The sequence below is a fragment of the Diabrotica virgifera genome, chromosome 7 (genome assembly GCF_917563875.1).
Source record: "Diabrotica virgifera virgifera chromosome 7, PGI_DIABVI_V3a".
In the NCBI taxonomy this organism is placed as follows: Eukaryota; Metazoa; Arthropoda; class Insecta; order Coleoptera; family Chrysomelidae; genus Diabrotica; species Diabrotica virgifera.
Window position 1 is genome coordinate 61,081,038 of NC_065449.1, and position 72,089 is coordinate 61,153,126.

Consider the following 72,089-nt stretch of genomic DNA (forward strand, 5'->3'; position numbering starts at 1 on the left):
ACTTTTTATTTATATACACTACTTATAAGTCAAAAATAGTCAAAATATTATTTGTGCCGAAAAAGACTACTTATAAAGGATTAATTTTTACCTTTGCATCAATAGAACAAGAAGTCAATTTGGTAATAAAAATAAATAAAATTATTTGGCCCTAGACAAAGTTGGGAGTAGATATGCCAATTAATTATAGTCCAGTAATAGTTATAGTAAAATAGTCCAAGTAATGAAGTTTAAAATAGGATAAAACCTCGCAATCTTTACAGAATGAATCGATTTGCTTGAAAATTTGAGAATAAGTAGTGGATAGTCCAAGAATCAAAATCTATATGATGCCTAAAGGCGCTTTTACCATGGGGGTGGTTGCCACCCCATTTGGGGGTGGAAATTTTTTATTATATTTTAACAACAAAAGTTGGTAAAACCGTTCATTCTTAGCAAAAAACGTTCTATACATTTTTTGCTAAAATTAACAGTTTTCGATTTATTCGCTATCGAAAGTGTTAGTTTTATATCGAAAAAATCAATGTTTTTATTAAGTTTTCTGCTAATAACTCCAAAAGTTTTCGTTTTGTCAAAACAACTTGACTAAACAAAAATGTACCTTTGGAAAAAATAAACAAAATTGTTTTTTTTTTTAATTTTCTTTAAGACCAATAATAATCGAGCTATACTTTATTATATGTTAGCTCTTTGTTGTCAAATGCTAAATATTGTAGTTTCAAAGTCAAAAGACGAGAAAACTATGCATTTTTTGAGGATAGGTTGCTGAAACTAATCTAAAGTATTTAAAAGTATCTATCTGCAGCAATCAATAAAAGTCTCTAGCTCAAAAATTAAGTGACTTATAATGAAAAGAATGTCAGTCCCAAATTTTTTAAATGAAAAAGTGATCGAAAGCAACCCTCTCATCGCGACCCTAATTAAAATTAGTCAGTGACCTTATTTGGTCTTTTTTATTTATGTATTATTAACAAGTTCTAGAAGTTTGACCAGCTTATAATGATTAGTTTAAAAAAATGGAGTCAAAAGTTAATAACGAATTTTTCTAGTTTGGAAAAAAGTGGTCTTTTCTTCAGAATAGAAAGATTAGCATCAGATATACGAAAAAATATTTAAATATAAAATTGTAGCTTATTCAATTCCCAAGAACTTGGTGTAAAAAAATTTTTGTGTGCAAAAATTGAGTGAGCTATTGACAATTTAACTGGTATTAATAATATGAAAAAACTACATTTACCAACCCTTTCAAATCAAAGTCACCTCTTTTTGCGACTGAGAATTGTAAAGAAATTTAATATTAATATGCTTATAGATCTTGTCAAAAACTACAAAATTCTTTTTTACCAAACTTTCTAAGATAAAAATTTAAAAAGTTATGATTAAAGAATCAATATATTTTTTTGAAAAAAAAATGGAGAAATCTAATTGGAAGCATAATAATGTAAGTTAGCGGTGTTTTTGGTCATTGGCCTTATTCATTCTTCTTTACTTATGTATTATTAATAGATTCTAAAAGTTTGACTGGCTTAGATTGATTAGTTTTAAAAAACCGGAGTTTAAAGCGAGTAACGAATTTTTGTAGTTTGGTAAAAAATGCCATTTTCTTCAGAATAGAAAGATTAGCATCAGAGAAACGAAAAAATGTTTAAATATGAAATTGTAGGTTATTTAATTCCCAATAACTTGGTTTGAAAAATTTTTTTTACGGCAAAAATTGAGTGGATCGTAAATGGGTATGTATAGGAAAACATTGATGTTTTCGATATAAAACTAACACTTTCGATAGCAAATAAATCGAAACCTATTAATTTTATCAAAAAAATATATAAAACATTTTTTGCTTAGATTAAATGGTTTTATCAACTTTTACGGTCAAAATATAATAAAAAATTTCCACCCCCGAGATGGAGTGGCAATCACCCCCATGGTAACAGCACCTTTCGGCATTATATAGATTTTGATCCTTGTAATATCTACTACTTATTCTCAAATTTTCAAGCAAATCGATCCATTCTCTAAACATCGCGAGGTGAAAAGCTTCGGTTCCTGGATTATAACTTGACTTATACTTCTTTTACCGAGCACCCTAGAATATGTACTCGTCACTACATCTACCCAATGAAATGCTCGCTGTAATAGGAATGATAAGTCAAGAAAATCTAATTATTCCCTACATATTATTTCAAATTTAAAATTTGGTAACAAGGAAATTATGTGCAAGTCTTAGACCGTCCGCACATGGGGCGACGCTCGAACTACTCGACTCGATTCCAGTCACGTAGGTCTCTCCCCGCCAGTAAAGTTCCTTCGTTGTGGCATTGAGCTCCGTACACGGAGCGTTTAGAATTGCAAATCTCCTCGTCTTGTACGGCTCTCGTCGCATACGATCCGTAGTGCACGAGAAAGTTCGAGTGAGACGCACGTTTTTAGTCATAATAGGTAGTTTATTTTATTTGTTTCCTTTCTTTTTTTGTTGTTTTTTGCGCTGAATGAAATTTTACTTTTATTTAAAGATCGGTGCATGTTATGTATGTTGATTGTAATACTATTATTAGCTTTATGGAAGTATATAAATATATTGTTTGTAATGTAAAATTCTGAAAACATTGAACTTCTGTTTCTAGGTGTTTAATATAAAATTCGTTGGGGAAGTAGAAAAATACCCTCAATTGTATAATGCTTATTGTATACAAATTGTACTAAAAATGTAACAATACCGTACTTTTTACAGATCGAAATAGTCGTTTTGGTTAATATATAAAAATGCGTTCTTCCTGGTTGGAAGATGTGAGCAAACTGAATCGACAAGTGTGCGGAGAGCAATTGCTTGTGCCGCAGGGTTCGTAGAAGACGAGCAAGACGCGCGAACTTAGAGACGTGTCTTCGATCGACCCATGTGCGGACGGCCTTAGCCTGTCCACACATGGTGCGACGCTCGAACTACTCGAATCGATTTCAGTCACGAAGGTCTCTCCCCGCCAGTAAAATTCCTTCGTTGTGGTATTGAGCTCCGTACACGGAGCGTTTAGGATTGCAAATCTCCTGTCTTGTACGACTCTCGTCGCTTGCGATCCGTAGGGCACGAGAAAGTTCGAGTGAGACGCACGCTTCCAGTCATATAGGTAGTTTATTTTATTTGTTTCCTTCGATTTTTGTTGTTTTTTGCGCTGAATGGAATTTTACTTTTATTCAAAGATCGGTGCATGTTATGTTCGTTGATTGTAGTACTACCTACTAACTTTGTGGAAATATATTGTTTGAAATATAAAATTCGTTGGGAAAGTAGAAAAATGTCCTCAGTATAATGCTCATTGTATTCAAATTATAATAAAAATGTAACAATACCGTACTTTTCATAGATCGAAATAGTCATTTTGGTTGATATATAAAAAATGCGTTCTTCCTAGTTGGAAGATGTGAGCAAACTGAATCGACAAGTGTGCGAAGAGCAATCGCTTGTGCCGCAGGGTTCGTACAAGACGAGCAAGACGCGCGAACTTCGAGACGTGTCTTCGATCGACTCATGTGCGGACGGCCTTATTGTTTGACTTCGCCCTTATGAATTATTGCATTTGCCGGCCGTATTGGATATGGCAGATTCGTGCTAATGCACAATAACGCACGTCCTCATGTCGCTAGAATAGTGAATACTTACCTTGATGAGATTCAATTTAAAATATTATAGTGGCCACCATATCAGATTTAAATCCAATTGAGCATTTATGTGACACTCTAAAACATCGCGTTCGAGAAAGAAATCCTATTCCTATGACACTGGGAGGATTGCAGCACAAAAAATTTCACTTCACACAATGTTTTCAAAATATTCGATATTTTTGTCCATTAGGTACTCTTTTTGCCGTACCGAGTACCGAGCACCCTAGAATTTGGTGAGACGGTAAATGATAACTAAATGGTACTAAAACAGTTTTAACGCACTGGATACTTGGATTACGAGAAATCTGATCGAAGAAAAAGTATTGTAAATGAATAAAATGAGTTAAGTAAATGTAATCCTCAGTGTTACTGAGGATCTGCATATTAGTACAACCGTCCCCATAATCTAAGTGTCTAGTCTGTTGAAACCGTTTTAGCGTTGTTTAGTATACTTTCAAAAGTAGTTTCTCTTCTTAGTTGTCGTCTATCAGGAAATTGCTGATGATAAATTCTTTTTGCTAGTAGCACATTTTTGTTATACCCTCCTAGCACAAAAACCATATTAATTAGTTCCTCATTAGAAAAATTAATATTATTGTAGTCATCAAAGCAACTGGAACTATAAAAATAATATATTGTCAAATGTTTAAGGAAAGTGTCATAGGCAACTATACCGTGTTTTGAAACTAGGAGGTGTTCTGAAGCTATTTCCTGGTGGCATTTTTTATAATCAACTATTTTCAATGGGAAATTAGCCACAATTTTAACAAAAAATGATTTTATTAACGTTTCGAAGCCCAAATCGGGTTTTGTTGTCAAAATCCAAAATACTACTAAAATAAACAAAAACGTTGTTGCTAAGTAAAAATAAATCTTCCAATAATTTATCTAATCTTTACAGTTAGTGACGTCACATCCTGAGTGTTCATTGTGGATAATAATGAAAAATTTTAATTTTAAATAAAGTACAAACAAGTTAGACAACTCAATACAAAAAATTTGATCAAACTAGACTGATAGTGAGAGCAGCACAGATATTTAGAATTTCAAAAAAACTGCAATTGTGACGTCACTTTGACGTACTTCCGGAGTTTGCTCAAACTGTTTGATCAAATTATTTGATGGTGAGACGCGGCCTTTAGTCTCTAACATGATTTTATGGTTTTCTAAATAAACAATTAAATGCTCGTTTTGCGTTTTGCTCATTCTTGTTGATTGCGATTTAAAATTTTCTATAATTAATAACAACGGCAAAAGAAAACAATCGGCAAAAACCAAGCTCAACGAAAACAAATTGAAACATAACCACACTTAATCTTCTATTTTGGGTGGTAAAATTGAATTTGAACTAATTTTTAACGTATCCGTTAAAATATTAAAATTTACCAGGACGTTATTTGTAAGAGTTATGGAATTGCTTCTTTGGTTAAAACTCCAAAAAATAACGTACCGGTAAAATTTAACATATTCGTTACAGAATCGCCATAAATTTCTCGCCCGTGGAGCCGTAGCCTTAGACCATATTCATTCTACAAATCACAGAGTTCCAGGACATGCGCTCTCACAAACTGACGATTATTGATTTAACCATGGAATGGAACTGGGTTTATTTACTGTGATGCCACAGAACAAGGAACAGTTTTCGATTCTGTGTGGTGATGCCTTGATTTGCTGTATTTGTGTTGTAGCAGATATCATTACTAAAGTAAGGAATAAAACATCAACAACATGCAGGATAATGCGAATATTATTTGTAAGTTATATTTAAATTATGTAAAAATTTAATATCATTTATTTTAATTTACGAAAATTTTTCCATAAAACAATGCCATTAGTACTAGTTACTGCTTGTTCACAATGGACGTAACCATAAGATGAACGTAAGCCGTTATTATTTCGTAAACCGTAATTTGTATATAATTTTATGCAGCGTTCACAATACACTTAAATTTTACGTAAAGACAGGCTGTCTTTACGTATAAAATTATGTATAAAATGCATAAAATTATGTATAAATTACGGTTTACGAAATGATAACGGCTTACGTTCATCTTATGGTTACGTCCATTGTGAACAAGCGCTTATATTTCTCGTTAGTTCAAATATGTCAATTTCTGAGTTGTAGTTCAAATGTAGGATTAGGATAATCTGTCAATGTCAATTTTAACAAAATAACAATAAAAACTGTTATTCTGTTATTTTTACATATTCCTTACTTCTTTTAGGAAGAAACATTGTTTTTTAAAAAGTAAAAACATTACAAATATGGCCCGACATCTGAGTCGAGAAATTGCAGACGGAGTTAAAGATCTAATAACTCAAATAACTGGATTTGAGGTAAAATATTCTTACCTATGTACATTATTTTTACAATGTTACATTTCTACCTGTGACTACTAACTCCCTTAACATTAACTATAGCAAAGAGATGCAGATGATTTTAGTTGGATGTAAAATTAAAAAAAATATATTAGGTTTAGCTAAATTTTATTTACTCAGTTTGAATATGTTCATCTTTGTTGATCAATGATGAAATTTTCAAAACACTAAGGACTTGCTTAGTGATTGTTCTATCTTTGCTTCACAAATTTTTAAGCCAGGATATTGTACCTCTTCCCACAATGGCTTTCCTGGAATTTTACCTTGCATAATAAGTTGTAATAATGGTTATTTTAAGTTTGCTTCTTTTAATAGTTCATATTATTTCTGCTTTATTTCTTATCCTTCTAGTTACTTCCGTGTTTGACATTCTATGAATCGATATTTCTATGGTTCTTCTGGAACACCAAAATTCAAAGGCAGCCAACTTATTCAGATGCACTTGTTTTAGTCTCCAAGCTTCTAGCCATCAAAAAGAGTGGAGAACACGTAATGCTGAAGCATCCTTATTCATGGTATAATTCTAACCATATATCCCGATAACAAAGACACTTTTTAAGTGTAACAAATGATGCACATTATTGCACATGCTATTTTATTTCGATACATGCCCTAATTTCTTTGGTTTGGTCTATATTTAATGTTATCTATATTCCTACATATTTGTAAGTATCCTCACAATATCCATTAGTTCTTCAAATTTATCTTCAGTTCGTATTAATGACAGCATTCATTAAGCAGTTGCATTACATTATGTAAATCATTTACCTTCTGTTGAATCTGAGAGCACTTCTTGAAATACTGCTTTACTGGAAACATTGAAGAGTAGTGAGGATAGCACCCAACCTTTGGGGACTCGTCTCTATATTCTGATTTCTTGGGTGTTCTGTTGTCACCTCTTACCTTGACAGTTTGATTACATTATATATTAGATATTACTTTCATATAATCAGTGGCGGCTGGTCAGAGGAGGCAAGGGAGGCTTAGCCTCCCCATAAATTTTCACACACGCTACACTGTTTTGTTTACTTTGCTATTTTGCTTCACGTTAGAGATATCGCAAAAAGTTATTTGAACAAGTTGTTCCAATTAATATTCTAACCCCACATACCAAATTTCAGCACAAAATTCGCACTTTTAGTTTTTTCATTATTTGTAGTCAGGATCCTAAAATCGCAGAGGAGGCTGCTGATGGTTTAAGGAGACCCGGTGTCCTTAGAGCTGCAGAATTGCACATTGCTTAACGCACACGCTGCCTGGAGATCGGGCAAGTGAGATTTTTCGGCCAGCAGCCTCCTCTGCGGATTTTAGGATCCTGACTACAAATAATGAAAAAACTAAAAGTGCGAATTTGGTTTGTAGGATTAGAATAATATTTGGAACAACTTGTTTAAATAACTTTTTCCGATATCTGTAATGCAAAGCAAAATATCGGTAATTTACCGTGTTTTTGCATTCGCAGAGTAAGCCGCTTTTAGAATTAAAAAAATTCAGTTGAGTATCTTAAACAATCTAAACCTTCAACCTGTATGGACTGCAAAACTTCAAATCTGTATTTATTTTGATCTGCATATCTACTTACAGAGATAGAATTGTTAACAAATAAACAACACAAACTTTGGTAATACACTTTTACAATTATAGGTACTAACTATTTTTAAAATGATATGATATTATGAAATAATTATGAATTATGATGATATTATAAAATGTAAATAAAAAATGGTCAAAAAATGGGGCCTTAAATTAGATTTTTTTGACGGATTTTTTTTTGCTAGTGCAAATTTGTCTAGATAATTTACAGTTAGGTATCACAAACCATACATACTCATAGACGTTTCATGACCATGTTAATCTTTCGGATCGAATTAACGCCATCTCTTGATTGGAATGGGAACTAAATTGACAAATTTTAGTTACGTGGGAATTTCAAATTATAAATTTTGCGGGATTTTTGATGAAATTTCGCAGGAAATTAAAACAACAGGAAGACAATTCAATGTTTTATTCAATGTTTTACTGAAAACTTCAAACCAATTTGTTTTCAAAATGCTAAACACTACTGCCATGTGTCACGTGAAAGCACTGATATGTAATATTGAGTTGAATGAAAATTTTTGAAAGAATCTTGTAGGATGATTGTTTAGATAAATACCTTATAATCTTTTACAAACTTCCAAAAATATATAAGCCTGAAATGTTGATGACACGCTTGTCTATTGGAATAAACTGTTTCAGGATCTATTATAAGTATTGTTTTTTTTTTAATGTGGAGAAACACAACACGGGATGATCAATGTAAACTAAAAATTCTACTCATAAAAACTGAGAGGAGGTTAATACAATTGATCAAAATTGTGATTAAATCTAATTAAAAACGTAACACCACTATAATAAAATAATTAAGCCACAAACTGTAAAATAAAAAGTAAATAACAAATTAATTTAATTGTCAACTGTCAGTTGTTAAATATGATATTAGAATTGACTGACAGTGACATCTCTGGATTGGAATGGTAACTAATTTGTTGTCTTGACCTTGACAATTTACGTGAAACGTCTATGAGTATGTATGGTTTGTGGTTAGGTATAGCTTCCCCTATTGAAAAAATCACGAGCCGCCACTGCATATATCACTACTGTCAATTCTTTTGCTTTTTAAATATAATATAGAAGTTTTTTATGTAGAACCTTATCAAATGCCTTTTCAAAGTCTACAAAACAGGTTATGATTCATGTTCATGGATCTCTGGGCCAGCACATTCAAGCCGATTAAAGCATCTCTTGTGCCTATACCATTTCTAAAGCCAAATTGTGTGTCACTAATTTCATATTCAAGAGTTTTAACAATTCTGCTGTTAGTCCATGGTATGTACAGTTGCCGTCATTAAATAGTTTACAGGATTACGTATCTAGAAGCCGATTTTTAAAATTTTACCCCGTGTAAACGCACCTTTTACGTCAAAGTGACGTTACCAGTGGTGTACCTAGAATAGGTTGATTAAAATTAAAAAATCAAAATAATATATTTTACAAAATTTAACAAAATGAAAAGTATAGAAAGAAGTCTTTTTGAATAAACTTGATTATGGTATTAATAACGAAAATAAGAAAGTCTGGTTTTAAAATACCCTTTTATTTTAAATCTATTTTATATTAAATATTGATAAACACATCTTTGTTTGATTTTCCATATGCACATATGGCTCACGTTTAAATCTGCAGCAACTTGCCTTAGTGACCAACCTTCTTCAAGTTTGGCAACTGCTCTTGCTTTTTGCGCATCACTCAAATGCATTCGAATCATTTTGGGGGAGTTTTTCTCAACATTTCTGAAATTTTTGACAAGCATTGACTTTTTCAAATTTTTTGACTTTGACATTTATCAAATCCGTACGACACTGCTATTCTTGCAGTATTACAATGTAAAAATTAAAGTGTAAACTATTCAGTGACCGTAACTGTACATAGTCCTTTTTGGAAGAAGATTACAAAAGTCTTAAAAATGGTTTTAACTGCTTCGTTTGAGTGAGTCAAAAATAATGTACTTTCTGAAAAATTTCAGAGTGGAGATTGAACGCTTTTCTGTCACTCTAGCGCAGTTATTTTGTTACAAAGCTCTTAATTTTCAATTGAAAGTACTTATATTTAATTAATAAAGATTGATGTCTTATCTGACAAATTTACAGTCTCGTTTCATTAGTTCTACAACGTAAATATGTTAATGATGTGGGATGTGGAAACGCGTCCAACATGCACTCTGAAATTTTTCAGAAAGTGGTAGACTCCCTCAAACGAATCAGTTGAAACCATTTTTAAGACTTTTGTAATCATCTTGCAAAAAGTGTACTGTGGACTTTGTGTATCATTTTCAAAAATGTTTTTAAGTGTGTTACTCACTGGGCGTGAGCAGATTGTTGTACTTGACTTTTTGGGTATTGCTACAAAGGGTGATTGCTGCCATTTTCAGGGGATTGTGGCTGTCAATTGTGGCTTCCTTAATTCCATATAAAAATATCTATTAAGTTTTTGTGTCTCTAATTAAATTGTATATATATTATTTTAGGACAATTCAGAAGCTTTTAATGTGGTACAAAAATACTTTCACGAAAAGCTTAGGAAATCTGACACAATGTATTTTCTTAACAAAACTGAAGTTGATAAAAGTATAGAAGGAATGGCAGAAAAGTATAATTTTCATGGTTTCTTTGCCCAGTCAAAAGCATTGCTTGAAGCTTATCTTGAATATATCACACAACATGTGTCCAAGACAAATCTAACAGCTCAACTTAATGTTGTCAAGTTTTTGCTTTGTATGTCTGAGAAACCCACTGTGAAATTTTTAGAAAATCCTGAAAAATTTGAAGTAACTGTAGAGCCAGAAGAGGAGGAAATTAACTGGGGTGAATATTTAAAAGAAGGCATTGAAAATTCAATTCCAAGATTTGATGAAAGTACAGTAAGTGATTAAATAATAATTAGACTACATTTAAGACTAGTATATTACATACATAAATAGATGCTTTACTCTTCTGCACATTACTTCATAATCTTTCAATTACTATATTATTGGGACCGTGCAAGTTTGGCAAAGCGACCTCTATTTCTACGCTCTGTACTTTTATTCGCACTTTTAATTATATTGGCCAATTATATTAGTCCTGGTTGCTGGATAATTGTCAAGACCATAGTCCAAAAAAATAATAAGAAGAAAAAATAAGATGCAGGTTATGTTTAGCAAACGTAAACAATTGTATGTAGTAAATAAAATCAGTTATTAAAATGCAGTACTGCAAGCAAAATACAATTAATTAAATTTACCTTTATATAATAATTGCATATCATATCAATATTGTGGAGCAATATATAATTTTTCTACGTCAATGACAGAAGGTATGAACTATACGTCAATTTGACAATTTCAATTGACAATATGAATTATTTAAGATAGTTGCAATATTTCTACGCGACTCGCGCACGGTCGTTTCTCGTTTCCCTTTCCAAGTACTTGCACACCGCGAATACAAGGTCTGTAAAGACACTAACCTTTCAAAAATAGTCTATTAGACCATTCCAGAGTGACGTCATTTGACAGCAGCTGAGGGGCAAACATCTTGTAAACAAAGTAGTTTAGTGCAGAAAACAATTGTTTAATTTAAAAATATGATTAAAATACCAGCATTTTGTTCAGTTGTAAAGTGTTCCAGTAAAGGTAAAAGAGGTAGATTGAGTGTTTTTAGAATACCAGCCGCATTTAAAGAATGGCGGGAGTTGTGGGTCAAGAATACTGATTTTCTGATTATGCCGGGTTTTTGCATCCCCTGTGAGGGTGTCATAATATCCAATATTTGACATTTTTGTAGTTAAAACCACAGAATTTTTATAATAAAACGAGAAAATAGCAAATATAACACTGAAAACACAATATTTGCCCCTCAGTGATGCTGTCAAAGTCACGTGACCTGGAATGGTCAATTTTCTGTAAAACGTTTGGGTTTACATTTAATATAAGTATTTTAATAATAAGGATTAAAATATTAACATTATAGAACTTGGGCCCATACCTACTAAAATTTTTTTATTCACTTCTTTAATTTCTTTTTGGGGACAAATTTTGAGCTTAGCGAAGTATGGTAGTGGGGCGTCTGTCTCTTAAACTATGGAACAGTGATGGATTTTATGTGAGAAAATAATTTATAACCACAATGGTAATTTTTATTTTAATAATCAACAGTATTTAAGTACTTAACATAAAAAGCAGACATTTTTTTTTCGGTTGTTGTGATGTGTTGAATAAATCTCAAAGTTATGTAAAAAAATACTTTCAAACAACTGATTTTTACAGAATACAGAATAAAAATTTTTTGAAACATGTAATACTTATAACCCTGTCAGGCAATTCGACACCCCCATCGTACAAGATTGTAACTCATTTTTAGTGATTTTACAGGAGAGGCAAAAATCGAACACATGAATTTTTAAAAATTTGTAACGAAATTATTAGACTCTTTTACACTAATGTGATATGATATTTATAACATAATAAGGGATTACTGTGAGATGTATGTTTTGTAATTTTATTAACTATTGAATATCTTGAGTTTGAGTGAGATACAACCTTGAGATTAAACATGAGTATTCGTAGAAAAAGGTTGTAACTCGCCTAACAACCATTTTACACTCTCCATGTTAATTATTTTTCCCGTTTAACTATTAAAAGATTGTATTATTCTATCACTATGAAAAAAACATGGTATAAAATATTTCAAATTTCTCGCATTCTTATTGCGTATCTGTAAGTATTTAATTTTAAACCATTTTACTTTAATACTTCACTCTTTTACTATTACTATTTACTTCAAAATTAACATGTGTGTCCTTAAATAGGTTAAAATTTAGAATTTGCTTCTGATTTATTTCAGTTACGGATTTAGGCTTGCCTGATGCTTTGGCATATCGTATCATGGTTATCCATTGGTGTGGAGCATATACTACCTAATGTTTTTCCGTTTTTCTATAAGGACATGCATTTAATCACCCCCGTTTTGTGAATGTGCTATTTCAAAAACTACATGTGTAATGTTAATATTAAACTTTCTCACTACAAAGAAGAACTTAGCAAACACTTTTCTGTACTTATTTTGCCCACCGCAACTATCAAAAAGGAAAAAAATAGTCCGTAAATCCTTTTTTCTTTTATTTCGATAAATTGACTTAGAGATACACCATATGTTTGAATACTTTATAAATTAAACATACATGCAACAAAGTTGTAACTCATTTAAAAGCCTTGTTAATCGTCAAGTATAAAGAAACTAAATATTTAACATAGGGAGTATCTAGTGTAGCTGCCTTTTTCACACTAAAATGGCACACGTAAGTTAAAATACAACTTTTTTCAATGGAGTACTAGCCAAACTATTGAGAATTAAACTATGTCGTTTATATTGGCGTGTGCAATTTTTTGCTGAATTCTCCTGTGTTGAAATCTGAAAAAGGTCTAACTTGAGTTACAACCTTGTCCGATGGGGGTGTCGAATTATTAACAGATGGCACATCAAGTTTTATATTTATTAGCACAGATGCCATTTTTATTTTATACTGTTTTTTTATATGTGTAATGCATCATAGACAGATATATAGCCAAGAAAGCAAAAGATTTTAATCAAATTAGATGAATGATGAAAATAATAAAATGCTAATTCACGAGAAGTATTTTATAGAAATACTATAAATTAAGAATTTTATAGAAAACCAGTTGAGTTAAAGGAGACAATAACAGTAATTATTACCAAAATAACAAACAAGGAAGTGATTTAAGAACTTCAAAAACAAAGAAAGGAAAAGCAGTTGGATCAGATGATATTCCTGGGGAAGTGTGGAAAGCATTAGGCGATACTAAAACAAGTCGGCTAATAGATTTATTTAATAGAAACAGTATATTAGAACCTGTTTATAAAACAAGGGAGATATACAACAATGTACAAACTACAGAGCCATAAAACTACTTAGTCACACCATGAAAATATGGGAGAGAGTAATTGATAGATGGATACGTGAAGAAACAGATATCCAATAATCAGTTTGGTTTTATGCAAGGCAGATCAACAACGGGTCCAATTTTCATTATCTCATGTGGTATTTATTGATTTTGATAAAGCATATAAATATGATAGAGTTCCTTGAGAGATTCTATGATGGGCACTGAATAAGAAAGCAGTCTCTTGGTGAATATGTAAATATTGTGAGAGACACATATGAGGAAGTAACAACTATTGTTAGGACAGATGTGGGTATTAACATGTTATTGATTAAGTAAATTGTTCATGTGTGTTGTCATTTTTCTTAAATGAAATTGTTATTCTGAATTTGAACATGTTTTTAACTCATTGATTTTAAGAACATTTCATTACTATTTTTAGGATGGCTCTGAGATATCTTCAGTTATTGATGACGGAGATATTCCAGATTATTTTGAAGTACCTACAACATCGTCAGCTGTGGTTATTCCTAGATGTGAAACAGATGTGGTATTGCATTTCAGAGCAAACCGAGAAGAACTCTTAAATACAGTTCAGCATACGTGGTACAATGAAAGTAAATTTTTTGATATTCCATTTAGTGAGAGAAGAGAAGCAAATATTGGAATTCTCTGGTAATATATTTAACATATTAAAAAAAATTTATTGATCCTTTGTAAAAGGTATCTTTAAAAGACATCATATTAACAAAACGTTTTCGGATTAACAAATAATCCATCATCAGTGATAGATAAAAGCCCCAAAATAATAAGTATAACCTAATTACTTAATAAAGGAAAATGTTGTAAAAAGGTGACTTAAGGTTAAGAATTGCCAGAGGCCATACTTACAATGTTATGGGTAAAAACACTTTAAATGTTACAAGATCTTAAATTATACTACATATTGTTAATAATAATATCGGATGTTTGAAATATTCCTGGATATTACCCAGGGCAACACCTCACATATTGAGAGTTGAATGTCAACTAAAGGTAAAGGAACTTTAGGAGTATGTCAAAGAAAAACTGTCAATAGGGCTTTTCATTCAGAGTAATTTGTTTCGAACTTCTATCATGTGTCACATAATATTAATATATCTACTTCGTACGTTATTGGTATATACCCATGATACAAACCAAAGACGTATGACATAGATATATTAATATTATGTGACACATGACAGAGGCTATTATATGTAATATAATTAATCTATTAATCTAAGCGCCATCTACACAATAATTGTGAAAGTATCCGAAGTAAGAATGTTATGCATAACATTCATTAAAATAGGACGGCTGCGTTGGATGGGACATGTAGAAAGAATGGAAGAAGGCGAAATACCAAACAAAATATTCAAACAGATGCCAGTAGGAAAAAGAACAAGAGGAAGACCGAAGCTGAGATATTTAGAACAAATAGAAAATGATATAAAAATCTTAAAAATAAAAAACTGGAGAAAAAAAGCACGAAACAGATCAGAGTGGAGAAGAATCCTGGAACAGGCCAAGACCCAGAAAGGGCTGTCGAGCCAATGATGATGATGATGATCCGAAGTAAGAATCTAATATTTCATCAATAGAACGTGAAAATGATTAGCAAAGTTTTAAAAAAATCCATTACGATTTAATTACTTTTTTGCATTGTAAATATTCCGCGATAAAAACTAAATAATAAATTTAAAAAATTTAACTGTCTCCCCTGTTTGACATTAACATGGGGTTGAAACAGGGAGACGCACTTTCAACCATGCTGTTCAACCTAGTTCTTGAGGGCAGTCATTAGAAAAACCAATGTAACTGGCCATATAAATACCAAAACAGTACAAATTACTGCATATGCAGATGATGTCGCCATTATTAGTAGAAGCAAGACACGACTAATGGAAACGTTCAAGGAAATTGATCCTGAAGCACAAAAAAGAGGACTTAGCCAAGCCGCACTCCAAAGAAACATGAAGCGAAAAACATGAAACAAAAAACATGTTTCATGAAAAGAAAACACTGCTAAACAAATCTAAAAGTCCGCCTACCAATGAAACGAGTGTGATTCATGCTCATGACACATTTTTATTTTCGGAGAGTATAATAAATGGCCGGACATATATTTGTTTAGCAGTGGTTTATTTCCATGAAACGTAATTTACGTTTCATGTTTCTTTGATGTGCGGCCTGCCTTAAAATAAACGAAACAAAAAATAAGTACATGACCATCAAAAGAACACCTGAGAATGAAAATAATATAGCAATAGACAACTATACTATTGAACGTGTGGATGCCTTCACATATCTGGGCACAGAAATAAATCAGAAGAATTCCGTAAGTAGCGAAATTAATGCACGTATTTCCAGTGGAAATCGTACATACTATGCTAATAAAATATTGATGACATCGAAATTTGTAGACAATAGAACCAAAATGACTATCTACAAAACATTGATTAGACCCGTAGTAACCTATGGTTGTGAAACCTAGGTAATGACGAAAAAAGATGAAGCCCAACTCAGGACATTCGAGAGAAAAATACCTACTGAGAAAGGTATATGGCCCGGTGCAAGAGGAAGACGGCACATGGAGAATCAGGAGAAATGACGAGGTTAATGAACTGAATGAAGGGTATGATATTGTAAGATTTGTGAAAAGTCAAACACTGTCATGGCTGGGACATGTTCAGCGACAAGAAGACACGAAAACGACAAAGAAGATATTACAGTGGAAGCCGGTAGGAAGGCGAAAAAAGGGAAGGCCCAGGACGAGATGGTTGGATGACGTGGAAGACGACCTGAAAACCATGAATATACGACAATTGAGGAGAAGGGCACAAGAGAGATCTGAATGGAAGGACATAGCCGGACAGGCAAAGACCCATCCATGGTTATGACGCCAAAAGAAGAAGAAGAAGAAGAAGAATAATTTTGAGACGAATCTATTTATGTAAATTTTGTTGCATTTGAGTAACATTACATTTTCCATAATATGTGTGTTCGCCGCAACATATTTGTAATTGCCCTAAGACAACCATGCCTACGAGGAAATACAGTTTCTAAGCGGCATGCGGCAACTTGATTTTTTATCCGGTCTATTTGCTGATTCACTTAGTGATAAATAAATATAGTAGGTACACAAATAATCGCTATTTCATTTATAATTCGGAGCATAGCTGTGTAAGCAGTCTAATCATTGTGTACGGTCCTCCATAAAGATTTTCTTGTAGGTTTTTAGTTTTGGTGCTAATTTTCTTGTCTTTTGTTTTAACTGAGTTAAGTGGTAGGTATATAAACCTTGTCCTTAGTAAAAATGTCGAATTTTGGAGTTGTCTTCCTGATAACTAACGAATCTGGTTTTTAAACAAATTTCTGGTTTTATTATCAGTAGTAATTGCACAAGAGCTCTAAAATTATCGAATTTTTCCCGAGTGACACTTTGACAGTTTTAATTTCACGACCCGAAGGGGAGTGAAATTATGTCAAAGTGTCACGAGGGCAAAAATTCGATAATAATTTTAGCGATCGAGTGCAATTTGTTGCGATTATTTCATGAATAAAACTGTTCAAAACTAAAATTTTATTATAATTTATTTATTTAAGTACAAATTAGTACAATTAAACACACAGTTGTTATAAATATTTGACGGTTGAAAGTCATCACTTTTATAATTTTCAAAACATTTAATTGTCATTAATGTCGCCGAATGTATTTTTTCGCAGCAACGAAGGGCATCTGACGTAATATACTTGACGACGGGATATTATTAAAAATTATCAGTTTAGTTTTTATTTCTGTAGGTTTCTATTGGCCAGAATCTCCTATGAATGAAATAATCTTTTTAAGTACAGTCTAAAGTTTCGTTTATTTAGTTAAAAAAATCCTAGAGCTTATTAAGTGACAAGTAATAATTTTTTATTTTTTTTATATTACTGTGTACTATATAAAAATATTATTAAAAGTTAGAATCCATGTTTTAGGGAACATTTTCTAGAAAAGCAAGCAATGAATTTAGTTGCTATGAACAAATCCAATGTACTATCCGAATATAAAGTTATCAGAGAAATTTTATGGCAATTATGGGAGCCACATACTTCTTCAGTTTTTTATTTTGAAGAGAAACTTTTGAAACCTAGGAAGAATATTACTATATCCAGTGTCAGATCAGTAAGTATATTACTTGATAAGTTTTTTTATATCATAAACACCATGAAAGAAAAATTGAGCTTATAGTAACATTGTTATAGTAAATCAAATAACTTCATCAACAAATTAAAACCATTTACTCCAAAAGAAATTAAAGATGTAATTGCCATCCTAAATCCAAAGAAGGCAACAGGCGTAGATCTGATAACTGTATAAATGTTAAAAGAAATACATTAAAAGTGCATAGTAAAACTACTGCACATATTCAATGCAATACTCAGATGTGACTACTGGCACAAAGCACTCAAAATTGGACAGATAATTATGCTACCAAAGCCTGGCAAAAACCCTCTAGATGTATCATAATATAGGCCTATCAGCTTATTACCAACAATCTCCAAGTTGCTTGAAAGACTTATCCCAAACAGAATAAATGCAAAAATAAATCCACAAAATTGGATCTCAGATCACCAGTTCGGATTTCGACAAACAATTCCGTCGCATAGTAAACGCCATCAACCAGTCACTTGAAAACCAACAGTAGGTACTGCACATCGGCGTTTATAGACATCAGTCAGGCTTTTGACAAAGTCTGGCATCCAGGCTTGTTATGCAAAATAAAAAGAATTCTCTCTGTAAGTTACTACTACCTACTGAAAGCTTACTTACACGAATGACAGTTTAAAGTAAAAGTTAAAGAAGAAGTGTCGGAACGCAAGCCTATTCACTCTTGTGTACCACAGGAGAACATAATAGGGTCACTATTGTACATACTCTATACATATGACTTACCTACAAATGATAAAACAACCTTTGGGACATTCGCAGACAACACTGCTTTTTTGCCAAGTAGGTATGACGATCCTATTGCAGCAATCCAAAATCTCTAAAAGCATCTAAACTAACTTGATATAATATGGCTGAAGAAGTGGAAATTTAGGGTAAATGAAACAATCATCCCATATATTCACTCTCTGGACAGGAACCTGCCCACCCACCAGTAACAATCAAATAAGAATACCACGAAGTAATCAAGTCCAATATCTAGCTAGGGCATCACTTTGACAGTAAACTCAACTGGAAACATCATACAACAAAGACACAATTTGACCTAAAAACCGAAGAACTTTACTGGCTCATCGGAAGAAAATTCCACCTTTCAATAGAAGACAAATTGCTAATATATAAAGCAGTGATAAAGTCAATCTGGACTTATGGCATTGAACTGTGGGGCTGTGCTAGCAAATCCAATACCGTTATTATCCAGAGAGCACAATCCAAGATACTTCGAGCAATAGTTAATGCGCCATGGTACATATCAAACCAAACTCTACACACTGACAAAAATTCCATATGTAAACGAAATCATTCGAGAAAACAACAGAAAACACCACAACAAACTAGAAGATCACCCTAATCCATTACTGCATTCACTACTGCAATAGAAGGCTAAGAAGAAGCTGGCCATCCGACCTAAGAGGAAACATTGCTGGATGTTTACCTCTCCACGCCACCACACGTACAATAATTAATTTACTATATTATTGTACAACCAACAAATTGACTTATTGGGACCGTGCAAGTTCGGCAAAGCGACCTCTATTTCTACGCTCTGTACTTTTATTCGCACTTTTAATTATATTGGCCAATTATATTAGTCCTGGTTGCTGGATAATTGTCAAGGCCATAGTCCAAAAAAATAATAAGAAGAAAAAATAAGATGCAGGTTATGTTATGCAAACGTAAACAATTGTATGTAGTAAATAAAATTAGTTATTAAATGCAGTACTGCAAGCAAAATACAATTAATTAAATTTACCTTTATATAATAATTGCATATCATATCAATATTGTGGAGCAATATATAATTTTTCTGCTTCAATGACAGAAGGTATGAAATATACGTCAATTTGACAATTTCAATTGACAATATGAATTATTTAAGATAGTTGCAATATTTCTCCGCGACTCGCGCACGGTCGTTTCTCGTTTCCCTTCCAAGTACTTGCAGACCGCGAATAGATGTATTATGTCTGATTGTCAATAAAGGGAGAAAAAAATAATAATAAATTACAACCAACAAATGTTCACAATGATGTTAATAAACTAGACCCATTTTTTATAGTCTATAGAAATATAATAAATTTTGATACTAAAGGAACAGCCATAAATAATTAAAAAAGTGAAGGAAGTTAAGATGAATTCATAGAATAAGTAAGAAATGGTGGGACTCGCAAGTTTTATAGTACCTACATCAAAGGGCATTGAAGGAAAGATCAGAAACACAGATGGTGTCAAGGAATACCATTAGTCAACAGCGTTTAGTAGAATCTAGGCTTCTTGTACTAATTTAATAAATATTATGGTAAGTTTTATTTCTTTTAGGCGAGTTTTGAAAATTTTATTGAGAATCAAATAATGCCACACATACAACTGCTAGAGTTTTTTAGAGACTTTGAAAAAGAATTGTCCATCCATAGTGAAGAAAGTGTTATGTTAGTTCCACAAACATATAGAAGCTACAACAATTCACTTCAACGTTTAATTAGGCCAGTGTATTTAAAATTATCGCAATTGGAAGATACTGTCAGAGAACAAGGTAAAGTTTCCAAATGAATATATCACTTATTATCATAATGGTAAATAGCAGACAATTTCTTCTTCTTTTTGTAGACATGACCCTATTTTGTGCCTTCAGTGATTTGTTGTTCCATCGTTTTCTTGGTCTTCCCACTGATCGTCTTCCGATTGCGGAACCGTCTCTCGCTGTCCTCACTACTATATTTGTTGTCATTCGGCTTATGTGGTCATTCCATTCTACTCTTATGTTTCTTATCCAGTTATTAATATTCTCCACCTTGCATCTCCGTTCTATGTACTCCGTTATCTGTACTTATAGCTCTGTCCTATAGTGTGTTACCATCGATTTTTCGAAGGGTTTTCATATCTGCCGTTTCTAGCAATTTTTGAAGTTATACTTCTTTAGACGCGAGGGTGAATTTTTATTTTCCTGGGCGCATGCGCACACCGGCAGTATGGTATTAGTCGTGCTACAGGCTCTGATTGGGTGTTGAAATGATCTGTCAATAATTGTTCAATATGGAGGTTAACGGTAAACAAATGTTGTATATATTAGGATTTATTGTTGTGAGGACAGAAACAAAAGCAAGGTTATAATTGTAGTGACTTTTTAAATAGCTTTGAAAAGCCACAGGTACGTAATTCTAAATGTTTCAGTTGTATTGTAATAAAAATTATCTTCGTACCTATTTGGAAAATGTAAAAAAATATTGTACTTACCTATTAGTAAAGCTTTAATTTACATAATTTGATTACGAACAAACTTTCTACAAATCTTCATCTAATATATCGTTTTCTTACTCTATATTTTGTTGTATTTTAATATTTTAATTCGACAAAAATCAAACTAATAATTTGATTAAATTCATTTAAGTAATAAACAACTGTCAAAAAGTTTATGGTGTAAACGTTCAATTGGTGTATATTCCCACATGACAGATACGCGAGGGTGGCGCAATGGGAAATCGCTTACATTTTCGATGGACGGGAAGCGGGTTCGATCCCCAATGCAAGTTATTATTTTTTTTATACATTTTATGATTGTAAGAATATTATTATATACATTTTTTTATACATTTTATGATTGTAAGTATATTATTATATAATTTTTTTCAGAAAATACGTATTTAGTTAAGATATTTGGCAACAATTATTGTTCAGACATCATTTCTTTGTGGCATTTTTCAATGTGTTTGTGTGTGTCTTATTCTTTTATTTTTTTAATTTTTAGTATTGTTTTAATAAAAATTTTTGGAAAGTAGTAAGTAGTAAAATTAGTTTAATATTTAAATTAAATATAAATAAACTGTTTAAAGTATATTGATTTCGTTTAAATCATATAATAGAAGTATAACTTCTTACGTGCGTACAAAGTACATACATTCTTTTTTTGTCCTCTCTGTGTCAGGTCGTGTTTCTGCCGCTTATGTCATTATTGGTCTGATGACTGTTTTGTAAATTCTGCCTTTCATTTCTTTTCCGATATTTTTATTTCTCCATATTGTTTCATTCAGGCAATCTGAGACTGTGTTTGCCCTATTCACTTGTTCTTCCACTTCGTGTTTCGAGCTTTTCGTAACTAGATAGTGTGATCACTTGTTCTATTATTTGACCATTCAGCTCTAATTTAACTTTTATTGGATTTATTAATAGATAATATAGAAAGTTACTGATGAAGAGAATATTCAGTGTATAATCATCAACTAAACATATATTATATTTTACGTTTTACCTATATATATTAGTATTTGTTTTTAATACGATTATTATTTTTAGAATCAATGTATACTCTACTTACTCTCTCCCAAGATCTTCAAGAAATTCTCGAACCAGTAGTCTTATTGAAAAAATTACATGATACCATAGTTATTCCATATTCAGAAAACAGTAACATCATCTGTGCTACTACACTTTTAGCACGTCTTCACAACAGTTTGCAGCATTCAGTTAATAAATTAGACCAAGATCTGAGAGTAACTTTGTACATAGAAAGTTTATACCATTATTTTACTGTGATACATTCGTGGTTTATGAAAAATGATCTCAGTGATTATTCTGATGAATTTCTAATAAAAAAGTAAGTATTGTAGTATTGGGTCACAAAATTATACTAATTTTCTTTCTCACGCTATACAAATGTCCAGCCATTAGATATGGTTTTAGTGACAATACTTAGATATTAACTAAGGACTTCCACAGTTTGTAGCACTAAGTATGCCCCAAACACGGTGGGCGACAACTTTGTAGCAGTAATGGATTAGAAAGAAGAAGAGCTCGACACGTTAAATGCCAAATTAAACAAAATATAAAAATATAGTTGGTGCTACTTAACTTTTTGATATACCTCGGTAGCTCAAGTCTTCAGAGACCTAGGGGTGTGGATTCTTAATGGGTGTTAAATAAAATTGAAACTCGAAATGCTCGGGGGGCGCCATAGTTAAAAAAAGAAAATATAATATATGTTTACTTATAAAAAAATATAAAGCCAAGAATGCCGGTTATTTAAAATATCTGTACTTGCCGTAGGCTACTTTCATGCGTGATTTCTTTATAAGGAGGATAGAGATTGGTAAAGAAAATCTAGTAATTAAACATAATTCCTACTTAATTGAAAGAAATAAAAATTCAGCAAAGTTGTTATCAAAAAAATAAAGTTTCATCAATTCGCGAGAAAACGTAAGAGTTCAACAATTAAAAAAATAGCGCAAGTACCTTGTTGTGTTCTTTATCCGTGGGTGATCCATACTCCATCCATGCGGCAGTTACGGTGTTAAACATTGTCCTGATGTCACGGCACATAACGACACTCATTTTTACAGACAAAGTACAGCTATTAATTATATTAGAGATGAAATTCCATTGTTCGTTTATTGTATGCAAACTTGGATACTATTATTATTATTATTGTTATTAATTAAACTTATTAAAAAAAACGAAGAACTTTTCGACAAAAGAAAACCAATGGATGTGTTTAATCCATCACTAGTAACACAAAATAGGGTCGAGAATTTACACTCTCCACGACCACAGCAGCCACTTAAGCCTACTTCGGCTCTGGAACAAAAACTCAAAGAAACTGTACTAAATACAAACAACTAATTTTCTCCATTGAACTATTTTCAACAATTTTCTCCGTCAGCAAGACAAAGAGCCTGCTGACGAAAAGGCACAAACTTCTTATTCTAGACTCTCTAGAACTGATCTGTCTTCTCGACTACTTAGAACTGATCACCAATATTTTCGAACTACTGTACAACCCAAAACTCATTCCATCTCCCCATTCTTCCATCCTACTCAACCATGTCCAGTTTTACCAATCAAAAAATTCGCCAATTTCCACTCTTCATTTCAAAACGAATAGAAAAGATTTAAGCAAACTTCAACCACACCTTCAAAGGCAATAACTCCTTCTCTCGCAAATAGGATTCAATCAACGAAATTCTGATGATCATGTCAGCTCAAAATTCTTTCTCACGTATTCCGCAACGTTGCAATACTGCACGTGTGGATTGCATAAACAACTCAGAACGACTTGATCTTTATTAGATAAACATAACAGCGACATCCTGGCATATTTCAGTCTCCAAAATCAATTAGCTCTTTGTCGGCGAGCTTCCATAAAGCATCACTGAGAGACAATCACGTCATATTCTGCATAAAGACAGACCGTTTTTCTCAGTATAGTAAACAACTCGAGGCACTTATCTACGCCAAATTCCTGAGAACATAAAATCAATCCAACATTGTGGGAAAACGAATTACGTAATACTCTGAAACACAACACATGATTAACGGACTGAGTATACAGGGTGGAGCAAAAATAATAATGACTTTCGGACCGTTACAAGTTTTCTCTGTATTCCTTAACTGAACCGTTCTATTCGGTTCTTTCTGTTTTGCCAGTCCCCTTCCTGCAGATATCTTCTTTCCATTGCCTCGTCTACTTCATCTCTGAAAGATCTTCGGGATCTGCCTCTCTCCTTTCTTCCTGTTGGGCTCTATTAATCTGTTTATCCAGCGTTTGTTATCTGCTCTTGTGACATGTCCTTACCGGGTTAATCTCTTGTTCTATGTAGTCTATTATATCTGAGTTCATTCCCATTATTTTTTAATCTCTATGTTATTTATTCTATCTTTTATTGTATCTCTTCTTGGTACTCTTTCTCTTTGGGAATTCCATATCTGTTGCTCTTATTTCGTTTTTGGGTTTCTTATGTTCAACCAATCCAATTATTATGTTCAATCCAATTTTCACAAACATAAGTCAGGATACTTGTTATGGTGTTTTTGTTATGGTGTTATATCGATGGGTGTTTTACAAAACATCGTAACCGACAAAACGCACATTTTACAGAAGACGACTTTTATTTCTTCTACCGACTTTTTGGTTAATATAATTAAAATTTTGAGACTATGATAAATTAGTACATAAAAAAATATTAATTTAAGAAAAAAACTGTAATATAACATTATTTTATTAAATTATGTAACATACGATACTTTATTAGACCTTGTCTGTGTAAATTTTAGTTGAAGCTTGTCGCTTAAGATGAACATACGACAGTTTCAAGGTATCAATCTATAAATGAATATTCATAAATAACGCAAGTATCTTAACAGAAAAAAATATTTTTAATAATAAAAATCAACAAAGAAAAATAAAATTTAATACGTATATTAATCTGTGACACTGTACTAAATGATGTTCTATTCAAAAAAATCTCAAAATTTAATTCAAATGATACGAGACGTCCCAAAAAATGTAATTTTTGAAAACTTCGTAGTTTTACAGAATTACTACCACTTTAAGAGGGTATTACTCAAGTTTGAACAGATATTACAATTTTGTAGGTGTTTTTTAATGCTTAAGATGTAATCTTTAAAATGCACTAAACTATTCTGCTTTAGACATGAAATAAACAACTTCTTTTTGAGAAAATTAAGAAAGATAAAAAAATGTAATACAAAAATATCAGTTAAAAAAATGTTTGTACAATGTCATCAAAACCGTTTTCTGTACAACTTACCTAAAATACATTGAATAACAAGCTTAAAAAAATTATAAATGTAATTTTTTTGAGCTCTTATACAGTATATCTGCGTAACTTGGAACCTATTGATAACTGTTTATTATCAGTTTAAAAAAAGCTATCAGATATTAAATTTTATTAATTTCATACGAGGTATGTCAAAAAATATGAATCTTGTTCAACACTAAAGCATTATATTTCACAATATCGAAAATTGTTAATAAAAAAAGTTGTTTGGAATTAAAAACTATGTTTCAACATTCGTTCTATATTGACTCCCCTACATGTGGTTCAGGTTTCAGTGAACTTACTACAAGTTGATAAATTTTTGTTGCAAATATAATATTTATGATATTTGCACAAGAACAACTAAAAACATAGGTTATGTCATTACCAAATTAGTAAATTAGACTTCAAATTCTATTAAAAAGACAATAAACCATAAAAACAAGTATTAAATATTTACCGCATCTATTGAATAAAAGGTTTTATCAAAACTACCACTATTATCGTTTTAAATTGTTCTAGCGAAATAAAATTTGCTCTGAGTTCTAACACATTTAAGATAACACTGAGTAATGCTAATGGTCATTTTGGTCATTTAATCTTATCGTAAGCGGTACAATATGCAAACGTAACCGACAAGATTTATGGCGTTTACTATTATCTGTCGGTACTACCTTGCTGTTTACGATACCAAAGGCACAAAATGAGGTTGAAATGCGGTGGTTACGATAAAAATTAAATTAAATTTTAGACACTTAGGATGTTATTATGGGAAAAATAATTTTGAATCAGCTGTAAACTATCGTAAGGAACCATTTAAGATAAAAATCCCATTTTCGGAAAATTGGTGCTTACGATTTTTTGTTAAAAACCCGTCAATATATTCTTCTTTTTGTTTTTATACTGATGTTCCTATCCCACAGTACCGGGTTCAATTTTCGTATGCAGTCTCTTGTTTGTCCGAGTCTATTTTTTATATCTTCTTCAGTTGTGCCTTTGTTTGATATTCATCATCATCATCAATGGTGCTACAGCCCTATGAAAGGGCCTCGACCTTCCCAAGTCTATTACGCCAGTCAGTCCTATCCATTGCCAACCGTTGCCAGTTTGCTGCGCCTATTTTTCTCCCATCCTCATATACACCATTCTTCCATCTGAGTTTTGGCCTACACCTATTTCTACTTCCACGGGTTGTGACTTAAGGATTCTTCTAGGAGGGTTGTTCTGCTGTGATCTTGCTAGATGTCCTGTCCATCTTAGTCTTCGTATTCTTATAAGAGATACTACGTGCTTACCACCACATATATGTTTATATCTGTGGTATACCTCGTAGTTGTACCTCCTCCTCCAGACACCATTTTCACAGATGCCACCGAATATTCTTCTCAGGATCATTCGTTCAAATATAAGCAGAAGGTTTTCACTGCCTTGGAGATGGTCCATGTCTCTGATCCATATGTCATCACTGGTTGTATAAGGATTTTGTATATGGTTATTTTTGTTTTTTGGCTTAAGTTTCTGCTTCTCATATGTCTATTCATTCCAAAATAGCATTTATTTGCTAGGATTATCCTTCGCTTGGTTTCTTCCGTCATAACGTTCTCCTTGGTGATATTATGAAACCTAAATACTTGCACTTGTCTGTTCCTTTGATTTGTTTACCTTGGTCTATTTCCAGCTGTTTTATTTCTGTATTTCCCGTTGTTATGTATTCAGTTTTCTTTAGGTTTATTTACATTCCATTCTTTGTATATTCGCATGTATATTGGGACCGTGCAAGTTCGGCAAAGCGACACCTGGTTTCTAAGCTCAGCAACATTATTCGCACTTTTAATTATATTGGCCAATTATATTAGTCCTGGTTACTGGATAATTGTCAAGGCCATAGTCCAAAAAAATAATAAAAGAAAAAATAAAATTCAGGTTATGGTATTAAAACGTAAACAATTGTATGTAGTAAATAAAATTAGTTATTAAAATGCAGTACTGCAAGCAAAATACAATTAATTAAATTTACCTTTATATAAAAATTGCATAACATATCAATATTGTGGAGCAATATATACTTTTTCTTCTTCAATGACAGTAGGAATGAAATATACGTCAATGTGACAATTTCAATTGACAATATAAATTATTTAAGAAAGTTGTAATATTTCTCCGCTATTCTCGCACGATCGTTTCTTGTATCCCGCGAATAAAGAAATCTGTAGGAAGGGGACTAGTAAAACAGAAATTAGATGGAAAGAGAACGGTTGAGTGAAGGAACACAGTAAAAACTGTGGAAATCCTTAATATATCAACTAAGTATTGCCATTGCACTACAGATTTCGTCTTTGTGTGTATAATATAGAATAAAACTAAAATGTTACCAAACCATATGGTTTACTTGGGCTTATTATTGTGTAAGTCTTAATGTGATAATTTTTATTTTATTTTACTTTTTAGGATTAATGGTACTGAATATTTTAAACTAAATCCAGAAATCTCAACCGGTACGGAGAAAGTATGCAAAGAAGATGGAATATTAAACATTATTAGCACTACTGTTTTACAGATAGGCAAAAATCTTCATTTGATTCGATTATTGGAGGATTTTTCGCTGTTAAACGAAAGCACAGGTATTATAATTTTTTAACAAACATTTAGAAAAGAAGACAAACTAATAGAAGTCATAAAAAATGAGGTGTGGCACTAAAAAATATTTTTATATTTAAAAATTCTCTTCATGTCTCAAATTCATGTTATAATTATAATACCTAGTCTATCGAATGTCCGAACTTCAATTCCATATAGAAGGACTGACCAAACGTAACAGTAATAACTTTAAGCTAATTATGTATTTAATGTCTATGTGTATAAATTCGAATGTAGAATTCGAATATCAATTTTCTATATCCGAACTATTTTATTGGAGCTCCAAAATAAGTACACTCAACGTAACTTCAAACTGACTTCGGTCCTGATGAGTCAAATAATCTGTTTAGACTATGAACTCAAAAGAGTTCAACCCAAATTTATAAGCTCACAATATATAGCAACAGTTCATCAAAAAGGGCATAGCCTTAAAAAATTGCATTGCATAATATATTCAACATTCGGTTTTATAATAAACAGTAAAATATAACAAAAACTAAATAAACAGGTCATGTAGGGTCTAGGACGCTTCATCGCCGCCGTTTCGATGCCGCCAGTTTATCGCCGGCCCATTCATCGCCGGCCGATTCATCGCCAGTCAGTTAATCGTTATCGGATATAGGTATTTCCGAATTTTCGACTGTTACATTTATTATTTATTTTTAGTATTAATTAGGAATTCTAGGAAATGACCATTCCCGTTGCCATACTTAATCTTTTAATAGACTTTTAAACTTTTATAATATAAAATTAATGGTAATCTTTTAAATTTCACGGTCAACATTTCCAACCAAGAGAAACTGTTTCTTAAATTCGAAAAGAACCCAAAATTTCTGTACAAAAATTTAGGAGAAGTAGAACAGTAAATAATAATATTTTTTATCTTTTTAATTTTCAAAAGTTTTGAACTGAATTTAACGTCGTGTCGTGCCATCTCCCATAATACAAAATCAACTGACTAACTGGCGATGAAACGGCCGGCGGTGAAACGGACGGCGATGAAATGGACTGGCGATGAACCAGCGGCATCGAAACGGCGGCGATGAACCGGCGGCGATGAAACGTCCCATTCCGGGTCATGTACATGAAGAAGAACTTGGTAATGTATCTTAGAAGGTCGCAGTGCTCATTGATAAACAATACATATAGTCGGAAAAATGAAAGAATACCCATGAACGATCAAATCATTCACATATTTTGTATTTGCTATTTTTTTTTTCATAAATAACAAACGAGAGAAATATATTATTAATAATCTGAATAATATGTGATTGCTGTGATCGTTCATGGGTATTCTTTCATTTTTCCGACTGTACATAAACGTTAAAATACGAAATGGGAAGATCATTTTGTAGAGGTATATCCGACAATATTTTTTGTTTTTATCCATTTTGAAAAAATGTGAAAACCTTGAATTATATTATCCATGTCTGTCTTTCCCAGAGACTTTGTAAACATAACTCCTCCGTCATTAGATCAGATAAATGACAAATAATGTATCGAATGAAAGCTTATAATCCAAAGATGGTATTAAAGGTGAGACATTGGACATAGGACTTCCGGTTTTCCAGCGGACGTGAAAATGTAAATTCAAAGTCTTGATAAAAGACGATGAAACGGCAAAAGATACCTCTTTGTATCACAGATTTGCCTACAAAGCCACGTTATTCGCTACACATTCGTCAATAACGGAGAAACCGTGATATGAAAGAGACGACGATTGCATTTCATTACACTCCGACCACCACCGATGTCCTACACGACGTGTTTCGCAGTAATATCAACCGCTCGTCAGGAACATCTAGGTGGATGGTCGAGGCGTAACGAAATGCATCGGGTCTTCCTGGTAATAATAAAATAACCAGACTTCAGTACACTAGGTAAGACATCTATATGAAATAAACGAAAAGATTTCTCTGGTATACAAAAGAAATCTTTTCCGCAGCGGACGTGAAAATGTAAATTCAAAGTCTTGATAAAAGACGATGAAACGGCAAAAGATACCTCTTTGTATCACAGATTTGCCTACAAAGCCACGTTATTCGCTACATATTCGTCAATAACGGAGAAACCGTGATATGAAAGAGACGACTTTTGATATGAAAGAGACGAAAGAGGTATCTTTTGCCGTTTCATCGTCTTTTATCAAGACTTTGAATTTACATTTTCACGTCCGCTGCGGAAAAGATTTCTTTTGTATACCAGAGAAATCTTTTCGTTTATTTCATATAGATGTCGTACCTAGTGTACTGCAGTCTGGTTATTTTATTATTACCAGGAAGACCCGATGCATTTCGTTACGCCTCGACCATCCACCTAGATGTTCCTGACGAGCGGTTGATATTACTGCGAAACACGTCGTTTAGGACATCGGTGGTGGTCGGAGACAATAATTCGTCCCACAATAACGTATGGAAGCGAGACATGGACTCTGAATCAGCGGGAAACGACAAAATTACTGGTACTTGAAAGAAAGATACTGCGGGCCATCTATGGGCCTTGCAGAGAAGACACAACAGGAGAATGGAGAAGAAGACACAATGATGAACTCAGACAGTATATGGAGATGCAAACATAGTACGCTACATTAAAGCAAACCGAATAAGAAGGCCGGCTTCGTGCTAAGATCGAGTGACGAAAGACTTCTGAACGCTACATTCTGGGAAAGGTCCGATAGCAAAAGGTCAGTTGGTCGCCCAAGAAAGAGGTGGAAGGGCGCAGTAGCCAGTGATCTATGCAAAATGGGAGTACAGCAATGGGAAATTGCTGCTCAGGACCGACAACAATGGAGGGAAATAGTAAACGCGGCCAAGACTCACATAGAGTTGTAGAGCGAAATGATGATTATGATAATGCATGAAATAATGCAAGCGATATATTACTCGACGCGCTTTAGCAAGACGAGAATAAATATATACTTCCGATTTTTATGTCACTTCCGGTTTAAAAGGTGTAATCGGAAGTGCCACATTTTAGTCGCTGAAATAGTATATGTTGTTCTGAAGCTATTTTCTTGTGGCATTTTTACAATTTTAACTATTTAGAATGGGAAATAAGCCACAATATTATTAAATTTGTCAATGATCCGGGAAAGGTTACAATTTCACAGGTCAAATTTATTTTTTATTGAACAAGACATCGTAAGTATTAAAGATTTGCTTTTCGGAATGATATCAAGTTCTGATTTAGATCGAATTATTTTTAGTTTACACATAATTTATCAAAATTCATATCAGAAACAAAGAAATATACATTTAAATAAATTTAATATTCTTTTAGAACAAAATAGTATACATACTTTTGATAACCTAAATAGAAATAATGACATATTAGCGACAGTTGTCAATCTATCAAATAGACAGTTAAATGCAACGGAGAATTTGGTATTGTCAAAGGGTTTAAACTATGCTGTTACTCATCCATCTATTCCAAAATTAGACATAATTAGTTCAGTGGAAAAAATATCACAGTGTTTACCAACTCATGAAAAAGAACAGTATAGGGTACTATGTAAACTTGAATTGGAAAAGACAAATCAAATTGAACAGAACATCAGTAAAGAGGAAATTAAAGCTTTAAAAACTTTAAAAAATGATGACTCCATAACGATCCTACCAGCGGATAAAGGAAATGCAACTGTAATAATGGATAAAATACAATACGAGGACAAAATTACAGATCTAATTACAAATGGACCTTATACCAAATTAACGAAGGATCCAACGAAAACACTGGAAAACAAAATCTATAGAACTTTATTCAAATTTAAAAATGATCTAACATACTATCAAAGAAAATTAATTACACCTCATTACAGTAAGTCACCACATTTTTATGGAGTACCGAAAATTCATAAAGCGAACATACCACTTAGACCCATTTGTAGTACCATCAGTTCTCCTTGTAGTGAACTATCAAAATTTTTATTAAACATTATAAAACCATTTGCTAATAATGATGACACATTTATAAAAAATACAAAACATTTTGTAAACAAATTATCAACTATTGAGTTTAATCCAAATAATATTTTAGTAAGTTTTGACATAAACAGTTTATTTACAAATGTGCCATTAGATAAAACTTTAAACATAATCAAAACGAAATTAGAGAATGATGATACATTGACAACTAGGACAAAACTAAATATATCAGCTATAATGGAGTTATTGACATTATGTACTAATAATACCTATTTTCAACTAAATAATGAATTTTATAAACAAAATTTTGGTCTAGCAATGGGCTCCTCTTTATCTCCATTATTGGCTAATATATTTATGGAGGATTTCGAAACTAATATCATTTCTAAACAAAATTTAAAACCCACTGTATGGTGGAGATATGTAGATGATGTGTTTTCAATATGGCCTCATAGATCAGAATTGTTGGATACATTCCTGAATATTATAAACGATCAAGAAGAGACAATAAAATTTACAATGGAAAAGGAATATAATAACACCCTGCCTTTCCTCGATGTTTTAGTCTTAAAGAAGGATACTGGATATGAGACTCAAGTGTATAGAAAACCAACACATACCAACAGATATCTCAATTACAAATCAAATCACAACATCAACGTTAAAAAGGGAATCATAAAATCCTTATATTATGATAGAGCCAAAATTACTTGTTCTAACGAAAATTCCTTTTTAGAAGAAAAACAATTCTTAACATCTGTTTTATTAAAAAATGATTATCCTTTATCGTTTATAAATAAGGAATTGTCAAGATTGGATCGAATGAAACAGAACAACATAGAACGGGATCCTACAACATTCACAAGAAATAATACGAGGAAAATATCAATACCATACATAAAAGGACTATCCGAGAAACTTAAAACAATAGGAAATAAATTCAACATTTCAACAACATTCAAAACAACCAACACATTGAGATCTATTCTATCTAAAACTAAACCTAACAATGAAGAAGAAAGGACAAAGAATTGTATTTATAAAATACCTTGTGAATGCGAACAGTTTTATATAGGTGAAACATCAAGACCATTAAACGTTAGAATAAGTGAACATCAATCTTATATTAAAAATAGAGAATTTGATAGATCTCAAATATGTCAACACGCATGGGATAATGAACATAGAGTTCAGTGGAGAGATACAAGTATAGTCCTGAAAGAAACAGACAGTAAAAAGAGAAAAATCAAAGAAGCGGCTCTAATTATGCTAAACGAAACCAATTGTGTCGCAAATTCCTCGGTGGAATGCAGTAGGATGTGGATACCCATACTGAAAGAGGAAGTCAATAGAAAGAAAATACCACAATTAGTAAGTCAATAGTCGAGTTAGTACATATTTTATATTTTAGTATTACTTATATACCCATGTATTATTGATATTATTTATAATTTAAACAAAATTATAGTAAAGTCAGAATTTGGTATTAATTTTGAGAGTAAATTAAATGTAAGACCAAATACTTACGATGTCGGGATAGTATCACGAGGTTTTTCCTGGTTTTCCCTCGTGATTTACTATGAGATCTCTAACGCGAGAATTTTAATGACACCGTTGCATGTGGTTGTCTTTTTAAAGACAGATCACATGCTATGATTTTTTGTGACGGATATTCTTGAGTTGGGGTTGATTTCATGTAATCGAATGAACTATCTTTCAGTAAAGTCGTCCCAGGAACGCAACTCATAAATATTGGCAATATCATTTTAAAGTCTTCTACTTTAAAATGTATCATATGTATCTGAATTGCCGATATAAATGAGTCAAATTAAATAAATTATTAGAAGAATTTTTTTACTAAGCAACAACATTTTTGTTTATATTAATAGTATTTTGTATTTTGACAACGGCACCCGATTTGGGCGTCGAAACGTTAATAAAAATCATTTTTTAATAATATTGTGGCTTATTTCCCATTCTAAATAGTTGAAATAGTATATGTGATATATCAATCATCGCGCATTGAAAAGTCGAGCTCGATTATTTAGTTTTGATGTCATTTTCGGTTAAAAAATTATGACCGGAAGTTTTGCAAAAATGACTCAAAATTAGTGAAATCGTATATCAATCGTTATAGAGTTACACGAAGAGTTTAAGTACGGACTTTCAGTTCTACTTCTGGTCGCGTTGGGCGAAATTCTAGTATTCTTCGCGTCAAGATATAAGAAATTTGGCCTGGCGCTGGTGGGATGTCCCTACCGATTTAGTATCATAATAACAAACAACAAACTCTCCAGAAGCGGATTCGCTAAAATTAAGGGGAAAGGAACAAATGCAAAATTTTGAAGCCTGTCAAAATTTTCAATGTGTTTTAAATGTAATCATTTTTTTCGAATCCTGAGAAAACTAATATGTAAGTATTTTTGAAAAATTTAAACGCAGAAAGAAAAATTATTTTATTACTGAGGGCCGAAAGTCCCTTGGAATGAATTAAAAGTTTCTTTTGAATGAGATATTTGAAATTAAAAATCACACTAAATTTTCTCTTAGGTTTTCACCCCTGTAACTAATTAAAATAAACATTATAGAAGTTTTCAGGGACTTTTGGCCTTCGGTAATAACGTAACGGCTTAAAGCCGAAAGTTCGTACCCATTCCCTTAACAAAAAAAAATTCAAGTCTTCAAGTAGATATATTTTAATGGGGTTGGAATAATAAATATAAATTTAAATATCATATATTATTATGTACAATGAAATAAGAGAAATTAACAAATTAAAGAAATTAAGGAAATTAATGATAATAACAATAAAAAATTAAAAGAGTGGTAGCAAAAATCAGAATTAAAAAGATAACATAATAACAAATAACAGAAGATAACATAGAAAAATAAAATTTGAAGTTTAGACGGAAAAAAATAAATACAAATTACAACTCTATGTCACTATCGCTGTCATCTTCACTAGAATCGTTATCTAATGTTATAATTATTGGTTTAATATGTGAGGTTAATGTTCTGTAATAATCTTCCGTTTTTATAACATGTGAAACACAATTTTGCCACAGCGTTGGGGAAATCTTTTTTATTTCTTCTACAACATGTGACACCGATTCGCTACTAAATTTGGGACAGCAGTTGTTTCGCCGTAAACTTTCCTTAAGTTGGCTCCGGATTAATTCAATGGGGTTGAAGACACAGTAGTAAGGAGGTAATCGCAATACATTATGACCATCACGTTTGGCTAATTCGTCTATAACAAATTGTTTCTCAAACACTTTTGTGTGAAGAACTTCCAACATTTCTTTTTTTGTATAATGTTTCTTCAAAATACAAATCATTGTCATACAAAAAATCAGATATCTGTTTTTTTGTCGAACCTACACCGGGGATTTTTCTAATTTGTTCGCTGTGGTACGTTGCGTTATCCATTACAATTACACTTTTTGGAGGCAAATTTGGCAACACCTTCTTTTCAAACAATTCCTTAAACAAGCTACTCGTCATATTTTCATGGTAGTCCAGCTTTGAATCTTTAATGTTTTTTGCCGATAGTAAAAAACTTTCCCCTCCAAGCCAGCCATTTTTGGATCCAATATTCAGAATACTTATTCGCTGACCTCTATTAATTGGATAATTGGGTGCACATTTAATAGAATCGTCTGTCCAACCTTTTTGAGCATTATCGTGGGTATCGAACCATGTTTCATCTAGATAAAATATGGTCTTCCTTCATCTCTAAATTTAGATGTAGCATCCAAGTATTCATTTCTCCATTTAATTAGACGAGGAGAATCCATTATTGATGATCGGTTATTAATTTTCTTGTATCGAAAACCAATGTGATTCAAAAATCTTGATAAAGTTGAAGGCGAATACGTAATGGAATAGTCTTTAACAAGTTGATCGTAGATCATACTAAGCGTTGGAACTAGGTTCTTTGAAAAGAAATTGTAAATTGCTCTTCTAATTACCTCAGCATCTTTTTCATTTACTGCTTTATGTGTAGAAAAGTCACTCCGCTTTTTACGAGGTTGAATTCTATTCGTAACAATTTTCCACACTGTTGTATATGGCATCCTTGTCAGTCGAGATGTTGTCTTGATGAGGAATTTACCGTCTTCTGGATTTGGATTATCTTCTTTCACAGTTTGATAAACATTCCTAATAATTTCTTTGGCATCATCAGATAAATGTACACGTGTTTTACACTTAGCACTAGCTTCACCGACTTCAGACATTTTACTTGAATACTCGCGATCTAACCTTCTATCTAAATGCAAGAAAATAACTGCCTGAATGTGCAAATGTCAAACTTAAATATGTTTGCCCCCCTTTCATAATGTTCCATAATGTATGTTTTCTGGATAAATAAATGATACTTAATTTTACCTAAATACCTATAAGCACGAGAATTATGTGTAAAGCTATAGAATAATAATTAGAGGTATATCTTATCTTTAACTAATGCTCTTTCTAATGATTCTTTAATTTTTTTTATTTAAAGATAGAAAGCTGCATTATCGGAAGTCCATTTTGTTTAAAGTGAAAACGATATAAAACACATTATAATCTAAAGCATTGCTTCCACCGGAGGAACAAATAGCAACATGTAGCAACATTTTTGTTGCCTGTGTTTCTTCTTGTTTGTAAATTTAGGAACTGATTAGCAACAAATGTAAACTTTTTATTTCCACTGACAGAACTTTTTGTTTCCGGTCGTTTCTGATAACTGAGAGAGAGCAACTTAGTGTTTCCACCGCGGTTGGTAAACATGGATCAAGATGATGAAATAGCTGCAGCAGCGGCGGCCTATATAGTGTTGTCGGCAAAAAAGAAAAAAAGAAAGCACAAATGTTGGGTGAACCAAGTCTCTGTGATTGAAGTGAATATGGTGGCATGCATCTACTCAATGTATTAAAAAAAGACGATGTATACATAGGAAATAATAAAAATAACGGTAGTGTCAAAAATTTTTTACGAATGTCCAGCACCGATTTTGAATGGTTATTATGTCAAATTGCCCCCAAAATACAGAAAGAAGATACAAATTATAGACAAGCCATTTCACCAATGGAACGACTACTGCTCACACTGCGATTCCTTGCAACAGGCGATTCTTACCATTCCTTGATGTACTTGTTCAAAATTTCGGTATCATCAATTAGTAGAATTATACCAGAAGTATGTAAAGTAATCGCTGAAGTTCTGAAGGATAAACTTAAGGTAAGTAGATACCTCGGTAGATATACAACTTTTCAATCAAATGACATAATGTAATTAGTAGTAGACATTTTATTAAATTTTAATAAAAACCAATTTTTTGAAGTGTGAGAAAAAAATTAACAAGATATTCTATTTAAATTCTAAATAAAAAATTTAAAAAATCTAATTAAAAAATTAAAGAGATATTCTTTTTAACAAATAATATTTTATCAGTAATTTACATCAAGTCCTGCATCTGACATGGCCAGACGTATCGCATCAGATATAGATGATTCTTGAAGATTTCTACAAGGCTGCTTTTCTTTTGAGAGTGTCGAATTGTTTGTCTCTGTTTGGGGAAGATAGTTAGTTTCATAACAAGAGCTATTTGGGGATGGCATAGGTGTGTGTGTTGTTGAGGCTGGTGATGTTACAGAGTCATTGGTACTGGATGAGTAATAGTTCTGGTTATCTGAATAATATCTTGCTGTGTTGTTATTGGCCGAAGGTGTATGCCAACTTTGATAACATGGAAATGGCCGATCGTATTTACCCATAGATGCGTCATACAAAATATTAGAGATCAAATGCTCTACCGTGTTTTTAGCGTTTTCATTTTGAAGATTTTCGATTTTACAGGCAACTAGTTCGCCGAAAATTTGGAACCGATTACGTGGCTTTTTATTTTGTAGCTGCTTCAGCAATACATATGCCTCTTCCTGTCGTTCGTCAGTTTTCACATCAGCTTGTCTTTTCTTCATTGTTTTTGGACTTTTAAAGAGCCTAGGTCCCTGTTTACTTTTTGTAATGCTGCTTGTGGAAGGCGTTGGAGATCTGGTTCTGTTTTCATTAGGCTTTGTAGGTGTTTCAGTAATAGCAGCAACAGTTTTGTTCAGAGTGTCGACGTCATTGTTCGCCTCTCCAACAATAAAAGAAGAATCAGTTACTGCATCTGCCTCGTCTGCTATATTGGAATCTTGCGATTCAACTTCCCCGCTGTCCGTTGCACTGCTGTCTGACCCATCATCTTCACCCTGAAAATTAAAAATATATTTTTACTTCTTACTCTTTTAATATGAAATACAAATTATATTTAAAGCGAGAGAAGTTTTGATTAAACAAATTTACCGGTTTTTTATTTTTCAGATGCCTCAGAGTAGAGAGGAGTGGCTTATTACGGGACATCAATTCGCTAATCTTTGGAATTTTCCTAAATGTGCCGGGGTTATGGATGGCAAACACATTATGATACAAGCACCAAAACATAGTGGCAGTGAATTTTATAATTATAAGTCCTTCTTCAGTGTGGTGTTATTTATTGTGGCCAACGCAAATTATGAGGTGATGTATCTTAATGTGGGCAGCCAAGGTCGTATATCCGACGGTGGAGTGTTTGACAGTACTCATTTCAAAAAAATGTTATATCAAAACACGCTCAATTTGCCTGAATTAGAACCATTGCCAGGAAGAACAAAAGCTGTTCCGTTTGTTTTTCTAGGAGATGACGCTTTTCCCCTATCACCAAACTTATTGAAACCTTACCCTGGCACTCAAGAGAAAGGTTCCTCAAAACGAATTTTTAATTACCGCTTGTCACGCGCTAGGCGTATTTCTGAGAACGTTTTTGGAATCATGTCTGCTAGGTTCAGGGTATTAAGAAAACCCATGCTACTTGAACCCGACAGAGTGGAATTAGTTGTTGCTGCATGTGTATATCTCCATAATTTTCTGAGAAGCAGTTTACATTCCCGAAAGTCATACTCACCTCCTGGCACCTTTGATTCAGAAGACAAAGATACGGGCGAAAGGATCCCAGGTTCTTGGAGAAACGAAATAAACAACAATATGTTTGCATCACTGCAAAAACAAGCACGTAATTCAACGTTGGAAGCTAAACAAGTTCGAGATGAATTTGCTCAATATTTTATGTCACCCGAAGGAATGGTTCCATGGCAAAATAATTTTTAACTTTGTATAAAAATTACAAATAAAACAAAAAAAATACGTACCTCACTTGTAGTTATTCCTTTTTCAGTACATTTTCTAACTTTGTTCCTGCCCGCAAGAAACAACAAGACTTCATAAGCAAACCACTTTGAAATAAATACGGCGCCGGCTCCCGACTTTTTTAACGTACGATATTTTTTTCTTTCTCTATAGAATTGTGCAATAACATTTTTCATTTTTCTTTTCACTTCTTCTATATTTGAGCCTGTTTTTTCTGCCAATGTTGTCCAAGCATCGTGTTTCGCATTTCTACATTTATACTGGGCGTGCTTTGTATTCCATAAACACTCACAAAGCTTATAGTTTTCGATTAATTCGAGTACTAACTCATTTGTCCACATGAACGGCATTTTTCTATTTTTTCACACGTCCGACCGACTATAAATTATTCCACGTTCGCCGTCGAGCTGCACTAGACAAAAACAAGTCACTACAAGTTGCTGTATCTGTTTCCACTCAGACAACAATATGTTTATGTTGCCTGTTGTTGCCGTATTTCTTTTGAAGTTTACCGATAAAACTGGAAACCACCAACAATCGCAAACATGCAACATTTGTTGTCGAAACAAGAAGAAACACTTAGGAACTTTGAGGAACTTTGCGAAACATTTTTAAGCAACAAGCAATAGAAACACAAAAGTTCCTTCATGTTCCTCTGGTGGAAACTATACTTAACTCCATAAAATTCACGTAATGAGCGCATTGGACATAAAAATTGTTTGTGATCGTTTGTAATTGATTCCAAGCAAGTTAATTTTAGATGACTAAACGAATTCGTCTACAGTAAACAAAATTTTTAATACATTGTCTAGAAATTTTAATTTTAATAATGTATTTGCATTGATAGGTAACGAGTCAGTTCTGTAAATAATATAAAGTACGGCCCTAGTAGCTGTTCCAAAACTATTGCCACCCGTCGCAAAGACAATTGAGGGATTAGTAACGTCAACTATTTATTATGATACTAAATCGGTAGGGACATCCCACCAGCGTCAGGTCAAATTTCTTATATCTTGACGAAAAGAATACTTACGAAGTACAAGTGCTTGTATTTACTGGTTTTTTAAACTTCTTGCTCTTCTTTTTCTTTTATATAGGCAGTACTGCCTGTTTTTCTTTAACAATGCCTTTTATTCTGTCCCTAAATTGTCATTCCATCTTTTCCTTGGGCGTTCTATACTTCTTCTGCCTAACGGTGACTTATAACTCAACTTATAACGGTGGTATTAAAGGTAAGAAATGTAACCTTGGACTGCCGGTTGCAGAGTTGCAACTGAAAGTACTGTTTTAAACTCGCCGAAATAGTGCAAGCGATATATTACTCGACGCGCCTTAGCAAGACGAGAATAAATATATGCCTACTTTTTTTATACCGGTTTTTATATGACTTCCGGTTAAAAAGGTGTAATTTAATAATCTATTTTTTTAACTTAACGATTCTATTTCTTAGACTCTCACCACCCATATTAAGTATACCATATTAGATCGTATAACGGTGTTTTTTTTATAGAAACAATTTATGAAGAATTTGTTAGAAGAAGCATAGAAGAATTATGCAGCTTCTTTGATAGCGACTTGATGCCTAAAGATACATGTGAAACGGACAAAGAATGTAAAGAAGGGGAAATATCTTACAAATACCCTGTTATATGGTCTGATGATATTTCTCAGCCCACGGAAATGGATAAACTAGAAAATTTAGTTGATACATCTGATGGCTTTCTAATGGAGGCTTTTGAAGACTATTTTAAGTCTGAGGAAACTCAGCAGAGAAGTGAGGAAATAACTCTTTATGACAAGTAAGTCTAAGCAATATTTTTCTATACATCTCTGTCTTGGACCCTCACTCCTAGTGGAGTATTGGGCGCATCTGCGTTTCTTGGCCGGTGGTGTAAGACGGCTGGTGGCCAGCTCAGCGCATTTTCTTTGTGTTTATTTTTTGGGTAATCTGCGTACCAGATTCTTCCATTTTCCTCTGTTTCTTGATTTGTTTTTCACTTCCCCCCATCTTAAGCCGATTCTGGTGTGTTCTCTGGTTACTGATTTTTTCCAGGTATTATCTGATCTTCCCCTCTTTCTTGTCCCCTCAGGTTGATATTCGATTGCTTGTCTTGTGAGGTTACTAGGATCTTTCCTTAGCGTATGGCCGATCCATTTCCATTTCTTCTGCCTAATTGTTGTTATTATACTGGTTTGTTTTGTTCTTTTCCATAGTTCTTCATTCATTATTTTATTACACCAGTAAATTTTTAGGATCTTTCTTAAAGACCTATTTATAAAAGTCTATAACCTCTTTGTTGTGCTTTCGTCGTGCTTCCAAGATTCTGCTCAATTAGGCCAGGGTAATAAGACAAAAATATACCCTGTTCGTGACACTTCAGCAGCCAGGGTACTGAAGCGTTTTTTCGACAGGTAATACCTATAGGAACAAATTATAACTATTTCCTGCGTAGGATCTGGCGGCCATTTTTATTTATAAACAATTAACTGTCAGAAAATGACATTTCCCCTTTTTTTGAAATCAACGGAAAACAGTGAAACTTATGATTTTTTTAGTACAAATATCTTCGAGATTATGGAAACAGCTTTAAAATGACGTATTACAAAGTTTGATATACTCATTTATTTTTAATATAATTGCGAAAAAAGGTCGGAATTGCAAAAAAAAAATATTTTCTCAATAACTGTTGTAAAATTTAGTGTACAGCTTTGAAATTTTTGTCAAATGAGGGTTCTTTGGTGCTTAATATGTGATAAAAATTTCAAAGCGATTCATTCAATTGTTTAAATTTTATTCAAATTGTTTATCCCAGAGAGCATTTTTTTTGCAATAACATAAGTCAGAAAAAAATTACCTTAGAACCATTCCACAGGTGTCAAACAGAAGAGCATGAGCTACATTTTCAACATGGTTTAAAAAAGTGAATAAAAAATTCGTTTATTAGTAATAAATAATTACGCAAAAGTATCATCCATTTTTCTTTATAAACTTTTTGAATAACTTTTTCCAAAAAAATTAACTTTTTTACCCTGTTCTAATTGCACAACTACCAAGTAATGTTATCTATATCATAATTGATAAAAAATTGTAATAAATATGTATAATTTCTTATATAACAAAATAAAAAGTTTATAAGGAAAGATTTACGATACTTTTGCATAATTATTTATTACTAATAAATGCATTTTTTATTCCCTTTTTTTAAACCAAGTTGAAAATATAGCTCATGCTCTTTCATTTGACACCTGTGGAATGGTTCTAACGTCATTTTCTTCTGACTTATGTTATTGCAAAAAAATGCTCTCTGGGATAAACAATTTGAATAAAATTTAAACAATTGAACGAATCGCTTTGAAATTTTTATCACATATTAAGCACCAAAGAATCCGTAATTGACAAAAATTTAAAAGCTGTACACTAATTTTTACAACAGTTATTGCGAAAATAATTTTTTTTGCAATTCCGACCTCTTTTCGCAATTATATTAAGAATAAATGAGTATATCAAACTTTGTAATACGCCATTTTAAAGCTTTTTCCATAATCTCGAAGATATTTGTACTAAAAAAACCATAAGTTTCCCTATTTTCCATTGATTTGAAAAAAAAAGTGAAAAATGCCATTTTTTGACACTTAATTATTTATAAATAAAAATGGCCGCCAGATCCTACGCAGGAAATAGTTACAATTTGCTCTTATAGGTATTACCTGTCGAAAAAACGCTTCACTACCCTGGCTGTTCAAGTGTCATGGAAAAAACCTTATTACCCTGGACTAAATAGAGTAATATGCTTTTTACACAAGTATTGAATACATTGATTTTTGTTGCTTCTGATATTTCGCTTGCTTGCCAGATTTTATTTAACATATTGAAGGCGAATTGTGCCTTCGTTATTCTTGCTTGTATGTCTTTCGTGCATCATCCTGTTCCTTCCATGATTGATCCCAAATAAGGTAAAGCGCTCACTAACGTGGCAACCAAATGGCGTGCCAATGGCGTCGAAGTGGTGTGGTGATCCAGTGGCAGGTAGAATAATTGCTAACTCCAAAAACAGACGAACCACTCTGCAGCACTACTCTGTGGTAGTGATGTAACGAATATTCGTATTCGCATTCGCGAATATTCGCATGTTTTTGGATATTCGCATTCGCATCCACATTCGCGAAATTTGTGCGAATGTTTTGCGAATATGAAAACCAGAAAAAAATTTTTTAAGATAATATTAAGTTAATAAAATCAAAATCTATTCACTTCTCATCTTTTTTTCTTAAGAAAAGGTAACTTAACCTCAAACATGCAGCTACTCTCAAATGAAAATATGCAGGACACAACAGCGGACAAAGAGACTGAAGGTGGAATGAAGCGATCACTCACTGGAGACCTTGGGACTACAAAAGAGGAAGGGGCAGTCCACAGACGAGATGGTCGAATGACCTAAAATGATACGAAGGGACCAGATCGATAGCATTAGCACTGAACCAAGAAGAGTGGAAAAATAAGGGGGAGGCCTACGTTCAACTTTGGACAAAGGAAGGGCAATAGATAGACAGAACTTAAACTTGTATCCTAATCACATTATCAGCCTTCACTTTTTTTTATTATTTGGTATTATAATAAAGCTTAAGATTCAGATTGATTTAAACTAAATATCAATTAACTCTTCATCAAAAATTTAGGAAACATTACAAAAAAAGAAACAAATTTTAAAAAACTGAATATTCGCATTCGCATCCGCATTCGCAAATGTCGGTAGCAGATATTCGCATTCGCATTCGTATTCGCGAATGTTCAAAAAATGACATTCATTACATCACTACTCTGTGGCGCCACAAAGTAGTTAGCTGTAAATGCTTATGTAAATTAAACGTGCCATTTCAGACGAGCGACCGGCCACTGTCGCTCGAGAGTATACCTGACAATAGGGAACTTGCACATTTTTTTTATTACATAATAATGTTCAGTTTTGTTTAAAAATGAGATTTCCAAAATTTCAAGCTTCAAAAACTCGTAATAACTTAGAAATACATATTTAAAGTCTTCTGCGGTATAAAATAGTTCAAATGACCCGTGACCTCACATAGTTTTACATTAGTTATTAGTATGGTTATATTTCGCTGTGTCTAGGTATACTCTAACGTGTACGCAAATAAAAAAGTTAGGTACACGCGAATTAAACTTCATCAAGCCAGTAACGTCATTATTTAGCGTGCGCAGTGACTGTATATAATATTTTGGTACATGCTATTTTGATATGTTTAGTGTTTGTTTGATAGAAGAATATTTGTTAAGGGAAGGGAATCAGGACTATTCAGATGTTTCAAACTTAATTGTAATAAATCAATGTATATACAGGGTGTCCCGAAAAGATTGGTCATAAATTATACCACACATTCTCGTGTCAAAAATAGTTCCATTGAACCTAACTTACCTTAGTACAAATGTGCTCATAAAAAAAGTTACAGCCCTTTGAAGTTACAAAATAAAAATAGATTTTTTTCAATATATCGAAAACTATTAGAGATTTTTTATTGAAAATGAACATGTATCATTCTTATGACAGAAACATCTTAAAACAAAATTGTAGTAAAATTTGTCCACTCCATAAAAATGTTATGGGGGTTTTGTTCCCTTAAGCCCACCCAAACTTTTGTGTACGTTCCAATTAATTCATTATTGTGGTTCCATTAGTTAAACACAACGTTTTTAAAACTTTTTCGCCTCTTAGTATTTTTTCTATAAGCCATTTTTTATCGAGAAGCGGCTTCGTTTTTAATATATTTACATAAAAATTTTATGGGGCTTTTGTTCCTTTAAACCCCCCAATGTTTGTGTACGTTCCAATTAAACTACTATTGTGGTACCGTTAGTTAAGCACAGTGTTTTTAAAACTTTTTTGCCCATTAGTCTTTTTTTGATAAGTCCCCTTTTATCGAGATTTGGCTTCTTTTTCCAAATATACCTAAAAATGTAAATTATAAATAAATTTTCAGATTATTAACAGGTATCTTATAATCGTACTTAACCTTAACTTAAATAACAAATATGTGGTGGATTCGACAAATATTCAAAATATCTCGATAAACACTAGCTTATCGAAAAAGTACTAAGAAGCAAAAAAGTTTTAAAAACATTCGAGTTTAACTAATGGTGCCACATTAATAATTTAGTTGGAACGTACACGGGGGTTTAAGGGAACAAAACCCCCATAAAATTTTGATGGGATGCACAAATTGCATTTTAATTTTTTTTAAGATGTTGCTGCTATAAGAATGCCCCATGTCCATTTTCAATAAAAAATCGTTAAGAGTTTTCGATATATGAAAAAAAAATCTATTTTCATTTTGTAACTTCAAAGGGCTGTAACTTTTTTTGTGTGCACTATTGTATATAGGTAAGTGAGGTTCAATCAACCTATTTTTGATCCCAGAATCTGTGGTGTAATTTATGACCAATCTTTTCGGGACACCCTGTATAAAAGTGTATATTTAGGTTAGCAAAATAAATATATGTATTTAGTTGACATGACACGTACAAAATATTGTTAAAATAATTTTTGTACGTAAGTTAATTATTATAATCAACTATTCTAAATGGGAAATAAGCCACAATTTAACTAAAAAAATGATTTTATTAACGTTTCGACGTCCAAATCGGATGTCACTGTCAAAATACAAAAATTAGTCAGATTAAATAAATTATTAGAAAAAATTTTTTACTAAGCAATAACATTTTTGTTTAATTTAATAATATTTTGTATTTTGACAACGACGTCCGATTTAAACGTCGAAACGTTAATAAAATCATTTTTTTTATTTAAATTGTGGCTTAGTTCCCATTTAGAATAGTTGATTACAAAAATGCCACAAGGAAATAGCTTCAGAACAAGTTAAATATTATTGTGAAAGCTTTAGGTCTTAGTTTTATTTTAATTTTGGACGGTAATATTATTTGACTTATAACTAAAAAAATATATTAATTTATAGTCTCTTAACTTTTTCATACTGTTTTAAAATGTTGTTAAACTCATTAAAACAACTAAATAATTGTCCACACTGCATAGTTAATTTAAAAACAAACACTAAACAAATAAAAAATAAGAGATCTATTTACTAAGAATCAATATTAAAATTAAAGTGTAAACACAACGCGATTAAACAAATTCCAACACTCTGACACTCATAACTTTTTTATTTGCGTACACGTTAGCGTGTGCCTAGACACAGCGTTATACTTAGGTATATTCCTCTTCTCCTTTAGTTTATTGGGCTCCACCTACTTGGGTATTTGGCCAGCTCGTCGTCGGGGAATAAAGGAAAAGTATGTATATTCTAATGACATTTATCGTATGTCGTTGTAATAATATATACCAGTTTGTTGAGATTGGAGTTTGATACAGTTTTTGAAGGAAAGGAAAGAAGGTTTACTATTGAAAATAAAACCATTTTGTAAAAGTACAAATTTTCTACGAATAGTTCAAACGATCAAAATCACTTTTAACGTCACGACGTCACGACGCGTTTTGGAGTGGCTGGTATAACTTGAATTTTTAGTCGTCTTTAGGGGCCAAACGAAAGACAATCAAAACTTTTTTATCTTTGATACAGGTTCTAAATTATGTTCTGTTGTGATTTATAACATTAATATTATATAACAAATATTTTTAAGTATTTATATGTATCTTTATTTAAGGATATCCAAGATTACTAAAGCTTTCTTCCCAGTGTCAAATTTCTTTGAAAAAATACTTAATACAATTCTCAAAGAACATTTTACAATTTCTGGGTTAAAAGTGAAGAAAATTCTGATCGAACAGCATCATCTCGAAAAGCAGTTCCAGTTTCTTCGGCATATTTTTTTGTTTTTTGACAATTTAATTTTTCCGTTCTACAGACGGTTTTTTATTAAGGTAAGATTACAAACTATTGTTTCAAATACACTACTCCAAGAAATTAACGAACCTCCTTAAAAATAGGTCACTTTTGATGTCTCGAATTTCCTAAACTGTTGTTTGATTTAAGTGATTTTTTTATTATGTTATAGCCTTATTCTTTAACTACCGTTGTAATAAAATTGTTGCTAGACAGTTAAATTGTCACTGTATACCGGGTGTACTAATCAAACTGTTTTTTTTTTTCTCAAAGTTCACCATACCGTGTGGAATATTCTAGCATTTATAAAATACTGAAATTAAATCCCAACTATAGCCTCGGGTTTTCTTAACATTATGGTTTTTGATTCATTCGCTTATGTTAAATAATAAAAAAGTTAGGTACTTTAACAACTAGACATGTTCTTCATTAATACAGGGTGTTTCTAAATAAGTGCGGCAAACTTTATGAGAAAATAATGATAGTTTGCTTTATAAACATAATATGTCTGCAAATGCTTCGTTTCCGAGATACGGAATGCTGAAATTTTTCTTACAAACTGACGATTTACTTATTGCTCTAAAACCGGTTGAGATATGCAATTGAAATTAGTTAGGTTTTAAGAGTTGGTTATTGCGCATTGTTTGAGATACAATTAAGAATTTTATATTCTCCATTGGCGCGCATACGGGTCATATTACCCGTATGCATCGAAGATCTTATATGTCATCGGCATAGCTGATGTTGTTAATAAAGTATGCTGTTTACTTTAATACCCTTATTAGAGTCTGCCACTGCTTCTGCGAAGGCTTTTCTACGTATTAATTAAAGAGCATTGGAGAAAGTATACAACCTTGCCTTACTCCTTTTTTAATTGAGAATATTTTTTATTGGTTTAATTTTATTTTTTGATTTCATTTTTAGGTTTATGCTCAAAGTAAAAACTGGGGAAACGACATTTGGCTTACTTCTCACCTTCAAGACATAATTATGGATAGTTACCCCGACTTTTATGAAAATTGTTGCGTTCAAGTCAATAAAAATTGGAAAGTTTGTAGTGACGCACTGGAGGCTTGCAACATGATCAGCGTTAACATAGAAATCCCGTGGCCATTAAATATCATTATCAGTTCGTCTCAAATGACGATATACAAGGACATATTTCACTTTATTCTGAAGATTAAATGGGGGCTGTATACTCTGAACCATCTATCTTTTAACGGTATGAATTAACTAATGCGTTTATTAGAATTTAAGCATCTATTTGGGTCTCACAATCGCAAATAAGGAATTCAGAGGTATAGTCCGGGGTAATAAGGATTTTTCCATGACACTTCAACAGCCAGGGTACTGAAGCGTTTTTTTGACAGATAATATCTATAAGAACAAATTGTAACTATTTCCTATTGACGGTAGGATCTGGCGGCCATTTTTATTTATAAACAATTTAGTGTCAAAAAACGGCATTTTTCCTTTTTTTTCAAATCAATGGAAAACAGTGAAACTTATGGTTTTTTTTTTTTAGTACAAACATCTTCGAGAGTATGGAAAATGCTTTAAAATGACTTATTACAAAGTTTGATATACTCATTTATTGTTAATACAATTGCGAAAAAGGTCGAAATTGCAAAATAAAATAATTTCGCAATAACTACATATTGTAAAAATTAGTGTACAGCTTTGAAATTTTTGTCAAATAAGGGTTCTTTGGTGCTTAATATGTGATAAAAATTTCAAAGCGATTCATTCAATTGTTTAAATTTTATTAAAATTAAACTAAGTTATCAATCGAAGCAGCGCAGAAAACGACAATAAATATCGCCTCCGTACCACCAGATTGACAACAGGTGGAATACTTTCTTTGGTTACACCTCCTGAAACTTTTACAATTTATAAGTCATACAGGTGCCGAGAAAATTAAGATGAGAGAATTTTAAATAATTCACAACTCATCTACTCAGCATGGTAAAGCTCCAACAAGAAAGATTCCTTAATACTCAAAAGAGTAAATGAATTAAAAATGTATAAACATTCTCAATTTCTTTGCAAAACGAAAATGCAGCAGCTGCATAATACTCTGGTTAAAGCGGAGAGTGCAGGAAGAGTCTATACCGGTTTCGGAGATCTTTTTCCCCTCATCAGTAAACCCATATCCTCTTCTCTCCGCTTTAACCATTTACCATAGCTTAGGGCCTTCCCGAATTGCAAAGAAAGAAATGTCACGGATGAACTAGGGCCATCTACCGGAAAACAAACTAAGTTATCAATCGAAGCAGCGCAGAAAACGACAATAAATATCGGATATGGTGGTACGGAGGCGATATTTGTGGTGGTACGGAGGCGATATTTATTGTCGTTTTCTGCGCTGCTTCGATTGATAACTTAGTTTGTTTTCCGGTAGATGGCCCTAGTTCATCCGTGACATTTCTTTCTTTGCAATTCGGGAAGGCCCTAAGCTATGGTAAATGGTTAAAGCGGAGAGAAGAGGATATGGGCTTACTGATGAGGGGAAAAAGATCTCCGAAACCGGTATAGACTCTTCCTGCACTCTCCGCTTTAACCAGAGTATTATGCAGCTGCTGCATTTTCGTTTTGCAAAGAAATTGAGAATGTTTATACATTTTTTATTCAAATTGTTTATCCCAGAAAGCATTTTTTTTGCAATAACATTGTCGGTAAATGTCGGTAATCGTTTTTTTTTTTTTTCGGTAGATGGCTCTAGTACATCCGTGACATTTCGTTCTTTGTAATTCGAAAAGGCCCAAAGTATGATGCCTGGGGAAATCGGAGAGAAGAGGATATGGGACTACTGATGAGGAGGAAAAAACCTCCGAAACCGGTATAGACTCTTCCTGCACTCTCCGATTTAACCAGAGTATTATGCAGCTGCTACATTTTCGTGTTGCAAAGAAATTGAAAATGTTTATACAATTTAATTCATTTACTCTTTTGTTGAGTACTAAGGAATCTTTCTTGTTGGAACTTTTACGACGCTGAGCAGATGTGTTGTGAATTATTTAAAATTATCTCATCTTAATTTCCTCGGCATCCTGTATGATTTATAATTTTTGAAAAACTCGGGAGGTTGTAACCAAAGAAAGTATTCCACTTGTCAATCTGGTGGTATGGGAACGATATTTATTGTCTTTTTCTGTGCTACTTCGATTGATAACTTACTTTGTTTTTCGGTAGATGGCTCTAGTACATCCGTGACATTTCGTTCTTTGCAATTCGAAAAGGCCCAAAGTACGATGTTTGGGGAAATCGGAGAGAAGAGAATGTGGGACTACTGATGAGGAGGAAAAAACATCCGAAACCGGTATAGACTCTTCCTGCACTCTCCGATTTAACCAGAGTATTATGACGCTGCCGCATTTTCGTGTTGCAAAGAAATTGAAAAGGTTTATACATAAAAATTTAAAGAATTGAATGAATCGCTTTGAAATTTCTATCACATATTAAGCACCAAAGAACTCTCATTTGACAACAATTTCAAATATATACACTAATGTTTATAATAGTTATTGGGTAATTATTTTTTTTGCAATTTCAACCTTTTTTCGCAATTATATTAACAATAAATGAATATCAAACTTTGTAATATGCCATTTTAAAGCTATTTCCATTCTCTCGAAGATGTATGTACGAAGAAAACCATAAGTAATAATGTTTTCTATTGATTTGAAAAAAAATTTTTTGATTCTATTTTTTAAATCTAAATTTTTTGAATCTAAATTGTTTATAAATAAAAATGGCCGCCAGATCCTACGCAGGAAATAGTTACAATTTGTTCTTATAGGTATTACCTGTCGAAAAAACCCTTCAGTACCCTGGCTGTTAAAGTGTCACGAACAGGGTATATTTTTGTCTTATTACCCTGGCCTAGTACAGTATTTATATTGTCAGTTGAAACACCCAAACAAACTGGTTGACGGTAAATATTAAAGGAATATATCATATTACGAGACATCGGCGCATCATTTATTTTTATATTCAAGTATAGATTAAATAGGAACAGAATAGTGACAATATTAATGTACTTTTATTAATGGTCGGAAAATACTAAACAAATATACTTTACAGCTTTACACGGGAACAAAAAAAAAAAGAAGTGTTTAATGAGAAAACTGGTGGATCATCGAATTGATTTGAGAGGCGGATAAGCTCTCGTAAATGAGTTGCGATTGGAGGATGCAAAGCAATTCAAAGATTTTATTCGAATGTCTACTGTGCAGTTTGGACTGCTTTTATATTTAGTGAAACACTAGATTTGCGAGAATATAAATTTAAATTGTGTAACTTTCTTTGTATTTCTTTTGCATCATAGTAATTTAATTTTATTGAAAATTCATCGTACAAACTTATTTTGTTGTCAAGTTTTTGTTTATACAGTGACAGTAAAAAGCTCGTAGATACGTTATTAAAAAGCAAAAATATTGACAGTCGTGATATGAAAATTATATCTACATAATCTATATTGGAATCAAACTGCCAAGCTAAGAGTTGACAAGCAGAACATCCAAAATATCAAAATACAGAGAGGAGTCCGTCAGGGTTGCGTACGGTCCCCACCAGTCTTCAATGTCTACAGTGAAGCGCTATTTCAAGAAGCGCTTTCAGATTTAATAGAAGGTATATCTATCGGTGGAGAAGTTTTGAACAACTTACGTTTTGCAGACCATACAGTAATAATAACGGATAACGTTCAATAGTGCAGAGCTATTTACAGGGGCAGTCAACAGGGTCCGCATAGCCATGATGATTTCCAACCTTCGATAGAAGATGGAACTTAAAGAAGAAGAAGGCCACCATATTTTATGGTTTCATTTGTTTGCAGGCCCATACTTTTTTATGTAGTCAAAAAAGTAGTCAACATTTAATTTAATTTGTGTATTATATCGGCCACTAAGTACAAATCATATGCTTAGGGTAAGAACAGAACAAGTGGGTCGCGGTCGATGTCGATATCCATGTAAAACGAACACATTGTGGTGGATGGAAGAGAACAGAGCAAGTAAGTTGCGATGGAGGTTTGCGCGATGCCATCCAGGAGGTTTACATCGATGCTTTTGAAAATAAAATGAGTTTGTTTTACATGGATGTCTACTGCGCGGCCTACAAGGATGCTTCCCTGTGATTGGTCCGTTCGAAGTCAAGTTGTCATTACCTGCGCTGTCTGAGTTGATACTTTTTATATAATCCCTTTTTTGTAATCAGTTTATTTTTGAATTTCTAAAGTTATTAAATTTGGCAAATTTTTGAAATATGAAGGAGGATCTGATTATTTACACTTGACATTTCATCACTATCATCACTTGACTGACACAACATCGCAAAAGCACAGTCGTTTTATCATTCAAATTTCATTAAACTACTTCACTTGATAGTGGTTCTAGCTCGACTGACAGCGCAGGTGACCTCCTTGCTATGTGCTGTCCACATCGACCGCGACTTAACTAGTAGCATCCACCGCGACCTACACCTCCACCTCGACCCACTGGTTCTGTTCTTACCCTTAGGCAGAAATTGCTTGTTTTACATTTAGCGTCTATTAAATGTTTCCCCCAAGACTATGCTGTGTGAGTGTGCTGGTGATATTAAATTCGTCCAGCTTACCTAAGCTTAGCTTGATACAATTTATTTCTTACTACTGCTATATAGCAGATTTATAAATAGCACCAATAATATACCGTAAAATACTTTAAACTTATTTTATTTTCAGATTTGGAACCAAGGAAAGAGAGGTATAAATTTGGTAGCAACAAAACCACTATTATGAAATTGAAGTATTTGCGATTTGCGTTGATCAATTTGCTAAACAGAGTGCATCATTACATATTTTCATTTATTTTTACCAAATGTTTGCACAAATTCGAACTTGATTTTGAATCTGCGAATGATTTGTCTTCCATTATATCGTCCCATGCTGAGTTTATTAATAACGCAAAAATTTTGATTGGCCAAATTAGAGAAAATGGAGCAAAAGATACGTCATTTGATAACGTAAGTTTTAATAATAGATTTTAACACGTGCATGTCGCCAAGTCAGCCATTTTTTCTCATTTATTTACACATTGCCTTATACACTCATATACAGTGAGCACGTAAAGGTTGAAATAAATTAATTTTTTCATGAATGGGCGATTTTGGAAAAAAATCCCGAAACAGGTCAATTTTTATGTTTAAATTACGACTTTGTGGCATGTATATCATACTACGAGCCCTAACAACTATATGTTGGAACAAGCAGTTATTTTACAAATAAAATGCCAATTTACCGAAATTATTTTATTTAATTTTTTTAATAATTGTAGATATGCAATTAACAACTTTTTTTTGCGTGTAGAATTATTTTTACAATTTAATTATATATTTCATGTTGGTTACTATTTAACTAATTGTTAGATAATCAAAAAACGCTGACAACTAAATATTGGAACAAGCGGTTTTTAACTAATTAAAATAAAAATTAATAAGGCGTAACGTCGCTCTTAGCTTGAATAACAGCCTGAACTCTATTAGGCATTGTATCAACTAGGCCTTCACAGAACTCAGGAGTGAAACTATCCCATATTTCTTGCAATTTAGTACGTAGTTGTGGCAAAGTACGCTGAGGGTTATTTCTTAGGCGTTGTTTCATTTTGTGCCAAAGTGTCTCTATTGGATTAAGATCCAGGCTACTAGAAGGATGTGATAAAACTTTAATGTCATGTTCTCCCATCCATTTTTTGGTAGATTTAGCCGTATGGCATGAGGCTCCGTCCTGTTGAAAGATAAAATCTCCGGATGGATATAACCTTGCCGCACTTGGTAAAAACGAATGTTCAAGGATATCTTGATATTTGGCTGCGTTTACTATGCCTTCAATAAAATGTAAAGTTCCCACCCCTTTGGCCGACATACAACCCCACACCATGATACCCTGTGGAAACTTTACAGTCCTTTTGAGACAATCTTTATGGAATGATTCTGTCTTTTCCCTAATCACACGCTTTCGGTAATCTCCCACACAGACATCAAATTTGCTTTCGTCGCTATAGATAACTTTGTCCCAGTCAAGTTTGGTCCACGAAAGTTTAGATTTAGCCCAAATATAACGATTCCTTTTCTGAGCTTCCGTCAACAATGGTTTTTCTTCGGCCTATTCAAATAAAGAAAAAAAATAGAAAATTTATATCACAAATAAAAACCTATCAAACATACCTTATAAAAACTAAGACCGCTTTTGTGGATATATTTGCGACAACATTCTCTGGAGACATTCATCCCAGTTTCTCTATTCCATCTAGCAGTTACTTCTCGTAGTGTATTTCTTCTTCCCGACTTACATATTCTGATTAAATGTCTGACACTCCTTTGAGAAACAGCTTTTGGACGGCCTGAGCTTTTGCCGCGAACATCAATACTGGCAGTTTCACCATATTTCTTAATTATATTAAACACTGTAGATGTTGCTACCGTTAATTCACTGGAAATTTCACGCATTGTTTTACCCTTGTGGTACTGATTAATAATGATTTCTCGCACTTTTGGATCAGTAGGTTTTCCGCGTGCCATTATTGTATTTTACCGATAATAACTGACAGTTGTTAATTTATTCAAACTCAAATGACTCGTTATAATAATTATTGTGGACAACAAACTAGCTACTCGTATGTTTGATTTCAAAGCCTTCTTTCCGTCAAGCTTATAAAACTTCACTCGTTTCTCGCCAGGCACGCTAAAACGCCAAGAAATTTTAAAATGTTCCAATATTTAGTTGTCAGCAGTTTTCGATTATTAAACAATTAATTGAACAGTATTCAACATAAAATATATAATTAAACCGTAGAAATAATTCCATACATCATAAAAAATGTTGTTAATTTCATATTTACATTTAAAAAAAAATGTAAATAAAAGAATTTCGGTAAATTGGCATTTTATTCGCCAAATAACTGCTTGTTACAACATATAGTTGTCAGGGCTCGTAGTAACGTCACCCATCTGGGCGTGATGACGTCATCGATAATTTTTTTAAATGAGAATAGGGGTCGTGTGATGGCTCATTTGAAAGGTACTTCAATTCTCTATTCAGTAATATAAACATTAACATAATTATTTTTACAGGGTGTCCAAAAAAAATTTTTTATTAATTTTATTGACATAAAAAGACGAATGTATGTAATTTATTTAATTCAAAATACATTTTACTGCTCTCAGAAAACCGAAAAAATGTTTATTTGAAAAATATTCATTGCTTTTCGCTTTAATTAAATGTTTACTGTCAAGAGGCAGGTGGGTGGCTGCTTTAATATTGAATTTAAGCAAAAAACAATATTTATTTGTCAAATAAACATTTTTTCCTGTTTTCTGACACCAGTGAAATGTATTTTGAATTAAATAAATTACACACATTCTTCTTTTTATGACAATAAATTTAATTTAAAAAATTTGTTTTGGACACACTGTATAGATAATTATGTTAATGTTTATTTTATATTACTGAATAGAGAATTTAATTACCTTTCCAATGAGCTATCACACGACCCCTACTCTCGTTTAAAAGAATCATCGATGACGTCATAACCTGCAGATGGGTGACGTCACTAGTACGATATATATGCCAAAAAATCGTAATTTAAAAATAAAAATTGACCTGTTTCGGGATTTTTTTCTAAAATCGCCCATTCATGAAAAAATTAATTTATTCCCACCTTTATGTGCTCACTATATTTGTAGTTATATAGTTATTAATTATGCAGTAGGATCTGGTTTCCTATATTAAAAGAAGAAATTGGCGAAATCGCCGCTTGGTGATTATTTATCCTTTGCTATTTTCGCGACTCTTTCGCGAATGTGATTCTTCCATACTTTTTTTCTATTTAATGTCCACTTATCAATACCCTGTATATTACATTGTGTTTCTTTTGAGTATATTTGAGTGTCTCTCATTTCTCTTCTCATTCTCATTACTGCTATTTCCAGCATTCCTTGTGTTTTGGCTGTGCCAGCGAAATGTCTTATTTCTGATACGTACCTCATAACTGGTCTTATCCTGCTATGGTCCTTTTCATGGGCGTTTTTCAGTGCGTCACAAATGATAAAAAAAAGGTAAGTGCGTGATAATATACATTTATAACAATTATTCTATCTAACATGACATTTTAGTTAAATCTGACAGTTGTCACATTTTATTTGCAATTTTACATAAAAACAAATCAATTGTGTTTATTGCATTTATAAAATGGTATTTTCTTTGATTTGTATAGTCTTATAAATTATTGTACAGATTATATTCGTAAATATTTTTTTTTCGATTATAGCGCCATCTATCGACAACTAGAATAAATGTTATAAATTTCTGTAATCACGGACGTGCCTTTTTTTCTGTCACATACAATTTAATGCGTTACAAGGACATCGAAAAACTGTGACGCACTGAAAGATGCCTAGGAGAAAAAGAATAATCAATTTTATCTTTGTACTTGATCTCTTACTTCTTTTTCAACGTCTTCATAGTTGGACAGTGTAATCCCTAGATACTTTATTTCTATTACTTGTTCATTTTTTTTTTACACTTGTTCATTGTTTATTTGTAAAACAAATATATACTTCCGGTTTCATGTATGTCTCTCCGGCCATCTGTCTGTCCTGTCTGTCTATATTTTCTATACCGTTTTAAATACGTATTAAATAAGTCTCTCTCTGTTACTCTCATTGAACGCGTGTACCAACGTTAGATTCTTTCCGAACCTATATAACAATGTTTTGTATTATTTTGTTACTTTGTATGATCTTATTCTATCTTTTGATCGACTCAAATATTATAATCTATTCCCTTTCGTCTATTTTCGATATGTCATATTGTCTTTGAATTTAAAATTTTTGTTCACCTACCTTGGACCGGCTTACCTCTTCAAATCATCAATCCATCTCATCTGTGGTCTTCGTCTACTTCTTTTGTATTCGTATGGTCTCCAGTGTAGTATTTCCTTGTTCCACCTATCGTCTCTGTGTCTGATGTGCCCGCAAATTTCCATTTAGATTCGGCTACTTTTTCCCTTACATCGTTAAACTTTGTAATGTTTCGAATCCACTCGTTTCGTTTTTTGTCCTTCAAGTGTATTTGCAACATCTGTCTTTCCATTGCTCTCTGTGTTTTTATAAGTTTATCCATATTATTTTCGATTAGTGTCCAAGTTTGCGCTCCATACATGATTACTGGTAATACACACTGGCAGAGACAGAAATGATCCTCTTCACCAGAAAAAGAAGGATCACGGACTTAATGCTCCCTAGGATTCTAAACTGCAGTCTGAACTTCTCTGAAGAGGTGAAATACCTTGGTATTACCCTTGACAGGAAGTTATCATGGAACTCTCACTTAGGTAGTAGAGCTAAAAGAGCATATATTGCCTATGAACAGTGTCGGCGAACGGTCGGACGCACTTAGGGCCTTTCGCCCAGGGTGGTTGCCTGGATCTACACTACTGTCATTAGGCCAATGCTAACTTACGGAGCCATTGCTTGGGTACCAAAAGTGCTACAGGCAACAGCGATCAACAAATTAAACCATATTCAACGGGTGGCTTGTCTAAATATAACAGGTGCCATGAAAACAACACCAACTGCTGCAATGGAGTTGCTCATTGGCATTACCCCTTTAGACATATATGTCAAAGAGGTGGCGCTGATGACGATGATGAGATTACGCTCAACGGGTGCAAACCTTGATGTAGGAATGGGCCAATTGAGATGTCGTTTCTGGCGGGGTAAGCTGGAGGCACTGCCCCAGCTACATGCGGGCCATGGATGCGACTCAATTAAACCTACGTTTGTCTTCGACAAACCCTACAAAATCGAAACAAGACAACATAGGGAGTCAAACGTTGCAAATGCATATTGCATCTACACCGATGGCTCCAAAACGGAAGAAGGCTCAGGATGCGGAATATACTCCAGATCACTGAACCTTAGTGCAAAATGGAGTATGGGCAAAAATGCCAGCGTAGTTCAGATTGAACTGGCTGGTATCTCCATAGCCGCAAAAGAGATAATCCGGAAAGGTATAACCGGAAAAACTATAATAATCTGCACAGACAGCAGACAAGCGCTACTAACCCTGAACAGACCACGTGTCATATAAGGGCTAGTAATGGAGTGTCATGAATCACTAGCCCAAGCTTCGGATGGTAACAAGATCATCTTGAGGTGGGTTAAAGGACACAACGGAAATAAAGGCAACCGTATCGCTGACCAGCTAGCTAGGAAGGCAGCAGGCCTATGACTCTTAGGACCTGGTGATCTTTTTGGCTGGTCAACTGCAACAATCGCGGAAATTGTCCAAATGTCACTCCCACACGCAAACCGTGAAAAGATGGGAAGAAAGGCCAGGATGTAGACTTGCCAAGGTAACACTAAGGAACCTTGGGAAGTCAGCATCAGAAAGGTACTTGAGAATGACCAGGAAAAACCTACGCTTGACGGTTGGTTTTTTAACTGGCCATTGTCAACTAAGAAAACACCTCCACACACTGGGGCTAGTAGACACACCTCTAATCAGGAGGTGTGAACGAGATGACGAAACTGTCGAGCATGTCCTATGTGAATGTCCGGATTTATCGTCAATACGAGGGTATGCGTTCGACCAGTCTTGGCCTACACCTGCCGATATAGGGGAGATGTCACCATGTGATTTGTCCGCCTTCCTGGAAATGGCAGGATGAACAATGAACTAAGGACGACAACCCCCTGGGAGGATGCACAATGGGTCAATTGTGGCCTAAGTGCTGTGGGACTTGACTCACACTGGTTAAAGACTTTAGACTTAAGATGTAGCTCAAATTGCCAAATGCCGCCAATGCCAATTTTATACGTCTTTTAATTACTTCTGTTTGATTTTCTCTGCTCGCTTTTATTACTTGCCACAAGTGTATATATTCTCGTACTTGTTTTATTTCACTTCCTCGAATTGTGATAATAGTAGCTTGCTCTGTGTTTGTCATCGTCTTTGTTTTGCCTAGATTCATTCTTAAACCTACTGTTTTTGGCTGATGTTCTAATTTTTCGAGCATATCTTTAAGTTCTTCTTTCCTGTTGGCTATCAGAACGATATCATCGGCGTATCTAAGGTGACTCACGTATTACCCATTTATTTTGATTCCTTTATGTTCCCATTGTAATTTCTTGCATACGTCTTCTAATACCTGATTGAATAGCTTTGGTGATATGGTGTCACCCTGTCTTATCCCTTTTTTTCTAGCTATAGGGTTTGTATTTTTGTGCAGTTTTATTCTGGTTGTAGCATTTCTGTAGATGTTGTCTATTAACTCTGTGTATCGGTAGTCTATTATGCTACTGTCTAGTGAGCTTTTTATAGCCCAGTGCTCAAAACTGTCAAAAGTTTTTTCAAATTCAACAAAAGCTATGTATGTTATATTTGTTGGTTTTTTCTATAAGGATCTTCATTGTCAAGAGGTGGTCACAGGTACTAAAACCTTTCCTTAGGAAAGGTTTGGGAGAGTAGTTTAAAAAATACAACAGATTTAGTATTTTTTAAAGTAACTGAAGTAATGTTATCTGGAACATGTATATTTAGAATGCTTATTTTTTGTAGGTTGCGAAGTGTATAAAAGTATTGAAATACATGTGGGAGAACGTGTCCTATGCTACACCTGAAAGATTAAATGACATAAATGAAAGTTATAAACGTTCTTATGATATAATTAATCCAATAATATCGCCAGTATTTGTTTTTGATTATTAAATTATAAATTTTAAGTCTACAAGAACAGAGCTTCCCAGTTTTGTTTGTATTGTCTGAATATTAGTTATGGTGTAAATATTTTTATTTATTTTGTTATTTTTTTTTAAATAAATGTGTATATGTGGTTATATAATTTAATTTTAATTTAACGTCCACCGGATCCTTTATTTTTAACCACAATAAAATAAAAAATCAAATACCTCGGTCACATCATGAGGAATAGCGAGAGATATTAACTGCTGCAACTAATCTTACAGGGAAAAGTTAAAGGAAAACGAGGACCACTCTGGCGAAGTATTTCCTGGCTGAAATAATTACACTTTAAAGAAAAAAAGAATGTGTGTGTACTTTGTACGCACGTAAGAAGTTATACTTCTATTATATGATTTCAACGAAATCAATATATTTACTTTAAACATTTTTTTGTATTTTATTTAAATATTAAACTAATTTTAATACTTACTACTTTCCAAAAAATTTTATAAAAATAATACAAAAAATAAAAAAAAAGAGAATAGGAAACACCCGGATTTGAACCCGGGACCTCTCGATCTGTAGGCGAATGCTCTACCGATGAGCTACCATCGTTGTGTATATATACGATAGTTTGTCGGACATAATTACAATCACGGTGACAAATAGATCAAGTGAATAAACATTTTCAATAATACTTATTATCTTACTCCCGAGGAAGACAAATCCAAAGACACAAAAATAATAATAAATATATTTACTAAAAACACTAATATATTTTTTCATTCCTTACTTGCGCTGATACAGACATAACTTGAAAGATTAGCAACGAACTCCATACTGTCTGTCTGCGCATGCGCCCAGAATAATAAAAATTCACTCTCAATCGCGCCTAAAGAAGTATAACTTCAAAAATAACTATTTATAATACCACGTTTTTATTACACTAACCGGCAAAAAAAGTGCCCACCCTATAAATTTCGAAAAATAAAAATTCATTGGAAGTTTTATACACTGTTTCATATTGGGTCTCAATTTATATATTTATCGCGATCATGTATGCTTGATTTTGGCAGCTTGTGACTTAGTTTTGACGTTTATGTTGATATTCTCTGTAGTCACTGTTTATCTTTTAAGAGGATGGGTACGTATTTTCGGCTGCAATGCTATTCAAATGGGGATTCATTTTTTTTGAATCCTGAGAAAACTAATAAGTATGTTTGAAAAATTTAAACGCAGAAAGAAAGATGACGTTATTGGCGAGGGCCGAAAGTCCCTGAGAACTTCTATGTTTATTTTAATAAGTTACAAGGGTGAAAAACTCAGAGAAAATTTAGTGTGATATTTAATTTAAAATAATCTCATTCAAAATAAACTTTTTATTTATTCTAAGGGACTTTCGGCCCTCAGTAATAATATAATCTTTCATTCTGCGTTTAAATTTTTCAAAAATATTTATTGGTTTTTTCAGGATTCGAAAAAAATGAACACAATGTCCGTGGTAATATTTCCAAATCTATCTTTGTCATAAAACGCACTCAGTCGAATAATAATAATAATAATAATAATAATAATAGCTTTATTGCCCAACAGTTTCCCATTTATAGGACAAATACAGAAAAAAAATCACATAATTCATTAGTATAACATCTACAAAGTAATAGTAGAGACCTAATCTAAGTAAAGAGAAGCCATTTTTAACAAATCATTAAGTGAGCACGAAAAAATATCACAATGATTGCAAATACTATTATAATTCTTACACATGACAAAAAGAGGCGATTTAACTAATATATTTGTTCTTGCTCTTGGACACTTAAATAAAACGTTTGATCTAGATCTAACTCGAGGAACGTTGAAATTAATTTGTGCTAATAAATCACTACAGTCAATACTGTTATGTAATAATTTATACAAAAATGTTAATGAACTAATTTCTCTCCTTAATTCTAAACTAACCATGTCAACTCTACAACATAATGTATTATTATCACATCCACGGTTAGGATAGATTCCATCAATTTTAAATATCAGATATTTTATAAGTTTTCTCTGTACTTTTTCAATATCTTTTGTATAACAATTATATATAGGATACCAAACTAAACTGCAATATTCTAATTTTGGACGTACTAGAGAATAGTATAATAATTTTATTGGTGTTATGTTGGTGAAGTTTCTGCAATTCCTAATAATGAAACCGTACATTCTCATAGCTTCAGAAACTTTTTGTTCAATATGCAAATTGAAAGTTAACTTGCAGTCAAAAATGACACCTAAGTCTTTGAGGCTATTACATTTTTCCAAAACAGAGTTCTGAATTATATAGTTAAAGTTAATTGTCGTCAATTTCCTGCAAAAACTCACTACTTTACATTTTGCAGAATTTAATAGTAGTTTGTTATTAGTACACCATGTATCAATAGCAGTTAAGTTACGCTGAAGTTCTAAACAATCAGAATAGAATATTGTCAGCATACTGTCAGTCAGACAGTGACAATCAGTGACAATTTTAAATATTTGACATGGCATCGGGAATATTTTGAGTTGTTGATTAAATAATATTGATATATAGAGTATTTGATAAATAATTGATTTAAGACGTGAACTTTATAAAAAGTTATTTATTGTGTATTATTTGTGGAAGATCCAAGCAGAGAATACATCAGGATAATATATTCTGTGATCCAAGTATTTTGTTGTTAAAGATGTTCAAAATAATTGTAAGCGTTCCATAGTAACAATGTATTTAAAAAATCACTTAAACACTTTTCCTCTTTTCTCGATTGAGTATTAGTTTTTGTTGTACGTATAAATTATTACAATCTATTAATACATAGTTAGTGAAAAAATTATCAGATTTATTAACTGAATTAATAATTTGCAATTATAAAAATAACAGTTATCCAAGAACATTCAAAAGCCATCTCTTTAAATTAATGATGACATTTTCAAGTAGAATGACATTATAGTAATGTTTACATATCTATACCAATCTGAATTTTGCTACACGTAATTTGCCGTGTAAAGACAGAAAAAGTAGGGATACCCGTAAAATATTTGCGAATTATGTATCGATGGCATTAAGTTGAAAACATTTAATTAAACAGTAATTTAGCTTTTCAAGCGTGGATTTAGACTACATATTTAGTAATAATTAATAATTTCATTATTTAATAATTAAGGTATGGTGTTATCTACAGTAGATGTTGCTCAAATTATCGCATTGCTACAAGACGGAAGAAGTAAAGTTTGTGTATCCGAAACTTTAGGTAGAGAACTACAGTGCGGAGAGCTTTCCATCGCTTTATAGAGACTGGTACATACTCACGTCGACCTGGTTCCGGTCGTAGAAGAGTTATCTCGCAAAAAAGTGATTGTTTTATTGTGATGGAACTTTTAAGAAATCGTCATTCCACGGCAATTGCTGCAAGAAACCGTCTGTAGGAGGTTCGAAATGTGAATGTACGTGAGAGAACGGTTAGACGACGCCTCAATGAAAGATGACCAATGGCAAGAAGGCCGGGTATTGTTCCCGAAATATAACCCAGACACTGTAGGAATCGATTAATTTTTGCTCGACAACATCAACACTGGGATATACAGGATTGGAGCCGAATTTTCTTTACTGATGAATCGCGATTCTGTTTGATGTCTGGCGATGGCCGAGAGAGGGTTTGGAGACGGAAAAATGAAAGATATGCCCAAGCTTGTATGTCCCCCAGAAAAAATTTGGCGGGGTGGGTGTCATGGTTTTATCTGGAGTCTCATTTGAAGCTCGAAATGAACGTATTTTTATCAATGGCCTCCTGGATGCTCACCGGTATATAGAGGATATTTTGGCAGAAGCAGTAGTTCCATTTGGTCCATTATTGGGGATAATTTCGTATTTATGCATGATAATGCACGGCCGCATAATAGAATCGTGACAAATTACTTAAGAGAAGTAGGAATTAATACTCTAGAATGGCCAGCCTACAACCCTAATCTGAATATCGTATGAACTTCATCGTAGGGTTAGATGTCAATCAGATCAGCCAAATAGTCTTGCAGAACTTCAAAACATGTTTCGTGAAGAATATGAACGTATTTCTTAAGTTTTTATTCAAAATTTGTTCCTTTCCCTTTTAAATCGGATCCAAACAGTTATTGATGTTTTAGGGCATAATACCCGATATTAGACAATTTTGTTCAAGTTCAGTCGTAATTTTTATTGTTGTGTAATTCGTTTCGATATTACACTATTTTCTTTTGTAGCCTTCTAATTAAATAAATTATGCTAAGGAATCAAGAAGTAATGCCCATTTTTTGTTTTAAAAATGAATTATGTTGAGTACACAATATGAAACAGTGCATAAAACTTCCAATGAATTTTTATTTTCGGAAATTTATAGGGTGGCCACTTTTTTTGCCTCTCAGTGTATTTATAGGAAACAATAAAAAACAGTATTATAAAAACAATTATTTTTCAAATCAAAATGTCAATTTTAAAAACAAAGGATTTCCGATGCCGGGAATTGAGCCCGAGCCTCGCCTGGGTGAGAGCCAGGTATCCTAGCCACTAGATCAATATTTGATTTAATATGTTGTGATAAATATTTGACATATAATTTAGATCTAAGTGACATTGGATGTCAAATAGATTAAAATAAAAAATAAAACTCGATGCATATATTATACAAAAGCTGTTATAAATATTGTATTTTAACACGTTGGCGTCTATAGACGTTGAATTTTTCCCTATTCTACTTCGCAAAATACAATATAGTGTCACAACACTTGCTTATACATTTGACGCACTGTCCGTCAACGTGTTTTAATTGAGTTCTGAGCTATTCTGAAAATATCAGGTGTCTACGTAATCTGAAGAAGTGTGGGAAGACGAAAAAAAAACAATGTGTGTGTACTTTGTACGCACGTAAGAAGTTATACTTCTATTATATGATTTCAAGGAAATTATTATACTTTAAACAGTTTATTTATATTTTATTTAAATATTAAACTTATAAAATGTATAAAAAATAAATAAAAAAAGAAAAATTTGCATCAGGGATTGAACCCGCGTATATTACAGTGATGTGGTTTAAAATCAAAGCGCCTTAGCATTTATCCACGGTCGTCATGTGGGAAGATAGACCAACTGAACGTTTTAACGTATTTGACAGTTCTGAATTTAATCAAATTAGTTTGATTTTTGTGGAATTAAAATAAAAGAAAACATAAGAAAGAAAACAATATATCAGATGAAGATTGGTATAAATTTTGTTGGTGGCTACCAAGACTTGGTATTCAACGTTGGCCTAAGATGGTTGATTAAGTTTCTCGATTAGAGTTTCACCATGTTCCCGGAGGTTATATCTATTAATATCGGCGTTTAGTCTTTTCAATATTACATCAACATAATGTAGATTTAATTATAATTACAACCATTGTTTGGTTCTGGGGCTATTTAGCAAGTATTTGAATTCACTGATGATGGACTGATAGGTCCGAAAACGTTCTGAATTGGACATATTTTATTCAATCCATTGGGATTTTTTAAAATTTTTAGTAAATATACTTTTTACATAGAAATATACCCCTTTTTAGTTTAAGTATAACTTCAATATCGTGGCTTCGCAATATACCTACGTGAATGGTTCGGATGTAGTTCGATTGAACTTTTTAGTCGCGCTGCTAACAAAGTCGCAGTGCCATGATGATTTCCAATCTCCGCTAGGATTGGCACGTGAAGAAGACGTAATCTGGAAGTATGTCTAAAATGGATTACAAGATTCCTCGGACATAGTGACAAAGACCAAGCCAAGTATATAAAAACGTTTTAAAATTTTCGTAAGTGGTTCAACATAACAACCACAAATCTTTTCAGAGCAGCAGTGTGCAAACTGCAGATTGCCATGATGGTCGCCAACATCCGAAACGGATAGGCTCTACAAGAAGAAGAAGAAGATCTTTAATTCGAACTGCTCTAAATAATATTCACAGTTGGTCAAAAGGAACAGGATTTCAATTTTCATAAAAAAATCAAAAATAGTTCAGTAAAAAAGCAGCATTCCAACTTAATTAATTTAACTTTAAACGGAACCCCACTACAAGTTGTACTTCAACAAAAAAATGTAGGTGTAACCTTTGTCAAAAAGTTATCTTGGAGATATATCATATTCAAGAATTAAAAGGCATCTGTCTCGAAAAAATAAATATCTTAAAATCATTAGCGCACCATCAACGGAGAACAAACGAAGATATAATATGTTGCTGAGTATTTACTTATCTTTAATTTGTTCAAAAATAGATTATGGTAGTATACATATTAACCCGGGAGCAGTCGCCCTCACTTCTGTAACGTAAGTAGTCGCGCATACAGAAAAAATCTCACAATATAGATTTAAATACGAATTTAAATCAAATTTATATTTTATAATATTTTTATTTACTTGTTATATTAAAAATATCTATTTCTAACAATTTTAAAGCTAATTAGTTCTTACAAAAAAAAATTAAAAAATAAAAAAAAAAATTTTTTTTTACATATTAGTACGATCTTCCTCGAGGCACTTAGTGCTTAGTGGAAAGCAATGTTGAAAAATGTTTCATCAAGTTATCACGGAAAAGGATAAAATGTGATATTTTTTCTCACGGCGCGACTGCTACCGGGTTAAAGACCTCGGAATAACAAGTTTCACAAATTTTATTACGAATTTCCATAAAATGCGGTACTGGGTACCGCAGGTAGGTACCTCGTACAGCATTTTCGATGCAATAGCAATAGATATTCGTGTTCAGGGACATCAAAAATCCCGAGATAATAAATTTCAACTATTTTCATAACGAATTTTCATAAAACTCCAGGAGATGACCTAGATACCAGGCACCAGGTACTTCGTACAGCATAGCCGAAGCAATATTCGTGTTCGGCGACATCAAATACTTAGGGACACGTAACACGTTTTAACGATATTCATAATGAATTTCCACAAAACTCCAAGACATAACGTGCATGCCCGTAAACTGGGCACCAGGACCAGGTACCTGTTATTTTAGAGCTTTGACGACCCGATATTCCTATTCAGCGACCTTAAAAACCCCCCTGTATCAAAATTGAACTCATTTCCATTATTATTTTCGGAGTTGTGAATTTTTATTTTTTGTACACATTGCGCTTTGGAAAATGCATTTTTCGCCAACAACACGGCAATTTTTATTTGTTCCTCATGCCAAGTGCTCAAGAATTTTCCTGAACATCTCCCGAATCGAATGCAAAAGGTTTCATAACGATCCGTCTCACTTTAAAAAAGTTAGAGGTTTAGGCGATTTTAGTGCTTTATTTCTTCGCCTAGTAGATAGGGTAACGGGTACAGTTGTTGGCCGGTCACTAGTGATTGGCCACTTTCACAAAAATCCTAAATATTAAGATTTTTAGAAAGTATAAGGAAATAAATGTATTTGCATTGCAATTCGGCAACATTGCTGTATATTTGGTCTAGCCATTATCTCTCTCAGTTAATATTGTCTAGTTGTGACAGCGTGTGTTGTTCGAAGCTTAACAGGTGCATCCAGTTTTAAGAGTTTTTTAAAGAATTTGTTAAGGAAGGCCATTCATGAGGTGAGTTATCTTGGCTAATAATATTGTGTATCTGCTTGTATTAACGTTTTGTGATGATTTAGTGGGGTACATCTTACGTTATCGGTGGATTTAATAGTAAGGTTATAATTTTTTGGCGGTAAATTTTAGTGGCCAAGCACTGTATCTTAAATATGTCCGCATTATAATGATTGGCCTACCGGCCAATTACTGTACCTACTTTAAATTAAAATATTTATTATAATTTAGGCTCTTTTAGCTTAGTTTGGCCCAACACAACATATTTCAAGGTTTTTTTTTTTATTTTTTATGGCAATAACTAGTGGTTGGCCGACTGCCAATCACTAAACCACAGGGTGGCCAATAACTGTAATGTGTAATAAGAATATATTTTTTGTCCGGATTAGTTTTTATAAAATTACAATTATTTTAGTTGTTATAAAATTAATGCCAATGCGGGCAATCTGAATCAAATTTGAAACGTCCGTATTGTAGATAACATTATTAGATACTATTAAATGATTTTTATTTTTAGAATAAAAAATGCCAAATATCCGGAAAGATAAAACCTATCACAAAAAATATACAGAACAAGATCTTCAGTCTGCTTTTCAGGCCATAGAAAATGGCATGAGCCAACGGAAAGCCGCTGAACAATTTAATGTGCCAAGAGTAACACTGAAATTTAATGAAAAAACTAACCTTGGTCCCAATTCTATTCTTTCTTTGGAGGAAGAGAATCGTTTAAAGAATTGGATCGTAACATGCCAAGACAAAGGTTTTCCAGTAAGAGTGGAAAATATACAAGACTCGGTTAAAGGTTTTCTTGATGCAAATCCACGTGCTAATCATTTTACTGACAATCGGCCCGGAAGAGGTTGGTATAGATACTTTTTAAAGAGACATCCAGATTTAAGCGAGCGAACTCCAGAAGCGGTAACAGCAGCAAGTTCAGTTGTGTCTGAAAAAGATATAAGAAAATGGTTCACCGGTGTTCAAGAATATTTACGCCGTAAACGTTACATTGATATTCTTCAAGACCCTTCACGTGTTTTTAATGGGGATGAAACCTGTTTCCTCTTGTGTCCCAAAAATAAACGAGTGTTGGCTGTAAAGGGAAGCAAAAATGTATATCAAATAGAACATCACTCCAAAGTTAATTTTACGGTTATATTTAGGTTTGCAGCATCTGAAGAAATAACAGCACCGATGATTATTTACCCATACAAACGACTTCCTAGCAATGTTATAAATGCAGTTCCTCGAGAATGGGGCATAGGCTGTAGCGATACGGGATGGATGAAGAATGAAAACTTCTATGAATACATAGGCAACGTCTTATATAAGTACCTAGTTGCAAAAAACACTAAATTTCCAGTCATTTTGTTCGTTGATGGACATAAAACTTACTTAACCATTCAAACCAGTGAATTATGCTCAAAGTTACAAATTATTTTAGTGGCATTATATCCCAATGCGACAAGAATTATGCAGCCTGCAGATGTTGCTGCATTTAAACCATTAAAGGCAAATTGGAACCGGGCAGTATTAAGACTATATTAAGTATTTAGACGAGAAAACCCAAACAAAAAGATACTATTGTCACAGAAGGTACAATGACTTTAGATATTCAATCGACATCCGATAATCTGCCTTTAGTAAATCAAGGCAACTCATTATATAAAGAAATTGACACCTCAATTGACAAATTCTTTTTTGGCCAAAAACCCCAGAAAGAAAGGGTAAAAAGCAAACAGAACGGTTGCCTTTCGTGCTCACTTCTTCAGATCGTCAAAATGCAGAGAGGCGTAAAGTTTAAGAGAAAGACGAAAAAAAAAAATAAAATTAGAACGAAAACTAAAGCGAATCGACGCAAAAGCAAACAATAAAGGTAAACAAAATAAAGAAACCAAGAAGAAAGTAATCAAAAAAATTGCCACAAGAGCCAATTCCGAGAGCAAAAAATGTCAAAATGTTGTGAAGGATAAAGAAAATGTTACACTAAATACAGGTGATATTGTAGATACAAATATTTTAAATCAGACACACTTCTTGATCATACAATTAAAAGCACTACTTTGAGAAGTGGAGTTAGAGTACATATACCAGAAGTGATTAACGCCAAAGAAAACCACGAACTGCCACGAACCAATTTCCGAGTTCTGTAGAGGAAAACGCTATTCTGCCCTCAATTGATAACGTATCTTTTGATGTCTCCAACAATAAGAATTCATCAAATTTGAGGAATACTTCCCAAAGCAAATGTACAAATTTGGAAACCAGCAAAGAAGAACGTGCTAGTGAGTCGGCTAAAAGAAAGTTGTTTTTCGAAACAGAGGGATATCCAGAACATGAAAAAATACAAATTCTCTCAGATATATTGGTGAAACAATCAGACAACACCAACATATCTGCAAATAATAATCTTTTGTATACAGGATTGTGCTATTCTTGTTCCTAAAATATTTCTAAATCAAAAGTTGGAATAAAATGTTAGTAGAGGCTCCCATATTGGTAGTTGTGTTAAAAAACAACAAGAAATTGAAAATCTAAATAGTTTTGTGTGCCCTAACTGCACAAACAAAAAAAGAAAATTAGGAATTTTATGAGTGGCCAATAACTGTAATTCTATATGCCAATAACTATGTTTGCATGGCCAATAACTGTGTAATTTTGTATGTTTTTAAATTTGTGTTAATTTTTTATGTACATTATTATTTTTACTAAAATAACCTGAGTTTTTATAAAATTTGATGTTTCATTGTTATTAAAAAACCCTTACAAAATATTTCACATTAAAATATACCAATTTACAATTTTAATTCAATTTGAAATCCCTTAAGTGGCCAATTACTGTACCCGTTACCCTAATTGCAGTAAATTGTAATAATTGATATTTTTATTTTCTCACTCTTTGTAAGCTTTGTTAATAAAATTGGAGAATTTTCAGTGACAATAAAGCATACTTCTAAATTGGATACCAAATTGATTCCAAACAACGATTCGGCGTATCTAGTGGAAGGTTCAAGTTAGAACTTAGATTTATGTTTTCATATAAACACTGCAGTTGGCTATTTACAAGATTAAATTAAATTGTTTGCATAGCTCTGCTTACATAACAAACGTAAACGTTCAATTTCGTCTATTGTTAAACGATGTAAGAGTTAATATATACTATGTATCTGGTTCTACAGTAAACATAATTCTACAATAATAGAGCGATTTCCACATAATGTTTTACTTTCGTTGTGTAGTCTTTTATTTAAATATAAATAACTGTAAAACCACACGAAAAATATAAACCTAATAGATATTTATTACGAAAATAATTTAGTGTATTAAAAGTACATAGGTAATATGTTTCAATAGTTATTAAAATATAATAATTATTCCTCTTCAATCTGTTCTAATAATGTGGAGCCTATTTTTTAGATTTCACATTTATTAGTACCTAATGTAAATACTGTAAACATTTTTATGATATAGTGCGGCCGATATGTGATACAATTGCACATTTAATGATACAAGCATATAATTTGGACCACATATACTACACATATAAAGGTTCAAATTTAGATATGAGGCCATCTCAGATTTTACCTTTTACAAAAATGGCGGGGATTCAAAATGGCGACTATACATATGTGACTAATAGCACGATAACTTTTGAACGAGACTTCAGATTTCAACCAAATTTGGTATATAGGTTCTTTTTTTGATTTACAAGATGGATGTGGTGAACCAGAAGAATCGGTTTACCAGAAGTTGTGTTTTTACTGGTTGTTTATGTAAAAAATATGTTTTTTTTTTCAATTTTTTCCCTCTGCATATATTAATTTTTCAAAAAGGTAATACAGCAATTGAATAGAGCATAACATTATTTTGTAGAAAATATTTGGAAAATTTTAGTTATGTTAATTACCATTTAATAAATGCATAATGTATCTTCACATGTACCTATGTGTGACAGATTCGTACAAATATTATAAGAATTATTGTGAATTTAATCGTAGAAGCATATAATTTGGACCACATATACTACACACATCAAGGTTCAAATTAGGTAAAAGGAATCTCAGATTTTACTTTTTACAAAAATGGCGGGCATTCAAAATGACGACTATACATATGTGACTAATAGCACGATAACTTTTGAACGAAAAGTCCGATTTCAACCAAATTTGGTATATAGGTTCTTCTTTTGATGTGCAAGACCAAAGTCTTGAACCGGAAGAATCGATTTACCAGAAGTTGTGTTTTTCCTGATTTTTATGTAAAAACATGTTGTTTTTCTAATAATTCTTTCACCCTGTATATATTAATTTTTCAAAAAGTTAATACCGGCGTTGAAAAGAGCGTAAAAATATTTTTAGGCAATATTTTGAACTCTTTAGTTACGTTAATTACCAATTAATAATGTATCTTCACATGTACCTATAAACCTATGTGCGGCAGATTCGTGCAAATAATATAAGAATTATTGTGCATTTAATGGTTATATCATATAATTTGGACCACACACACTACACATACAAAGATTCAAATTTAGATATGAGGCCATCTCAGATTTTATCTTTTACAAAAATAGCGGGCATTCAAAATGAATCTGACGCACACAGGTACATCTGAAGATACGTTATGCATTTATTAAACTGTAATTAACATAACTAAAAAGTTCAAAATCTCTCATAAAAATTATTTTTACACTCTTTGCAATGGCGGTATTAACTTTTTGAAAAATTAATATATACAGGGTGAAAAAATTGAAAAAAACAACAGATTTTTACATAAAAAAAACAGTAAAAACACAACTTCTGGTGAACCGATTCTTCCGGTTCAAAACCT

The 72,089-nt window shown here is 32.7% G+C and overlaps 2 protein-coding genes across 3 annotated transcripts; both read left to right on the top strand.

Annotated features, from left to right (window-relative positions):
* Positions 1–5,270: 5,270 nt before the first annotated feature.
* LOC114328722 (gamma-tubulin complex component 5) lies at positions 5,271–59,822 on the top strand. 2 transcript variants are annotated; one of them, XM_028277666.2, is made up of 13 exons: positions 5,271–5,410; positions 5,883–5,994; positions 10,103–10,495; positions 13,959–14,191; positions 17,522–17,708; positions 20,073–20,286; positions 22,044–22,344; positions 27,752–27,924; positions 40,583–40,871; positions 46,763–46,979; positions 47,866–48,163; positions 52,664–52,944; positions 59,540–59,822. In XM_028277666.2, the coding sequence occupies exons 2-13, from the start codon at positions 5,923–5,925 to the stop codon at positions 59,687–59,689; spliced, it is 2,808 nt and encodes a 935-aa protein (XP_028133467.1). In that variant the 5' UTR covers positions 5,271–5,410; positions 5,883–5,922; the 3' UTR covers positions 59,690–59,822. The 2 variants fall into 2 exon arrangements, with proteins under 2 accessions (XP_028133467.1, XP_050511968.1); XM_050656011.1 differs by lacking the exon at positions 5,271–5,410 and having other exon boundaries at positions 5,818–5,994.
* On the top strand, positions 36,745–39,078 carry LOC126888015 (uncharacterized). Its single transcript, XM_050656012.1, has 2 exons — positions 36,745–37,086; positions 38,212–39,078. Exons 1-2 carry the CDS (start codon positions 36,760–36,762, stop codon positions 39,031–39,033), a joined length of 1,149 nt encoding a protein of 382 aa, XP_050511969.1. The 5' UTR covers positions 36,745–36,759; the 3' UTR covers positions 39,034–39,078.
* Positions 59,823–72,089: the final 12,267 nt, after the last annotated feature.

What these genes read in the sequence shown, in the direction of transcription:
- LOC126888015 (XM_050656012.1), top strand. Translation starts at nt 36,760, where the DNA reads ATGCATCTACTCAATGTATTAAAAAAAGACGATGTATACATAGGAAAT. An exon ending in TTCTGAAGGATAAACTTAAG is followed by an intron (nt 37,087 to 38,211) that starts GTAAGTAGATAC and finishes TTTATTTTTCAG; the next exon opens with ATGCCTCAGAGTAGAGAGGA.
- LOC114328722 (XM_028277666.2), top strand. Translation starts at nt 5,923, where the DNA reads ATGGCCCGACATCTGAGTCGAGAAATTGCAGACGGAGTTAAAGATCTA. An exon ending in CAAGATTTGATGAAAGTACA is followed by an intron (nt 10,496 to 13,958) that starts GTAAGTGATTAA and finishes TACTATTTTTAG; the next exon opens with GATGGCTCTGAGATATCTTC. An exon ending in GCAAATATTGGAATTCTCTG is followed by an intron (nt 14,192 to 17,521) that starts GTAATATATTTA and finishes TCCATGTTTTAG; the next exon opens with GGAACATTTTCTAGAAAAGC.